This window comes from Gossypium arboreum, chromosome 6, assembly GCF_025698485.1.
Source record: "Gossypium arboreum isolate Shixiya-1 chromosome 6, ASM2569848v2, whole genome shotgun sequence".
Classification (NCBI taxonomy): domain Eukaryota; kingdom Viridiplantae; phylum Streptophyta; class Magnoliopsida; order Malvales; family Malvaceae; genus Gossypium; species Gossypium arboreum.
Window position 1 is genome coordinate 13,120,837 of NC_069075.1, and position 72,089 is coordinate 13,192,925.

General features: G+C 35.0%; 4 protein-coding genes and 1 non-coding gene across 8 annotated transcripts; 4 read left to right on the forward strand and 1 right to left on the reverse strand.

The window, feature by feature from the left end:
• Nucleotides 1-10,576: 10,576 nt before the first annotated feature.
• Nucleotides 10,577-10,683, forward strand: LOC128294347 (small nucleolar RNA R71). The gene has a single exon (XR_008284659.1). It is a non-coding gene; the product is annotated as a small nucleolar RNA R71 (small nucleolar RNA).
• A 31,340-nt stretch (nt 10,684-42,023) lies between these two features.
• LOC108484046 (dihydrolipoyllysine-residue succinyltransferase component of 2-oxoglutarate dehydrogenase complex 2, mitochondrial-like) lies at nt 42,024-46,999 on the forward strand. 3 transcript variants are annotated; one of them, XM_017787663.2, is made up of 15 exons: nt 42,024-42,373; nt 42,474-42,536; nt 42,665-42,727; nt 42,854-42,920; nt 43,021-43,048; nt 43,320-43,390; nt 43,493-43,567; nt 43,748-43,803; nt 44,168-44,212; nt 44,302-44,571; nt 44,731-44,825; nt 45,091-45,181; nt 45,272-45,382; nt 46,176-46,370; nt 46,604-46,999. In XM_017787663.2, exons 2-15 carry the CDS (start codon nt 42,498-42,500, stop codon nt 46,793-46,795), a joined length of 1,398 nt encoding a protein of 465 aa, XP_017643152.1. In that variant the 5' UTR covers nt 42,024-42,373; nt 42,474-42,497; the 3' UTR covers nt 46,796-46,999. The 3 variants fall into 3 exon arrangements, with proteins under 3 accessions (XP_017643152.1, XP_052885885.1, XP_052885886.1); XM_053029925.1 differs by lacking the exons at nt 42,024-42,373; nt 42,854-42,920; nt 43,021-43,048 and having other exon boundaries at nt 42,468-42,536; XM_053029926.1 differs by lacking the exons at nt 42,024-42,373; nt 42,474-42,536; nt 42,665-42,727; nt 42,854-42,920; nt 43,021-43,048 and having other exon boundaries at nt 43,341-43,395.
• Nucleotides 47,000-47,405: 406 nt separating this feature from the next.
• Nucleotides 47,406-50,229, forward strand: LOC108486533 (aminomethyltransferase, mitochondrial). Its single transcript, XM_017790636.2, has 4 exons — nt 47,406-47,845; nt 48,410-48,985; nt 49,219-49,337; nt 49,466-50,229. Exons 2-4 carry the CDS (start codon nt 48,428-48,430, stop codon nt 50,010-50,012), a joined length of 1,224 nt encoding a protein of 407 aa, XP_017646125.1. The 5' UTR covers nt 47,406-47,845; nt 48,410-48,427; the 3' UTR covers nt 50,013-50,229.
• Nucleotides 50,230-50,666: 437 nt separating this feature from the next.
• On the forward strand, nt 50,667-53,196 carry LOC108484641 (uncharacterized). Of its 2 annotated transcripts, XM_017788504.2 has the most exons (7): nt 50,667-50,896; nt 51,118-51,373; nt 51,473-51,592; nt 51,704-51,862; nt 52,154-52,326; nt 52,521-52,626; nt 53,012-53,196. In XM_017788504.2, exons 2-7 carry the CDS (start codon nt 51,140-51,142, stop codon nt 53,039-53,041), a joined length of 822 nt encoding a protein of 273 aa, XP_017643993.1. In that variant the 5' UTR covers nt 50,667-50,896; nt 51,118-51,139; the 3' UTR covers nt 53,042-53,196. The 2 variants fall into 2 exon arrangements, with proteins under 2 accessions (XP_017643993.1, XP_017643995.1); XM_017788506.2 differs by lacking the exon at nt 50,667-50,896 and having other exon boundaries at nt 51,233-51,373; nt 51,473-51,578.
• Nucleotides 53,042-54,885, reverse strand: LOC108485337 (glycine-rich cell wall structural protein 1-like). The gene has a single exon (XM_053029927.1). It carries the CDS (start codon nt 54,795-54,797, stop codon nt 53,490-53,492), a length of 1,308 nt encoding a protein of 435 aa, XP_052885887.1. The 5' UTR covers nt 54,798-54,885; the 3' UTR covers nt 53,042-53,489.
• Between the last annotated feature and the right edge of the window lie 17,204 nt (nt 54,886-72,089).

Here is a 72,089-nt window from a genome sequence, read left to right on the forward strand (position 1 = left end):
ACAATAATTATGAAAATGAAAAATATATAGGTTGCGACTGTGCCTGTGGTTCTGGACGTAGTGGGGAACGTGGTCGAGGACGTACTAATAACTGTTATCAGGTGGTCATAACAATGATACTTTAACCACCAGAAAAGGAATAACAATGAAGGACAATAAAGAGGTAGTCAAAATAATCCTTCAAAGATTGTTGAGAATTTATACTACTGATGTGGTATGAAGGGGCATTGGTCACATACCTATCGTACATCTGAGCATTTAGTGAAACTTTATCAAGCATCCATTAAGAGAAAGGAACATAATGTTGAGACAAATTTTATATCTCAAAATGATGAAATAGAGGCAAAAGATGAAGAGATTCACTATGATACAAAAACTGACTATGCCTACAAGGATTATGAATTTCATGACCTAAATGATATAACTCACCTAAATGTAGAAAATTTCTTTGAGAATCATTAGAAAGGTTGATGTTATTTTGACATTTTTATGTTGTTTTAAGTATGTTTTATTTTCTTACATAAATAATAAGTTATATAAATTCAATAAATATTTGCAATGTTTTTTATGTTATATTTTGTTTATTTTTATGAAGAATATGAATATTCAATAAAATTTCGTTGGATTCAAAATCAATGGAGACATGTGTTTTGTAGATAGTACTACAACACACATGATACTCAAAGATAAAAAAAAATATTTTTCTCATTTGACAATAAGTGACGTAGCACCCTAAACACGACCTAAACATCTAGACCAAGTCTAGAGAGTTACATCAACGATACTAAAACACCACATTTATAACAAAATTAGAATAAACCATTTAACACATAATATCCAACACAACAATTAAGTGAGTATACAATCTTTCCAAACATCATAATATCTTAGAATATCGAATCTCTTACTAGTAGTATTTAGAAGAAAGATAAAAGCTTGACCAAGCTCTCGTTGCACTGACCCGTTCAAGTCTAAGAACCACCTAAAATTCAATCAATAATAAAGTGAGTTGTGAAATCAGTGCATAAAAGAATTTTGCTCAACTAAAACAAATTTATCAAATAGTTTCTGAATTCAAAGGTTTGATTTAGTAATAGAAGCATTTTTAGTTCAAATTCAAGACAAATTAATTACAGATGCAAAAACAATTTCGTATACAGAACAGATCAGATTCAGATGCAGATATTCCTAACCCTCATTCGCTACACATTATCTTCGGTAATCCTAACACATCGTTAAGGGCATTCAATGCCCAATCAACCTACACACCATAGAGTGTCTATTTGACACGTTTCTAGAAACACAGCTTAGCTGCTAGATCGTAATGCGACGAAACGCCAAAATCAGAATTATACGCATGGTGGCTTAGCCACTAATTCAAAGCAGATTATCTTATTCTTCACAATATCACAACCCTTGCAAATGTAGAGTACAAATATCTATAATATGTATTGAGTCATTCTAAATTGTTTCACAAATGATAACACAGTTCAATATCAGAATAAGTATCACAGTACACATACAGTTATGGTAGTCATATGTTAGTCATAAAGTATCAGAGAGTTCTCTTACAATCAAATTCAGATCATTTATACACTGAGGAAATAATATCAGTCTTAGGCAACACCCTCGACCTCAAAAATAGGTTTCGGGATATATTTATATGCCACTCGGTATGGACACATGCCCATGTCTTTACCCATGTGTCTCACACGGCCTAGGTATACACTCATGTCCTCTGCTTATGTGGTTTTAAAACATAAATAGAGAGTTACACAGTCTGGACACATGGTCGTGTCCTTGCCCGTGTGATTCATACCGCTTTGACATGCTCGTATGGTTCTAAGTCACAAAAAGTGACTTACACGGCCTAGACACATGCTCGTGTCCTTTGCCCATGTGAACCCTACACTAATATGACCACACATGGCCTGGACACACGCCCATGTGCCTTGCCCGTGTAGCTCCAAATTGATGAATAGTGAGTTATACAACCACCCACACGGCCTGGACATATGCCCATGTACCTAGTCGTGTGGCGTCGACAACCATCATTTTCGACGATCGAAACTCACAAAATTAAGGTTTTTGGGACGTACCTAGTCTCATTTGTCAAAAAATAATGCTGAGACTACACAAAACCTAATTAACCATTCAACAATCAATTTATTGACTAAAACGACTAGATAACGCAAATGTTAATACTCAATCAATTATGTTGAATAAATTGACACCATGAAACTTTTAACGACGAATAATTACCAACGATCAGTTGAACTAATTCATAACGGCTCACAAAGGATTACCCTCCTCTGAATTCACACTTAAAGACAAGATTAACGATTAATTAACAACGAATTTACATACAACAGTCGGAGAAATCCAAATTTAACTACGTAAACAGAAACCAACAACTTCGCAGAACTTACACGAAAATCTTCTAACAACGCTTTGAATCACTTAAGACTCTTAATACTTCGACAATCACTTACCAAATGCAATAAAAGAACTCACTTGAAAGATGAAAAAGAAGAAAAATAAAGGAGGAAAAAGAAAGAAAAAAATAAAAGAAGAAAGGAAAGGAAAGAAATTGATGTTAAAAAAATTTATTAACTAACCACCATCCTCATACCAGCATTTAGCAAAAATTTTCTAATGTATACGATGGGACTCGAACTCGAGACCAGACACAAGTTTACACAGAATTGCACTTAACTACATAACACATGGATAATGGTTGCTTTAAAAATAATGAAACTTTTAATGATGAACTCAAACTTTAGACCTTAAACAAAATAGAAAAACATAGAGCCACAGTTATAGAAATTAATTACTGCAGATTCTCACAATTAAATTATAAAATTTTTGGGCGTTACAACTCTCTCCCCCTAAAAGAAATTTCAACTTTGAAATTTACCTGACTCAAATAGATACGGATATGATGGTCGTGAAACTAACTAAAAATTCGATTAAGGCAAGCGCATCTATCGAACAGTAGTATAGTTATGGTGAGACTGGGAATATCGTATCCACGAGGACTAAAAGTACTAGTAATTACTATCTTTTTATTATCTAGCCTAAGAATTAAAGAAATTTTTTAAACTAAAACTAATTATCTAATTAACTAAGATTACGACAAAGATTAAAGTTGGAAAATATTTTTTAGAAGATCGATGGGGAAGACAATACCCAAAGAAGAATCCAGTTAGACTTCACTTATTATTTCTGAATTAGACAATTTATTCACTTGAATTAATCCGTAGAAATCCCTAGTTTATGTTATTATCTCTCTCGAGACTAAAAACAATTGACTCTAGGTTGATTAATCAAAATCTCTTTCTAATTAAAACCCTTATTGTCTCATTAACTTGATCTACAGATTTCCTTATTAGATTTGACTCTAATCCGGCAGATTTATGTCGTCCTATCTCTAGGATTGCATGCAACTCCGCTTAATTATGAATGATCTACTCTTAAATAGGGACTTTTGCTCCACTGAATAAACACATCAAAAACCTGAATTAATATCCTGGAATACTAAAGTAAGAATTAGAACTCACAATTAAGAATAGGAACAAGTATTTATCATATAATTCAAATAGTAATAAGATTTGTCTTAGGTTTCATCTCCCTTAGGTATTTAGGGAGTTTAGTTCATAATAATAGAAAACATCTCAATATCGGGAAAACAACAAAACATAAAGAAACCAAAGAACTTCTAAGGAAATTGACTGGAGATCTTCAGTCTTGAAGTAGATCCTACTTCTGAGCTGATTCCGATGGCTATTCTTGAGTATTTTCTGCTTTCTACTTTGCGTGTCCCCCCTTAATCCTCTTTTATGGTATTTATATAGACTTTAGAATGCTTCAAACCCTCAAAATTAGCTTTTTTCTAGTAGAATTTGACTTGGGCGCGACAGAGACACGGTCGTGTGCCATGCCCGTGTGTAGGTGTTCAGGTCGTGTGTAATTCTGAGTTGGTTTTTAATCGACACGGCCATGACACACGGACGTGTGGATTACCCGTGTAGAAGTGCCTAGGCTGTGTGAAACACTGAATTAAGCCCATTTTGTCTATTTTTTTGGCCTGTTTCTTGCTCTTTTCGCCTTCCTATGCTCGCCTAAGTATAAAACTTGAATTTAAAGGATCAGGAGCATCGAATTCAATGAAACCAAGGAAAAATCATCGATAAATATGCCAAGCATGGGATAAAAAATGTATATATTATGGTTTATCAAATATCCCCACATTTAAGCATTTGTTTGTCCTCAAGCAAAATCCTCAACTCATAATTAAAATAAATCCTTCTCAACTTATAATTCTCATTAATAATGTTTCAAAGTAATCCCTAAGTAATCATACATTGAGAGCTTAACTAAAAGAATATTAAATTTTCAAACAATCCAAGTTGAGCATTTTAATCATAAAATCATAGGTATCCCCCTTTATCTAAATAATTATCTTTAATTTCAAATCAAAAAGGGTTGACATCCTCACTAAAGATTCACTCAAATCATTCAAAGTGTTTAAGGTTCAATAATTAAGCACTCAATTGTCAAACATGAAAAGTTATTACCATTGGCTTGCATGAAAATCAAATCTCCACCAATATAAATGAATTGATACACAAATCAAAAAGTCTTTAAAGGGTTGTAACGGGGCTTGGTTAAAGGTGTGGATAAAGGCTAAAAAAGAAGGTTAGAATCGAGATCGAATGGATAAATTACTCAATTGGAAAAATAAACTAATACTAAATAATTACATCAATCAAATTTATTAAAGATAAACATGAGCGTCTTCTTAGAGTATGGAATTAAATACTTAAGCTCAAGCAAAGAACAAATGATAATCAACTTATAATATATATATTTTTTAAGAATAAGAACAAGTAACGAGAGAGAATTATACAACTAAAATGGAAGAAGATAGTTAGGCAATTAACCAAATCAAATCTCGACAAAAAGCGAATCAATAAAATGGGAAAAATTCTCAACGAATCAAAAAAATATGATATAGGGGTTAAAATTCAGGGTAAATTAAGAAATGGTTTGTTAAGCTCAAAGGGGTTCACTAAGGGTTAATTATGAAGGTAGGCTTTTTCGTGGGGTAAGTGGGTTAAAACCTAGGTGCCTTTATCATCTCAGTATATCAAATCAAATGTGTGATCTTGACATGCATCATCGAAGCAAGTTCTAGAATAACAATCAATGTTGACACACTCAAAACCAATAAAATAAATAAGCAAGAAAAATATATGCTCTAAAAAGGATCCAAAACTCACGACAATTATGAGTATTTGATGTCAATCCTATAAATTCAAAACTTCAAGATAATACCTCAATTCAGGGAGACAACCTAGCAATTGTAATTCTCAAAAGTCAATGTATCATGTTTGATCCTCTAATGTCTTAGAGTTTAAACAATCAATGCACAGTTTCCTATGATTTAATTCAAAATATATCAATAAAAATCATAAATCAATCAGAATTCACTCTAATAATGATATGAGAAAATTATTTAAGAACAAGATAAAAATTCAGAGATTTTCTAATAATCACATAAATAACCTCCCCACATTTAAGATTCAATGTACAAAAATAGATAATAGCACTATAAGCATAATATCAGAAGAGAGGGAGAGAAGCGAAACTGCCCTGAGTTTTTTTGGATGAAATCCTTGGAATAGCGAAAGCTAGAATTGTAGATAATGCTAATGAAAGGCATGATTCTGAGTTACTAGTAAGAAAATAAACACAACAGTGGAAGAGAATTAATGGATCACTCGATAATAACCATAAAGATAAACATAGTTCAAAATATAAAGCATAAGTCTTCAAAAATAAATAAAATAAAAAAATAGTAATAACAATAAAATAAAAGGACTCAAAGGTCCTCATCATCTGATGCCGCGTGGGTCGACGGTGCCAAAGGAGAGATGTGGAGGTGGTGGCAAATCTGTCGAAAAGCGGCATCGATGCTGTCAAAGTGGTAGCAATGGGGAGGTGATTGTGATAGTGGGGGAGGTGGGTACTCATAAAGGGGAGGGACATCATCAGTAATGTCCTCTAGCTTATCCTGGTCATCAAAGTGAAAGAGTCTGTACTGAAGGGGGTCGAATCCACGGCATCGCTCTATCATCCTCATGTGGATTATACTAGAAATTTTCTGAAGAGACATCTGGCCTACTAGTGTGAGTGTCGATGACATATTTGGAGTGTCGAAGAGGCTGAAGTGTCGAGCGAGGTGAGTCACGTAGGGGCCAAGGAAAATGGGGCTCCTCCTATGGTAGTTCGTCTAGTGACGAAAAGTAAGCGCTATGATGTATGCCAAATCAAAGACGTGACCAGTCGCCATGCTCCAAAAGTAGTATGCGTCAGTAGTGCTTACAACTCCTATGCTCTCTCTCCTGCCAGTCAACTTGTGAGCTGATAAGGTGTGGATGTATCGTAGAGCTGGAGAAAGAGATGCCGCTTTTGAGCGACTCACGTCATAACGGATCTGACTAGCTGTAAGATCGGTCCAAAAGTACGAAGGTGAGTAATGAATATGATGGTGGAGGTGAAGAAAGTTATCGGTACCTATAAAATCATCGGTGTAAATGCCCAAGGCTGCGCCAAACTCAGGGACGCTCATATGTCGCACTAAGCCACCAAGTCGGAAAGTGATAGTACCGGCCTCGTCATGGGTATTCATCACATGCTGTAGATGGAAAGTAGCGCAAAACTCCAAGGTAAGTTCTGAATAGGTGGGCTCGATAATCGTAAAGAACCGATCCCACGGGGCAGTGGCAATGAAAGCATAGACCTCATCAGCTAGTCCAACCTGTTCCAATGCAGTCCAGTCAATGCATCGGTCCAAACCTAGCAGTCGCACATACAAAAGCTGAAACAAGTCGTCCTGTGGGCTTGACGAGAATCGAAGCAGAGGATGACGAGCTTCGATCGAGGCGCTCGAGGAGGTTGCACCAGGACCCTTCCAGTTTTTTTGAAGTGGGGACGACAGTTTTCTTGCCTTGTGTGTTGGTCATGATGTACCTGAAAAATAGAAGAGTTGATCAATAATTAAACAAATCAAGCATCACTAAAAACCAAGAATGGCAAGTGCAAGTAGTTTAAACGGGCAAAGTACTGTTAAAATAATCAAGAATTAGAGTATTCTAAAAAAATGAAAAATGAATCCTAAGACTAAGGATAAAAAACACAGCAATCAGCTAAGTACATGAAGAAGCAGTGAGCAAAGAAATGAAAAGATTTAATAATGTGGCAGACTAATGGTTATCTACATAAACAAAACGGAAGCATGAAGAATAAAGCAAAATAAATGACTTATTTAGATAGCAACTAAATCTATGGAATAACTAATAAAGAAAAGAATAATAACCAATATTGAAATAAAACTAGACTAATAATAATACTGAAAATGATTAAATATGATAATGATAATGATAATAATAATAATAATAATAATAATAATAATAATAATAATAATAATAATAATAATAATAATTGGGAGGGGTAAAAGGGGGAAACCGATAGTGGTGACCGAAGGTGCAAACGGTGGTGGGGTGGGGGTTGTGTGTGTTACACGCAGGGAAGAGAGGAAGAAAATGGCTGCAATTTGGTGTAGGGCTCATGCGTATGGGTGTGCATGGCGTTAAGGGCTATATGGGACGTGCGTGAAGGTGAGGGGGTGTTGGAAAGGAAGAGGGTGAGGGTCGGGGTCATTGGTCTGGAGCGGGGATGGGGAGGGGACTGTGTGCGCGAGTGTTGAAGGGAGGGGGTGGTTTTGGGTACGGTCATGAAGGGTGTGAGCGGAATAGGGGAAAAAGGTTCTCGATCGGGGCTGGGGGGTTCGTGTGACTAGGTGAACGGGAGGGAACAACGAGAGAGGGGTGGTTTGACAGAAGGGGAAAGGAAGGCTGCGGCGGCTGCTTAGGGTTTGAGGGTTAGGAAGAAGACAAGGGTGGAAAGGAAAAAACTAGGTTTGGGGATTAAAAAAGGGACACGGTCGTGTGAGGCCTGTGTTGGGCCATACGGTAGTGTCACACGCCCATGTGGCTCGAGTTTAGTCCGTGTTTGTCGCAAAAAATTAATATCTGTTCGCCACATGGTCTTAGACACTCCCATGTGTCCTGGGCATGTGGCTCACACGGCCTTATCATACGACCGTGTGCTTCATTGTTCACTTCTCATATGCCCGTGTGGTATCCCACACACCCGTGTGTCCGAACACACGGCCATGTGGCTTGCCCGTGGAGCTCCTTGACTTATTTAAAATTTAAAAATTTAGCTCCAGGTTTCACGTGGCCTAGAGCACGACCATGTGGATTTATCGTAAGCCGTGTGCATGTCGATTTTGGGAAATTTCAGCCCTATTTTCACACCGCCAAGGACACACCCGTTTGTCTAGGCTGTGTGGTCACTGTACCTGTATTAAAATACCAAAAATAGCTAAAATAAACTAGTTAGGGGTGTTAGTGCTTGGGTTGCCTCCCGAGAAGAACTTATTTAGAGTCTAAGATCGACTTACCTCTCATTCGTATGATCACGGCGGATCACGGAGTCGATACTCCTCTTTCTCACTATCAATTCTATTATCCACATAAAGTCTAAGTCGAGTAATATTTGCCTTAAAGTGCCGAATTGAGAATGATTTACCTCGACTGTACCGTATATGAGAACATTTAGTACCGTGAAAGGAGTCGCTCCATTGGTATTAAGCTCTGAAGTAGCAATGCGGGGGTCCTTTTCATCTAACAATACTTTATCCCCGACCTTAAATTGTTTTGTTTCATCCTACACTCATCATAGCGTTGCTTTGATTCATCGTGTACTTTTGGTTTCTCCTTGACATGTGTCTGTCATTCATCTAGTTCATCGATTTATAGTTTTACCATTCATCTAGTTCATCGATTTATAGTTTTCGTTCCTCATGACTCATTCTATTTTTGTCACATGGATTAGAATGTGGTTCCATCACATTCTTTCTAGGGGTTTCCTGAAAAGAAGTTTGAGCCATAATGTTATTCATATCAACAGAACGTGTATAGCCATCTTGCTTACTAGATAATTTAGTTGAATCACTAGCTTGGAGAATAATCGCATCATCTCCTACACGAAGTATTAGTTCTCTTGTGCCAACATCAATGATAGTTCTAACAGTTGCTAAAAAGAGGTCGTTCTAAAATCAAAGGCACGTCACTGTCTTCTTCCATGTCTAGAACAACAAAATCAATTGGGAATATAAAATTATCAATTTTGACTAGCACATCTTCAATGATACCCCTAGGAAATCTAATTGTTTTATCTGCCAGTTGAATGCTCATTCTCATTTTTTTCGGTTTCCCAAGACCTAGTTGTTTAAACATTTTATAGGGCATAACATTAATGCTCGCCTCTAAATCAGCCAAAGCACTGTTAACATTTAAGCTACCAATTAAACAGGGAATCGTAAAACTTCCTGGATCTTTCAACTTGTTTGGCAGCTTATTCTGCAAAATGGCTGAGCAAACTGCATTGAGCTCTACGTACGACAAGTAATCTAGCTTCCGCTTGTTTGCTAAAAGCTCTTTTAAAAATTTTACGGAATTGGGCATCTGTGAAAAAGCTTTAATAAACGGTAAGTTAATATGTATTTTTTTCAAAAGTTTAAGGAATTTACCGAATTGTTCATTTGTGTAGTCTTTTCTTGTCACATTTGGGCATGGTACACGAGGTTTATATTCCTTATTGACCGAATTATGCTTATTCTGGCTTACCTTAACTTTACCATTGCTTACCACAATTTCTCGTCTCGGTCCACTTCAGATTCAGCTAACCCTTCTTCATCTCAAACAGTGATCACGTGAAGCTGCTCTCTTGAGTTAGTTTCTGTGTTACTGGGTATGCTACCTTGTGGTCGTTCAGAAATCAACTTAGCGAGCTGTCCTATTTAAGTTTTAAGCCCTTGAATTGATGCTTGTTGTTTCTTAAGCACTGTTTCGGTATTCTAAAAATGAGCATCTGACACCGAGATGAATTTTGTAAGCATCTCTTCAAGGTTCGGTTTCTTCTCTTGTTGGTAAGGTGGTTGTTGAAAGCCTAGAGGATGTTGTGGCATTTGATTTCCCTGACCACCCCATGAGAAATTGGGATGGTTCCTCTAACCTGCATTATAAGTGTTACTATACGGGTTATTTTAAGGTCTAGAATTATTATCCATATAGTGGACTTGTTCCTCCTCGGTGCTAGGGTTGAAGGATAGATAATCTGTATTGTGTACTCCTCATCCGTTTGAGTCACACCTCATCACTGGATGTACCTGAGTAGATCCATACAAACCATCAATCTTTTTCTTTAAAAGTTCTACCTGGTTAGATAGCATAGTGACTGCGTCGAGGTTGAAAACACCAGCTGCTTTTGCCGGCTTCATTCTCATGACTTGCCACTGATAGTTATTCAGTGACATCTCTTCAATAAATTCATAAGCCTCTTTAGGTGTTTTGTTGTTTAAAGTTCCAGCGGCGGCTGCATGGATCAGTTGTCTTGTTGAGGGGTTCACACATTGTAAAAAGTCTGAACCTGCAGCCACAGAGGTAACCCATAGTGAGGGCACCTTCTCAATAGATCTTTGTATCTCTCCCATGGATCATAAAGTGTTTTTAAATCCATCTGCACAAAAGAAGAGATATCATTCCTTAATTTAGCTGTTTTAGCAAGCGAAAAATATTTAAATAAAAAATTTTCGGTCATTTGTTCCCAAGTGGTGATTGACCATCGCAGTAACCAGTTCAACCACTGTTTAGCCTTATTCCTTAATAAAAAGGGAAATAATCGAAGGCAAATGGCATCATCAAAAACACCATTAATCATAAACGTGTCGCAGAATTCCAAAAAATTTGCTAAACAAGTGTTTGGATCCTCGTCCTACAAACCATCAAACTGAACAAACTGTTGTATCATTTGAATCGTATTAGGTTTCAGTTCAAAATTATTTGTAGCAACAGCAGGTCTAACTATACTCGATTCAGTTCCTGTTAAAGTAGGTTTAGCATAATCATACATAGTAAGAGGAGCAAGATCCTGATTTACTGGATTTGAAGCAACCACAGGAGGTAGCGGATTATTCTAATTTTCAGCCATCTCCTCGGTATTAGTGTGAATATCGCCCTCTCGCTCTTCCTCTATGTATGGTAGGCTTTGCCTTATTTCTCTTTGGTTTCTGCGAGCTGTGCTCTCGATCTCACTATCAAAAAGCAAAGGTTCTGATGGGTTTCTTCTAATCATAAACTATAAAAACATGCCAGAAGTAAATAAAATAAAATTTAATAATTAAATTGAAAAAAATTTAAATTGCAAAAAAAATTAAAAAAATGGCTAAAGTAATAAAAATTAAGAGTTCTTAATATCTTAGTCCCCAGTAACGGCGCCAAAAACTTGATGGTCGTGAAACTAACTAAAAATTCGATTAAGGCAAGCGCACCTATCGAACAGTAGTATAGTTATGGTGAGACCGGGAATATAGTATCCACGAGGACTAAAAGTACTAGTAATTACTATCTTTTTATTATCTAGCCTAAGAATTAAAGAATGTTTTTAAACTAAAACTAATTATCTAATTAACTAAGATTACGATAGAGATTAAAGTTGGAAAATACTTTTTAAAAGACCGATGGAGAAGACAATACCCAAGGAAGAATCCATCTAGACTTCACTTATTACTTCTGAATTAGACAATTTATTTACTTGACTTAATCCGTAGAAATCCCTAGTTTATGTTATTATCTCTCTCGAGACTAAAAAAACTGACTTTAGGTTGATTAATCGAAATCTCTTTCTAATTAAAACCCCTATTGTCGCATTAACTCGATCTATGGATTCCCTTATTAGATTTGACTCTAATCCGGTAGATTTATGTCATCCTATCTCTAGGATTGCATGCAACTCCGCTTAATTATAAATGATCTACTCTTAAACAGGGACTTTTTCTCCGCTGAATAAACACATCAAAAACCTAAATTAATATCCTAGAATATTAAAGCAAGAATTAGAACTCACAATTAAGAATAAGAACAAGTATTTATCATATAATTCAAATAGTAATAAGATTCGTCTTAGGTTTCATCTCCCTTAGGTATTCAGGGAGTTTAGTTCATAATAATAGAAAACATCTCAATATTGGGAAAACAACAAAACATAAAGAAACCAAAGAACTTCTAAGGAAATTGAATGGATATCTTCAGTCTTGAAGTAGATCCTGCTTCTGAGCTAATCCCGATGGCTATCCTTGAGTATTTTTTGCCTTCTACTCTGCGTGTCCCCCCTTAATCCTCTTCTAGGGTGTTTATATAAACTTTAGAATGCTTTAAAACCCTAAAAATTAGCTTTTTCCAAGTAGAATTCGACTTGGGCTTGACAGGGACACGGCCGTGTGCCACGCCCGTGTGAAGGTGTTCAGGCCATGTGTAATTCTGAGTTGGTTTTTAGTCGACATGGCCATGACACACGGGCGTGTGGTCTGCCTGTGTGTATCACACGGGCATGTGGATTACCCGTATGGAAGTGCCTAAGCCGTGTGAAACACTGAATTAGGCTCGTTTTGTCTGTCTTTTTGGCCTGTTTCTTGCTCTTTTCGCCTTCCTATGCTCGCCTAGGTACAAAACTTGAATTTAAAGGATTAGGAGCATTGAATGCAATGAAACCAAGGAAAAATCATCCATAAATATGCCAAACATGGGATAAAAATATGTATATATTATGGTTTATCAGGATACTACCGTCGGATCGATTCTTCAAGTTCCCACGTGGCCTTTTCAGTACCATGGTTCCACCATAGAATTTTTACTAGAGGAACGATTTTTTTTCTCATTACCTTAACATCACATTCCAAAATCTGAACAGGTTCCTCCTCGAATGTTAAACCCAGTTGCAACTCAATCTCGTCGATAGGAATAATGTGCGACGGATCAGATCGATACCATCTTGACATCGAGACATGAAACACATCGTGAATTCATTCTAAATTTGATGGTAATTCTAACTGATACGCGACAAGTCTGACGCACTTTAAGATATAGTAAGGTCCAATGAACCTCGGGTTCAGCTTGCCATTACGTCCAAATCAGAGAACCTTTTTCTATAGTGATATATTCAGAAGCACTTAATCACTTATAGAAAACTCAATCTCTTTACTTTTTAAATCAACATAAGACTTCTATCGATCAGAGGTGGCTTTCAGACGATGATAAATCACTTTCATAGTGCTCTTAGTTTTAGAAACCAGCTTAGGACCCAATATCCAACATTCACTTAATTTGGCCCAACACAGAGGAGTACGACACCTACCACCATGTAAGGCCTCGTAAGGTGTCACTTGAATACTAGACTAGAATCTGTTATTGTATACAAACTCAGCCAACGGTAGATAATCTTCCCAACTACCCCGGAAGTCGATTACACAACCTCTAAGCATATCCTCTAATATTTGAATAACTCACTTAGATTGACTGTTAGCCTGAAGGTGATACGCAATGCTAAAATTAAGTCGGGTGCCTAAGGCCTCACGAGGTTTCTTCTAGAACCAAGATGTGAATCGCGGATCTCTATCAAAGATAATTGAGACTAGAATTCTGTGTAGTCTTCCAATTTTGGAAATATGCAGTTTAGCTAACTTCTGTAAGAAGTAATCTGTTTGGATAGGTATGAAGTGAATGGATTTCATCAATCGATCAATGATGACCCAAACCGAATCTTTCTTAGTAGGGGTTAAAGGCAACCCACTAACAAAATCTATCGTTACCAACTCTCAGTTTCACTAAGGAATTTTAATTGGTTGAAGTAGACCGAAAGATAACTGATGCTCAGCCTTAACCTTTTGGCACACCAGACAGTGGGACACAAAAACGACTACCTCCTGTTTCAGCCCGGGCCACCAATAGAGTTTTTGAAAGTCCCGATACATTTTGTTCCCACCAGGATGCATAACATAGGGACTACTATATGCCTCATGTAGGATCGACTGTCTCAACTCTTTATCATTAGGTATGCAAATTTGAACTTTGAAACACAACACTTTATCGATGTTCAAGCTAAAATCAAAAGTATCATTCGAACCAACATATTGCAATCGCTGAACTAAGAACTCATTGCCTAACTGTTTAGCTCGAATCTGCTTAATCCAAGTTAGTTTAACCTGTAATTACGCTAACAGCCTATCATCCTCAACCAAACTCAGACGAGCTAACATTACTCTAAGATCAGTCATTGCTCTACGGCTAAGGGCATCAGCTACCACATTAGCCTTACCCAGATGGTACTCTATCGTACAGTCATAATCTCTAAGTAATTCAACCCATTTATACTGCCAAAAATTTAACTTTTTTTGAGTTAACAGATATTTGAGACTCTTGTGATGGGTGTAAAGGATACACACTTCACCATACAGATAGTATTTTCAGATCTTTAGAGCAAACAAGACAGCAGCTAGCTCAAGATCATGTGTGGGATAATTACCCTCGTGTATTTTAAGTTGTCGCAATGCGTAAGCAACCACTTTACCATATTGCATCAAAACACATCCTAACCCGACGTGTGACGTATCACCCTATACTACAAACTCCTGACATGATTTTGGTTGAACTAAAATATGAGCTTATGTCAGTATAGACTTGAGCTTATTTAAATTAGACTGTTGTGCCTCAGACCACACAAACAGAGCATTCTTACGTAGTGGCTTCGTTAGAGATGATGTAAGTAGAGAAAATTTTTCAACGAACCTTCGATAATAACCGCCTAAACCAAGGAAAATACGAAGCTCAGATACATTTTTTGATTGCTTCCACTCAACTATAGATTCTATTTTCTTGGGATTGACTCGAATCTCTTCCACAGTTGCCACATGACCAACAAAAGCGACTTCTTGTAACCAAAACTCGCACTTACAGAACTTGACATACAACTGTTTTTCTTGGAGTATCTGAAGTACAATTCAAAGGTAATTACAAATTGGTCCAAGTACGGTTGAAACACCCAAATCATTAAATCCATAAACGCTGCTGGGTCATTCATCAAACTGAAAGGTATCATGAGGAACTCGTAATGTCTGTAATGAGTCCTGAAGGCGGTTTTGTAATATCACTCTCCTTGACTTTAAGTGATGGTAACAAAACACAAATCGATTTTGGAGAAAATAGAAACTCCTCGAAACTGGTCGAACAAGTCATCAATCCTCGGTAACAGGTACTTATTCTTGATTGTCAACTTGTTCATCTATTTATAATCTATGCACATCTTCATCGATACATCTTTCTTCTTAACAAATAGCACCGGTGCCCCCATGGAGACACGTTCAGTCGGATAACCCCCTATTGAAAAGTTTCTGAAGTTGCACTTTTAGCTTAATCAGCTCATTTGGTGCCATGCGATAGGGTGCAATTGACACTAGAGGTGTACCTAGTAACAGATTAATACTAAATTTTACCTCCCGGTCTGAATATACTCTAGGCAACTCCTCAAAAAAGACATCTAGGAATTTCTTTACAGTGCATATATCTCGCACAGAAAGCTTTGCGAGAACAGAATCAGATACGTAGGCAATGTATGCCTCACACCCCTTTCGGACTAACTTATCTGCTACAATAGCAGAGATTACATTAGAGAGGTAATATCGATGCTCACCAACCATGACCACCTAGTCATTCTCATCCATTCTCAGAGTAACTTAGTTACTTGCACAATCTAGACTAACTCGATATTCTACGAGCCAATCCATTCCCAGAATCAAATCAAACTCATTAAAGAGTAGTTCTATCAGGTCAGTTGGAAATACCATACCCTAGATCTCTAAGGGTACTCGTCTGTATACTCTATCAACCAAACTGACTGACCCAAGGGACAAATCTTAAAGAACTCTCTAACATTATTTTCAGCAATCAAACCCAAATTTATAGAAACAACATTAGCTATATACGAGTGAGTAAAGTTAATATCAATGAGAACATAATACGAAACACAATGAATAAAGAAGGTGCATGTAATGACATCAGCATCATCTTTATCCTCACGGTGTACTGTCGTATAAACCAGAGTCGGCTGATGAGCCTTAGTCTGACCTGCACCTCTACCTGATGCTCTTTGTCCTCTCTCAAACCAATTACCACCTCTACCAGTACCGCAAACTCTAGATGGTTGCAGAACTAATCTTGGAGACTAAACAGAACTCGAAGTTGGAGTCTGTACTGCAGCTGGCACCTGATCTAGTCGACAGGGGCAATCTCTAACCTGATGCTCCATTGACCTACAATGGAGGCACGCTCCTAACTTTCTCTAGCATTCGCTCGAATGGCGTTTCCCACAATCACTGCACAGCTGAATCTTAGTCACTACAGTTGGTGCTTAGGCCTTTGGAAGCCTATCAAATATTGTTCATTTATTAAAGTGTTGTCCAGAACTAAAGGGATCCGAATCTCTCTTAATCTTACTCTAGTCCCTCTCATGGCACACTGCTCATGCTCATTTTGCTTCACTTCTTCCATTATCTTTCCTTTGTCAACCAGAATCGTAAAAACCAGCTCCTTCTAAAGAGCTATCAGAACCTACAGATCATATCTCAATCCTTCCTCAAACCTAACACACTTGACGTAGTCAGACGCTACTAATGTCCATGCATACCTATTAAATTGTAGAAACTCGACTTCATATTCAGCCACAGATCGGTCGCCCTACACTAGGCCCATAAACTTGCGTCGATGAGCCTCAATATAACTCGCCCCCACATACTTACTCTGGAAGGCGTTCTTGAAATAATCCCAATTAAACTATTCGGGCTGAGCACCATGCTCAACTGTCAGCCACCACTGATAGGCTTTGTCCCAGAGTAGAGACACAGCACCTCTTAATTTTCGAGTAGGAGTACAGTCAAGATCAGTCATAATACACTCAGTAACCTCGAACCAATATTCAAAAATGGTAGGACCGACTCCTGTGACTCCCCTAAACAATTCAAGCCCATTCAATCAGAGTTATTTAGTAATCGACCCTTGGCCTCTCGATCCAAAATGGCTTCTGCCCCCCTTTTCAATGCTTAACCATGTCCTAAGATAGTGCGTCGTCCCTAGCCTTTGGAGTCTGGGACTCCGTCTCAGCAGTGGGAGTACCAACTATCTCACTGGTCTTAGGTTGGGTATACTACCCATAGAGGATGACTCTACTCAAGCTCCATTTTGGCATCCTCGATGCCCCTAAGTACCACGTCCACGACTACTGCGCGAACTTATTATAGAAATCTAGCTACAATGTTAGAATGAACAGATCAGTTCAAACATCCAATAGAATGATTTCACTAGTTCAAATCAAAACATTTAACCAGACAATAGTTCAGTTAATACAATCATTATAACATAAATGAAATATTTACAGGGTCAGCCTCAGAGGCTCAATCATTCACTCAAGTTTCAGTTTCTAGATTAAATAAGTTATCACCTAACTATTTTTATCACACAGTTCGAGCCCAAACACAATTCAAGTGTTGACAAACCTGACTCTAATACCACTAAATGTAACACCTTAAACTCGGCCTAAACGTCCAAGCCAAGTCTAGAAAGTTACATCAACAACACTAAAACATCACATTTATAACACAGTTAGAATAAACCATTTAACACATAATATCCAACACAACAATTAAGTGAGTATGCAATCTTTCCAAACATCATAATATCTTAGAATATTGAATCTCTTACTATTAATGTTTAGAAAAAAGATAAAAGCTTGATCGAGTCCCGTGGCATCGACCCGTTGGAGTCTAAGAACCACCTAAAATTCAATTAATAATAAAGTGAGTTGTGAACTGAATGTATAAAATAAATTTGTTCAACTAAAACACATTTATCAAATAGTTTCCGAATTCAAAGGTCAGATCTAAAAATAGAAGAATTTCTAGTTCAAATTCCAGATAGATTAATTACAGATGCAAAAACAATTTCATATACAGAACATATCAGATTCAGATGTATATATTTCTAACCCCCCATTCGTTACACACCATCTTCGACAATCCCAACACACCGTTAAGGGCATGCAATGCCCAACTAACCCTACATACCATAGAGTGTCTGTTTGACATGTTTGCAGAAACACAGCTTAGCTGCTAGATCATAATACGACAAAGCGCCAAAATTAGAATTATACGCATGGTGGCTTAGCCATTAATTCAGAGCAGATTACCTCATTCTTCACAATATCACAACCCATGCAAATGTAGAGTACAAATATCCACAATATGTATTCAATAATTCTAAACTGTTTCACAAATGATAACACAATTCAGTATCAGAATAAGTATCACAGTACACAAACAATTATGGTAGTCATAAGTGTAACAGCCCATTTTCAGTGGAAACAAAATAATGGTTTCGAGACCACAAATCCGAGTCAGAAATAAAATTTATTTTAAAAATATTGCATGGTCTGCATTATGATAGGAAATATGTATAAAAATTTTGATAAAAAGTTTTTACCGATTTCATATTTAATTATAAGAAAGACCAAATTGCATAAATGCAAAAGTTGAGTTCTAGTAGCTATAGGTATTAAATAGCTATGGAATTCAAAACTTGAACTCCTTATATGACAATCAGACCATTAAGAGAAGTTAGTAGGTATTTTTGATGATTCATCCATGGAAAATTAGAAAAAAAAGGACTAAATTGAAATAAGAAAAAAATAAAGATGATAATAACTTAATATCATCTTATTTCATCATCTTCCTCAAATATTTTCTATGCAAACCCTAGAAAATAGAAAAAAAATCAAGCAAGCCTAATTGGGTAAGTAACCTTGTCCCGTTTTTAGTAATTTTTATATTTTTGAGATCGTAATAACCTAATCTACCTATTTCGGGATTAATTTGTAAAGTTATCAAAGTATTAAAAGTTTTCCATGGATGAAAATGCTGAAATTTTGAAATTTATGGTATAAATTGAAAGATTATTAATAGATAAACAACTTTTGTAAAGTGAATTTTCATGAAATTGTGATTTAGGGACTAAATTTTAAAGATATAAAATTCATGGAAAATTTATGATTTTTATGAAATACATGATCTATAAATATTATATGTACAAACTGATTAGGTTTGGAATAAGGATTAAATTGCATGAATTTTATTTTCTGAGCCTAGGGATGAAATCATCATTTATGGAAAGTATAGGGGCAAAATGGTAATTTTACCTAGAATATGAATTGAATTGGATTGAGCATGAAATGAATTAAATTGATGATTAAATTTATTTACATAGATCCGAAAAGACCTAGTACTCAATTAGATCGATGAAAACAAAAAGTGTCAGATTAGTAGATATTTGAAATGAACAAGTATCAAGGTAAGTTCGTGTAACTAAATCGCATATATTTATATGCTTGAATTGAATATTGTATATGTGAAATATAAATTTGTTATGTATATGAAAATGATTATATATCTGACATCCTCGAGAATTGTTAAGTCCCGTTTGGATAGATGAAATTCGATGGATACAAGTTTTTTCCCAAATTGGTTGTGGTCTTGCATATGTTGCGGACACACCATAGATCGAAAGAGCATCCCATTATTAGCCCTCTCGAGCTTTCCGTATATGGTTCTTATGAGCTTCCGGTTATAGCTCTTCGGAACATCCCGATGTGTTGTGATCCTACATATGTTGTGGACACACCTTAGCTCTTATGAGCTTCTCGATTATATGATTCTTCGTGAGCTTCTTGTTAAATCGGTTCTTTGTGAGCTTCCCGATAGTGCTCGCTTGAACTTCCCGATGTATAGCTATCCGGAGATCTTGTTATATAGCTCTTTGTGAGCTTCCGATACAATTCTTTGTGAACTTCCTAATAATAGTTCTTATGAGCTTCATGTTATATAGCCCGGATAAGCTTCTCAATAGGCTCTTTGTGGGCTTCTCAATACGGCTCTGTGTGAGCTTCTCGTTATAAGGCTTGAGAGTGCGCTTCCCGATTATGTGCTCTAATGAGCACCTCAGTATATGAATTGACAGGTCATTAATAAGTACATTTTGTGTGTGTACTACCCGGTATCCATCGATATTTCAGTGATTCAACGGGCAAAACCTCTAATATGGGAAAAATATGAGAATTAAATAAATTATATCTTGAATAACCCTAAAATACCTGAAAATGGTTGCGTGATGACCTTATTGATCGCGTTATTTCGTGATAGGTTTTAAATGTTTATAATTAATCGTTATTGAAACTAACTATTATTGTGATGTAGGCAAGTGTACCTATCGAACAGTAGTATAGTTTTAGTAAGACCGGATTGTCAAACCCAAAGGAACTAAAAGTACTAGTAATGACTGTCTTTTTATTATCTAGCCTAAGAATAATGGGGTTTTGTTTTAATTAACTAATTATCTAAACTAAGAACTCACAAAGAAAAGAATTGGGGAATTGCTTTTTGGGAAAATCAATTGACTTAAGATAATACCTAAGGACAAATCCACCTAGACTTTACTTATTATTCTAGCTCCGAATCAAACGATTTTTTCATTCAACTTGTTCCGTAGAGATCCCTAAGTTATGTTATTATCCCTATTCAAGACTAATAACGTCTAATCCCTAGATTGAATAACCGAGACTTTTCTCTAATTAACACTCTAGGGTTGCATTAACTCAATCTATGGATCCCCTTATTAGGTTTCACCCTAATCCAGTAAATCTTGTCACCCTATGTCTAGGTGCGCAATCAACTCCGCTTAATAATGATAAATGTACTCTTAGCCAGGGTCTATTCCTCCTCTGAATAAGAGCTTATCTTGAATCAGTATCCTAGGATATCAAAACAAGAATTAAGAACACATAATTAAGAACAAGTTAAATATTTATCATACGATTCAGAAAATAATAACAAGATTCGCCTTTCCCCTTAGGTATTTAGGGGATTTAGTTCATAACTAAATAAGAAAACATCTCAAAAAAATAAAGAATACAAAACATAAAGAAAACCCAAAACTCCTGAAGGGGAATTGAGGAGAGATATTCAGTCTTGATGATGAATCCGGATTCTAAGATGAATCAATCGACTTCCTTGGAGTAATTCCTTACTCCTTATTCTGTGTGTCATCTTTTCTTCTCTTCTAGGGTGTATTTATAGGCTTTGGAATGCCTATGAGCCCTCAAAAGTGGCCTTTTCCGAATTGGACTTAACTTGGGCTCGGCAGGGACACGTTCGTATAACAAGCCCGTGTGCGATTACTTCAGGCCGTGTTCAAGCTTGTTAGAATGGTACGGGCGTGTGCTATACCTGTGTGAGTCGTGCTTTGATTCTGGCAGATTGACACAGCCGTGTGGTCTGCCCGTGTGAGGAAGTCCAGGCCGTGTTAAGTTCGTACTTTAGCCCATTTTCTCTGTTTTTGGCTCGTTTCTCGTTCCTTTCGCTCTCTTATGCTCTCCTAAGTATAAAACATGAAATTAAAGCATTAGGAGCATCGAATTCACCAATTCTAATGGAAAATCATCCAAAAATACGTTAAACATGGGGTAAAAATATGTATAAATTACGGTTTATCAAATACCCCCACACTTAAGCATTTGCTTGTCCTCAAGCAAAATCCTCAACTCATGATCAAAATAAATTCTCCTCAACTTATAATTCTTATCGATAATATCTCAAAATAATCCATAGGTAATCATACATTGAGAATTCAACTAAAAGAACATAAAAGTTTCAAACATTCCAAGTTGAGTATTTAATCATGCAAACATAGGTGTCTCTCCGCATCTAAGTAATTACCTTTGATTCAGAATATCATAGAGTTTCACATCCTCACTAAAGATTCACTCAAATCACTCACGGTGTTTAAGGACAATAAATGAAGCACTCAATAGTCAATAATGAAAAGTCATTACCATAGGCTTGCATGAAAATCAAATCTCCACCACTATAATTTAAGATGATACATCAATCAAAATGTCTTTAGAGGGTTGTAGTGAGGCTTGGTTAGGGGGTGTGGTCACATGCTGAAAGAAAGGGTTAGAATCGAGATTGAATTGAAAAATTGCCTAACTAGAAAAAGAGTTAGTCTTTATTTGCGTACAACAGAGCTTCTCTCAGAATATGAAATTACATATATGTATACATAGTTTTTTTTTTAAAGAACAAGTTAAATACATAGGCTAACTTATTACAAACAAGACATAGCTAAGCAATTTCTTCAACTCAAATCTCGACAAAAATAGGGATCAAATTAATTTAGGAGATTTCAACAATAATGGGTTAAGGGTCAATATTAAGGGTAATACAAGAAATGGCTTGTTAGGCTCAAGGGGGTTTACTAGGGGTTAATCGTGGAGGTAGGCTTTTCAAGGCATGAATGGGTTAATCCTAAGTGCCTTAATCATTTTGATATATCACATCAACTGGTGTGGTCTCGACATGTATAATCAAGCAAGTTCTAGAATAACAGTTCAATACTGACACATTCAAAGCAATAATAAAAATGAGCATGAAAGAATTAATAGATGGTCAAAAGGCTCAAAAATCTCACAAAAAATCATGGCTTTTTGATGTTTAGACTCGTGAATTCCAATTCAAAGTAATACCTAGACTTGGGGAAACAACCTATAATTTTAAATTCTTAAAAATCAACTTATCATGCTTAATTCTCTAATGTCTTAAAGTTTAAACAATCAATGCATAAATCCCTATATTTTAATTCAAGATATATCAATCAAAATCATAAATCAATTAAAATCATAAATAAATTAAAATTTATCCTAAATATGATATGAGAGCTTTTCAAGAGAACAAGGTAATCATTCAGGGATTTTTCTGATAATGAAATGAATGCCCCCCACACTTAAGATGTACATTACCCTCAATGTACAAAGATAGATATTAGAGCATATGAAATTAAGATAGGGAGAGAAGTGAAACTTCATGTATTAAGAATGGATGATATTCTTGGATTGATGAGATCGAGTATTAGAGATAACTCTGGATGGCAAGCTTGACTCTGAAGGTAAGCCGTTTTTTTAAACAGGAAAACAAATGAAAAAAATGAGTCTTAAAAACTTAATGAAAGAAAAAGAAAATAAAATAAGATAATTATTCTAATTTTTCAAGTGGCACGGCCGGTGCACACGCCCGTGTGGTTCATGTCCCATCTGTGTTCGTCGCGAATTGTGATTTCATCACACGGCCTTCTCGCACGCACATGTGTATAGGCCGTGTGGCTACAAGATTGTGTCGCACGGCCGTGTCTGGTGTGGTTCGCTTCTCTCACGGCCATGTAGGTTTGAGCACGCCTGTGTCATTCTGACAGTGCTGTCCACGGGTGCTAGACACAGACGTGTCGCGGACCCATGTTTATTTGGCAGATTCGACCACGACCATGTCATATGGCCGTGGCGTTTTATCGTTGCCCGTGTTTGGGGAAATCTTCTACCCTGTTTCTGCACGGCCATATCGCACGGCAGTGTTTCTATTCGTGTTGGTCACATGGCCTTAAACATGGTTGTGCGCTAGGCCGTGTGGAGTTGGGCACCTGTGCTTTAAGTACTCTGTTAGTGACCTAAATGTTTAAAACTTGAAATGTAAATAATTTAAAACTGTTAGTATTCGGGTTGCCTCCCGAGAAGCGCTTGTTTATAGTCTAAGCTCGACTGTTACCTTGTTGGTTTATTCAGGGTGATTTATGGAGTTGTAACTCCTCTCCATTGACTTTAGAATTCTCACCATTATAAAGTTTGAGACGGTGTCCATTTACTTTGAAAGTACCGTATGATGGGTGACTTACCTCTATTGTGCCAAATGGAAGAACATATTGAATTACGAAGGGTCCTGACCATCGTGATTTTAGTTTCCCGGGAAACAATTGAGTCTTGAGTTGTATAGTAAGACAAGATTTCCAGCTTCAAATTGTTTTCATTGCTTTAAACGAACGTCATGGTGCCGCTTTGTTGCTTCCTTGTATAGGCGTGAATTTTCGTATGCATTGGCTCGCCATTCATCAAGCTCGTTCAGCTGCATCAACCTATTTTTGCCTACAAGTTCGAGATCAAGGTTTAGAAATTTAATAGCCCAAAAAGCTTTATGTTCTAGTTCGAATGGTAGATGAAAACTTTTTCCATAAATAAGTCTGTAAGGTGATGTCCCTATGGGAGTCTTAAAAGTAGTTTTGTAAGCCCATAAGGCATCGTCTACTTTCGTTGCCCAGTCTTTTCTACTTGATTCTACTATTTTTTCAAGGATTCGTTTGAGTTCTTGATTTGGTACTTCAACTTGTCCATTAGTTTAAGGATGGTATGGAGTGGCTGTTCTATGATGACCTCCGTATTTCTTAAGGGTTTTTTCAAATTGGGTATTACAAAAATGAGTGCCCCTGTTACTGAAAATTGCTCTAAGTGTTCCGAATCTCGAGAAGAGTTTTTTAAGGAAACATACTACCACTCTAGCATCATTAGTAGGTAGAGCTTGGGCTTCTACCCATTTGGACATATAGTCAACTGCTACTAAGATGTATTTATTCCCAAATAAACTGGGGAATGGGCCCATGAAATTGATACCCCAAACGTCAAATATTTCACATGAAAGCATATAGTTTGGAGGCATTTCATCACGTTTAGATATGTTACCTGTCCGTTGGCATTTGTCACATGAAGTAACATACGTGATAGTGTCTTTAAATAATGAAGGCCAATAAAAACCTGATTCAAGTATTTTGTGTGCGGTCTTAGTTCCATATAGTGTCCTCCAGTTGGCCCTGAGTGGCAATGTTCCAATATTTTTTATGTTTCTAATCCTGTAACACATCTTCTAATGACTTGATCTGTACATCTGTGAAACAAAAATGGATCGTCCCAAAAGTAGTTTTTCACATCATTAAATAGTCGCTTCTTTTGCTGGTGTGTTAACCCTTTTGGGATAATGTTAGCAGCTAAAAAATTCGCGATGTCTGCAAACCAAGGTACCTTGGAGTTAGATATAGTGAAAAATTGTTCTTCAGGGAACGAATCATTTATTTCAACGTCATCTAGTTCTCTGGTATTGGATTTCTCGAGCCTGGACAGATGATCAGCTGCGAGATTTTCAGCTCCATTCTTATCCTAAATCTCCAAGCTGAATTCCTGCAATAGGAGAATCCATCGAATGAGTCGAGGTTTTGCATTGGTTTTAGTTAAAAGGTAGCGAAGAGCGGAATGGTCAGTGTAAAAAATAACTTTAGACAATATGAGATATGATCGAAATTTATCAAATGCAAAAACCACAGCTAGCAACTCTTTTTTCGTAGTAGTATAGTTTTCTTGTGTAGCCGTTAAGGTTTTTCTGGCGTAATAGATAGGTTGAAAATGCTTGTCTCTTCGCTGTCCCAATATTGCACCTACTGCAAAGTCACTCGCATCACACATTAGTTCAAATGGCAAGTTCCAATCAGGTGCAATTATGATTGGAACATTAATTAATTTATCCTTTAAAGTATTAAATGCTTCTAAACATTCCTGATCGAAGTTAAAAGGTATATCTTTTTCTAGCAATTTAGTCAAAGGCTTAGCTATTTTAAAAAAAATCCTTAATAAATCTTCTATAAAAACCACCATGTCCTAAAAAGCTTCGAATAGCCTTAATCGAACTAGGGGGTGGTAATTTTTTGATTGTTTCTATTTTAGATTTATCCACCTCAATCCCTTTACTAGAAATTTTATGCCCTAATACAATACTTTCTTGAACCATGAAGTGACATTTCTCCCAATTAAGCACAAGGTTTGTTTCCTCACATCTTATTAAAACTTGTTTTAAATTTTTAAGGCAGAGATGGAAAGAGTTACCGAATACTAAAAAATCATCCACGAATACTTCCATGATATCTTCCACGAGTTAAATCGAATATGGCGTCATCAATATTGAAAAATGGCAAGAGCATTACATAATCCAAAAGGCATTCTACGATAAGTGAACGTACCATATGGGCATGTGAATTTCATCTTTTCTTGATCTTCAGCAGCTATTGGGATTTGGAAGTAACCAGAGAGACCGTCTAGAAAGCAGTAATACATGTGTCCGGATAATCTTTCCAACATTTGGCCAATGAATGGCAAGGGGAAATGATCTTTTCTTATGGCATCATTCAGTTTCCTGTAGTCTATGCAAACTCTCCACCCTGTGACTGTTCTTGTTGGGATTAATTCATTCTTCTCGTTGGTCACAACCGTCATGCCTCCTTTCTTAGGGACAACGTGCACTGGACTTACCCAAGAACTGTCAGAAATAGGATAAATAATTGCAACATCTAGAAGTTTAATTATCTCGGCTTTTACAACTTATTTCATGTTGGGGTTCAGACGTCTTTGAGCCTGAACACACGGTTTGTATTCATCTTTCATCAAAATTTTGTGGGTGAAAAAAGAAGGGCTGATTCCTTTAATGTTAGAAATTTTCCAAGCTATGGCATTTTTATGTTCTTTTAATACATGGATTAATTCCTCTTTCTCCTTGGGTCGCAAATTAGAACCAATAATAACTGCTAATGTAGAATTATTTCCAATGAATGCGTATTCTAAGTGGTTTGGTAATTGTTTAAGTTCCAGTTTGGAAGGCTCCTTAATAGTGGATTTTTGCTTAAGTTCATCGTTTATCTTAATGCCCTCATATTCTACTTGTCTTGATGAATGGTCATTAGGTTCCTCACTTGTCTCCTCGCCTTGAGCTGGATATGGTTTCGTCGTCTCCTCTTGTACAATTTCCTGAAAAGAGTCTTGAGTAATATGATCAATAGAGTCAATGAAATAACATGAATCATCCTGTTCCCTAGAGAATCTCATAGCATCGTAAATTTTAAAGATAATCTCCTCGTCACCTACTCTAAGTACCAATTTACAGTCATCCCTGTCGATTACAGCTCTAGCAGTGGCTAGGAATGGGCACACTAAAATTAAGGGTACTTCCACATCTTCATCCATGTCAAGCATAACAAAATCAACAGGGAATATAAATTTATCTACTTTTACAAGTACTTCTTCTATAATACCCCTAGGATATTTAACAGATCTATCGGCTAATTGAATACTCATCCTAGTAGGTTTAGGTTTCCCAAGACCAAGTTGTTTGAACATTTTATATGGCATCAAATTAATGCTAGCGCCTAAATCAGCTAGTGCTTTTTCAACATTCAGACTACCAATTAAGCAAGGGATAGTAAAACTTCCTGGATCTTTCAGTTTGGTTGGCAGCTTGTTTTGGAGTAGGGCTGAGCACTCCTCGTTGAGTTCTATTGTAGATAAGTCCTCGAACTTCCTTTTATTTGTTAGAAGCTCCTTCAAAAACTTTACGTAGGTAGGCATCTGCGAAATGGCTTCAACAAAAGGTAAGTTGATATGTAATTGCTTAAAAAGTTCAAGAAACTTACCGAATTGTTCATCAATGCGATCTTTTTTTAATTTTGCTAGATATGGAACTGGTGGTTTATATTCTTCCGGCACTCGTTTGTCACTATTTTCGGGTTTTTCTTCCCTCCTTTCACTTTCCACGGCTTCTTGTGCTAACTTCTTTTCAGATTCCGCTAGCACTGTCCCACTCCTTAGTGTAACTACTTTGACATGCTCTCTTGATTTGGTGTTACTAAGCAATTTTCCTAGTGGTCTTTCCAATATCAGTTTGGATAGCTAACTTATCTGAGTTTCGAGCCTTTGGATCGATGCTTGTTGATTCTTAAGTGTTGTCTCGATGTTCTGAAAATAGGTTTCTGACACTGATATAAACTTTGAGAGTATCTCTTCAAGGATTGGCTTTTCTTCCTGTTGGTAGGGTGGTTGTTGGTAGCCCGAAGGATGTTGTGGTCTTTGATTTCCTTGACCGCCCCACTAGAAATTGGGGTGGTTCCTCCAACCTACATTATAAGTGTTACTATATGGATTGTTTTGAGGTCGAGGATTATTACCCATGTAATTTAATTGCTCGTTATCCGTGTTGTGGCTATAAGGTTGGTATTCCGAATGGTTTGTTCCACCGCTACTTACTTCGCACTGCATTACTGGGTGAACCCGTGAAAAATTAAGAAAACCATCAATCTTTTTATTTAAGAGTTCTACCTAATTAGAGAGCATGGTGACCAAATTGACGTTATAAACGCCAGCTGTTTTCGTTGGCTTTGTCCTCATGACTTGCCACTGATAGTTATTCAGTGACATCTCCTCTATAAACTCATAGGCATCTTCCGGTGTTTTATTGTTGATGGTTCCGCCAGCAGCTGCGTCAACCATTTGCCGAGTCGAAGGACTCAGACTATTGTGAAATGTTTGTATTTGGAGCCAAAGCGGTAACCCATGGTGAGGGCACCTTCTCAGAAGGTCATTGTATCTCTCCTATGCATCGTCGAGTGTTTATAAATCCATCTGCACAAAAGAAGAGATATCATTACGTAATTTAGTCGTTTTAGTCGGCGAAAAATATTTTAGTAAAAATTTTTCAGTCATTTGTTCCCAAGTAGTAATTGATCCTCGTAGTAACGAGTTCAACCACTGTTTAGCTTTGTTCCTCAATGAAAATGGAAATAACCGAAGACAAATGGCATCATTAGAAATGCCACTGATTTTAAATGTATCGCATAGTTCTAAAAAGTTGGCTAAAAGAGCGTTGGGATCCTCATCCTGCAAACCATCAAACTGAACAAATTGCTGTATCATTTGAATAGTGTTAGGTTTTAATTCAAAAGTATTTGCAGCTACAGCAGATCTAACTATGCTCGATTCAGTTCCTGTTAAAGAGGGTTTAGCATAATCATACATAGTGCGTGGAGCAGGATTTTGATTAACCGCAATTGCAGGAGGTAGCTGATTGCCTTGGTTTTTAGCCATCTCTTCAGTTGGGGGTTGAGTATCTTCTTCTTGCTCGTTCTCCGTGTATCTTAAGATTCGTCTTATTTCTCTTTGGTTTCTACGTACTGTGCGATCAATTTCTTCGTCAAAAAGTAATGGTCCCGACGGGTTTCTTCTAGTCATAAATTATGAAAACCTGCCAAGAGAAGGAAAAAGTAAGTTAATAAATAATAATTAAATTAAATTAAATTGCAAGAAAAATAAATGGCTAAAGTAATAAAAATTAAGCGTTCCTAATATCTTAGTTCCTCGGCAACGGCGCTAAAAACTTGATCGCGTTATTTCGTGATAGGTTTTAAATGTTTATAATTAATCATTCTTGAAACTAACTATTATCACGATGTAGGCAAGTGTACCTATCGAACAGTAGTATAGTTTTAGCAAGACCGGATTGTCGAACCCAAAGGAACTAAAAGTACTAGTAATGACTGTCTTTTTATTATCTAGCCTAAGAACAATGGGGTTTTGTTTTAATTAACTAATTATCTAAACTAAGAACTCACAAAGAAAAGAATTGGGGAATTGCTTTTGGGGAAAATTGATTAACTTAAGACAATACCTAAGGACAAATCCACCTAGACTTTACTTGTTATTCTGGCTCCGAATCGGACGATTTATTCATTTAACTTGTTCCGTAGAGATCCCTAAGTTATGTTATTATCCCTATTCAAGACTAATAACGTCTAATCCTTAGATTGAATAACCGAGACTTTTCTCTAATTAACACTCTAGGGTTGCATTAACTCGATCTATAGATCCCCTTATTAGGTTTCACCCTAATCCGGCAAAATCTTGTCACCCTATGTCTAGGCGCGCAATCAACTCCGCTTAATTATGATAAATGTGCTTTTAGTCAGGGTCTATTCCTCCTCTGAATAAGAGCTTATCTTGAATCAGTATCATGAGATATCAAAACAAGAATTAAGAACACAGAATTAAGAACAAGTTAAATATTTATCATACGATTCAGAAAATAATAACAAGATTAGTCTTAGGTTTCATTCCCCTTAGGTATTTAGGGGATTTAGTTCATAACTAAATAAGAAAAAATCTCAGAAAAATACAGAATACAAAACATAAAGAAAACCCAAAACTCCTGAAGGGGAATTGAGGAGAGATCTTCAGTCTTGATGATGAATCCGGCTTCTGAGATGAATCAATCAACTTCCTTGGAGTAATTTCTTACTCCCTATTCTGTATGTCCTCTTTTCTCCTCTTCTAGGGTGTATTTATAGGCTTTGGAATGCCTATGAGCCCTTAAAAGTGGCCTTTTCCGAATTGGACTTAACTTGGGCTCGACAAGGACACGCTCATGTGACACGCCCATGTGCGATTACTTCAGGCGGTGTTCGAGCCTGTTAGAATCGCACGGGCGTGTGCTATACCCGTGTGAGTCGTGCTTCGATTCTGCCAAATTGACACGACCGTGTGGTCTGCCCATGTGAGGAAGTCCAAGCCATGTTAAGTTCGTACTTTGGCCTATTTTCTCTGTTTTTGTCCCGTTTCTCGTTCCTTTCGCTCTCCTATGCTCTCCTAAGTATAAAACATGAAATTAAAGCATTAGGAGCATTGAATTCACCAATTCTAATGGAAAATCATCCATAAAATGCGTTAAACATGGGGTAAAAATATGTATAAATTACGGTTTATCACTTATCTTTCTTTTCTTGATATTCATGTAAATTTCATGACTAACTGTATGCCAAATTCAGTAAATGTGAATTTTGGCTTCGAGAAGTTGGTTTTCTTGGACATATAGTATATGCTGAAGGCATCAAGGTTGACCCGAATAAAATATTAGCAATTGTTAACTAGAAACCACTGAAAAATGTGTCTGAAGTCAAAAGTTTTCTGGGACTAGCTAGATATTATCGGAGGTTTGTAAAAGGTTTCTCGATGATAGCCTCTTTGATGACTCATTTGTTGTAGAAGGATGTGAAATTTGAGTGGTATGATAAATGCCAGCAAAGTTTTGACAGACTGAAAGCTTTATTGACTGAAGCACCTGTACTAGTTCAGCCTGAATCGGGTAAGGAATTTGTAATTTATAGTGATGCATCGTTGAATGGTTTAGCCTGTGTTTTAATGCAAGAAGGTAAAGTAATCACTTATGCTTCCAGATAGTTAAAACCACATGAAAAGAACTACCCGATACATGATCTAGAATTGGAAGCCATTGTTTTTGCACTGAAAATTTGGCGACATTATCTGTTTGGTGAAAAATATCATACATTCACCGATCACAAAAGTCTAAAGTATTTGATGTCACAAAAGGATTTCAATCTGAGGCAACGCAGGTGGCTTAAACTGTTAAAAATTATGATTTGGTTATTGATTATCATTCGGGAAAAGCCAATGTAGTTGCAGATGCTATGAGCAGAAAATCCCTACTCGCCTTTCGAGTAATGAATACTCAGTTGTCTTTGTCTGATGATGGTTTAATCATAGCTGAGTTAAAAGCTAAACAGATGTTTCTACAGCAGATTTGTAAAGCTCAGAAAAATGATAATGAATTACGAGCTAAATGGGTACAGTGTGTGTTGAATTCTGATTCAGAATTTCAGATTAGGTCTGATGGTTGTTTATTATTAAGAGGCAGAATATGTGTACCAAAGAATTTAGAACTTGTACAAAATATTTTAAACGAAGCTCATAACGGTAATATATCTGTTCATCCAAAAAGTAACAAAATGTACAATGATTTGAAAACAATGTACTGGTGGCTGGGAATGAGACGTGATATTTCTGAATTTGTGTCTAAGTGTTTGATATGTCAGCAAGTTAAAGCTAAAGACCAGGTGCCTTCGGGATTATTACAGCCAGTTGTGATACCGAAATGGTAATGGGAAAGAGTTACTATGGACTTTATATTAAGGTTACCCCTATCTCCAAAACAGAAAATATGATATTTGAGTAATAGTTGACTATTTAATGAGGTTGGCACACTTTATTCTGGTACATATGGATTTTTCCCTGGATAGATTGGCTGAATTATATGTTTCTGAGATTGTCAGACTGCATGGATACTAGTTTCCATAATTTCAGACAGAGATCCTCGATTTACATTACGATTCTGGAGCAAGTTGCAAGAAGTTTTGGGTACATAGATACATTTTAGTACCGCATTCCATCCTCAGACTGATGGAAAATCCGAACGTGTTATACAGATTTTCGAAGATATACTTTGGTGTTGTATTTTGGAATTTGAAGGTAATTGGGAAAAGTATTTACCTTTAGTTGAATTTGCATACAACAGTAGCTATCAGTCTAGCATTAAAATGGTACCATATAAGGCTTTGTATGGTCGTAAATGTAGAACTTCGTTGTATTGGACAGAGCTCAGTGAGAAAAAAAATACACAAAGTTGATTTGATCCGTGAAACTGAAGAAAATGTGAAAGCGATTCGGGATAGTTTGAAAGCAGCCTATGATTGTCAAAAATCTTATGCTGATCTTAAATAAAAAATGATAGAATTTTAGGTCAGTGATAATGTATTCTTGAAAGTATTACCTTGGAAAAAAGTTCTCCGGTTTGGTCGTAAAGGAAAACTGAGCTCACAGTTCATAGAACCATATGAAATCATTGAAAGAATTGGACCTGTTGCATATCGATTGGCATTACCACTAGAGCTTGACAGAATTCAAAATGTTTTCCATGTGTCTATGTTGCTACGGTATTGGTGAGATCCATCACATGTTATTTCTCCGATAGAAGTTGAGATACAACCTGATATGACTTATAGTGAGGAACCGATCACAATTTTGGCACGAAAGTTCTTTGGCAATGACATGGAATTGAAGAAGCTATCGGAAGAAACAATGAGAAAGTAATACTTGAACCTCTTTACTGGTAAGATTTTCGAGGACGAATGTTCTTTAAGGGGGAGAGCTGTAACATTTAGTTTTTAGTAAAATCGGAACAGTGGTTTCGAGACCACAAATCTGAGTTAGAAAGAAATTTTATTTTAAAAATATTGCATGGTCTGCATTATGATAGGAAAGATGTATAAAAATTTTGATAAAAGCATTTTACCGATTTCATGTTTAATTATAAGAAGGACCAAATTGCATAAAATGCAAAAGTTGAGTTCTAGTAGCTATAGGTATTAAATAGCTATGAAAATCAAAACTTGAGGTCTTTATGTGGCAATTAGACCATTAAGAGAAGTTAGTAGGTAATTTTGATGATTCATCCATGGAAAATTAGAAAAAGAAAAGGTCTAAATTGGAATAAGAAAAAAATAAAAATGATAATAACTTAATATCATCTTATTTCATCACCTTCCCCAAATATTTTCTATGGAAACCCTAGGAAAGAGAAAGAAAATCAAGCAAGCCTAATTGGGTAAGTAATCTTATCCCGTTTTTGGTAATTTTTATATTTTTGAGATCGGAATAACCTAATCTACCTATTTTGGGATTAATTTGTAAATTTATCAAAGTATTAAAAGTTTTCCATGGATGAATATGCTGAAATTTTGAAATTTTTGGTAGAAATTGAAAGATTATTGATAGATAAACGACTTTTGTAAAGTGAATTTTCATGAAATTGTGATTTAGGAACTAAATTGTAAAGATATAAAGTTCATGGAAAATTTCTTATTTTTATGAAATACATAGCCTGTAAATGTTATATGTACAAGTTGATTAGGCTTGGAATAAGGATTATATTGCATGAATTTTATTTTCCGAGCCTAGGGACGAAATCGTCATTTATGGAAAGTATAGGGGCAAAATGGTAATTTTGCCTAGAATGTGAATTGAATTGAATTGAATTGAGCATGAAATGAATTAAATTGATGATTAAATTCGTTTATATAGATCCAGAAAGACCTAGGATTGAGTTGGATCGATGAAAAAAAAGTGTCAGATTTGTAGATCTTCGAAATGAACAAATATCGAGGTAAGTTCGTGTAACTAAATTGTGTATATTTATATGCTTGAATTGAATGTTGTATATGTGAAATATAAATTTGTTATTTATATGAAAATGATTATATATCTGACATGTCTGAGAATTGTTAATTCCCATTTGAATAGATGAAATTTGATGGATACAATGTAACACCTCATATCCGTAACCCACGCCGGAGCGGAATACAATGCATTACATAACTTGATCTCATGCACCCAAACATTCGCAAGCCAACTAGACTCGGTCCAATTTAAAACTTTTCCAATTTCTACTTTAAACTACTTGTTATGAGCCTACGAGCTCCAAATCGACCATAGGAACTATTCGGGATCAACCCGGGTCCTTAAACCATCTATAGAAAATTTACACTTGACATAGGGACACACGCCTGTATGGAAGGGCAACACGCCCGTGTGACCATTTCGACCTGGTCGTGCTGACGGATCGTGTGTCTCACACGGCCGTGACACGCTCGTGTCCTATCCCGTGTGCAAAAACATGGACATTCTGTTTCTGACATCAGCAAACCCAAAATGTCACACAGCCAAGGCACACGCCCATGTGCTAGACCGTGTCCCTCATACGGCTGAGAAAAGCGGTCGTGTCTCTGCCCATGTGTTTACTACCATGCATACTGACTTGAAATTTTTACGTGCAAGGGACACACAGCTGGACAACACGCCCATGGGGCTGACCGTATATCACACACGGCCTAGACACACGCCTGTGTGTCTACCCGTGTGGGCAATATAAGGCTATTTACCAAGCTTCTTTGCCACCCTTACTTACACAACCTACACAATAACCACCAAATCCAATATAAAAGTATCTCAAGCAACCAACTCATCCACAATAGACAACATTCCATTTACGCATTTTACTCAACCATGAAAATAGCTTCATTCCATACAAATCAAAATGAACATTAGCCATCATTTGAGGCTTAATACAAAATGAGGGATTATCCCAAGCCAACACATTTGGCCAAAATGATAATGACACAAAACACAAGTCTAGTTCTCTATACATGCCATATTCAAAAATATAAATCGAACTATACCGAATGCTTCGATTGATAGTATGATCGATATCTCTGACTTTCGTTGATCCTTGAGCTAGATAGACGGCACTATAAGAAAAAGGAAAGGAGAGAGAGTAAGCATAAAGCTTAGTAAGTTGCATATAAATAAAAATACAACAACAATTTTACCATTCATTAACATGCTCATAACACAAAAGTAGGCACAAGCATAACTTACTCATCATTATCCATATAAATCTCATAGCATATATCAAGCTTATATCTCATACATTTCAAATAGGTGCCTGTACCACTCACAACACGGTTATACCATGCTCATTAACTTAAAGTCATAATACTCACCATTGAACCATTCAGAATGTTACCAGATATTCATTAAGCCTCAAACGTGGGTAAGGTGCCGATGCCATATCCCAGACACGGTCTTACACTATCTCTTATCTCATATCGATGCCATGTCCCAGACATGGTCTTACACTGACTATCATCTTGTAACCGATGCATATCCCAGACATGTCTTACACTGGCTTACGTCTCGAGGTCGATGCATGTCCTAGACATATTTTGCACTAGCACTCGTTTTGATGCCGATGCCATGTCCCAGACATGGTCTTACACTGGCTCTCATAATGTGGCCGATGCATGTCCCAGACATGTCTTACACTAGCCCACAATAACCCATATGTCATGGCATGAATATCCGATATATTTCCTAGGTTCGAACGGGAACTTTACATCTCTATTATCATCATACTTTCTCAATTTCAAAATCAAGCAATTCATTCTATATTAATTCAAATAAAATTCAACAAATATACATTAGTGATGTAGTTGTATTATTTACATACAACTTACCTCGGATTACAAAATGTGGCAACTAGTCGATTTAGTCGATTTGCTTGGCTTTCCCCCGGTTTAGGTTCGAATTCGATATTTCTTGATCTATAATAGCAAAATATACTTATTTAGTCACTAATTAAAATTAGGCAATCGAAAATTCATATTTTTGGTAAAATGACCATTTTGCCCCTAGACTTTGACAAAATAACCATTTTACCCCTAGGCCCGAAAATTGATTTTTATCGAATTTCTTCACATATTAAGCCTAGACGAACCCTTTTTACTCTTATAGCAACTCCGAATTCTCACTATTTCACATATTTAACATCTATTTAACAACTTGTGCAAAACGGTCCTTTTAGGTGTTTTCATGCTAACACCATTCACAAAAGTTGTTTATAGGACACCCAAGACTCATTTTCTTCCAAAAAAACTCAGCAAACATTACAAACCCTTTCATGGAAAAACCCTACACTTTTAATCATTTTGCAAAATAGTACCTTCATTTGAAAGCTCATGCTTCAAGTGTCTCAAAAGTACAAAAATATTCAAGAAAAGCCCTTAAAATCACTTACTTGTGAAGACTTAAAGTTGCTGAAATTTTTGAAGCTCAAAACCCACAAAAAATGTCTGAAAAATTGGTGGAGAAGAAATGGGAAATAGGATGATATCATCTTTCTTTTATTTTATTTCTATTTTAGTCAAATTAGCCACTAAACCCACCAAACTTGGACTTTTTGACCAAATTACCTCCTATGCCCGGCCATGCACAATATTAGGGTCTAATTGTCCTTTAAAACCCCCCAATTTAGGTTCTCTAGCTATTTGGCACTTTTATCTATCAAAATAGGACTTTTACATTTTATGCAATTTAGTCCTTTTTTTCTCAATTGAGCTCACGAACGTCAAAATTAACTCACTAAATTTTCTATGCATTCATATAATCATGCTATAACATCAAAATAATTATAAAATAATTTACTCAACTCCGAATTTGTGGCCTTCAGACCACTATTCTGACTAGGCCCTAAATCAGGTTGTTACATACAAGTTTTTTCCCAAATTGGTTGTGGTCTTGCATATGTTGCAGATACACCACAGCTCAAAAGAGCATCCCGTTATTAGCCCTCTTGAGCTTCCCGTATATGGTTCTTGCGAGCTTCCTTTTATAGCTCTTCAGAGCATCCCGATAGGTTGTGATCCTACATGTGTTGTGGACACACCTTAGCTCTTATGAGCTTCTTGATTATATTGCTCTTCATGAGCTTCCCGATTATATGGCTCTTTGTGAGTTTCCCGATAGTGCTCGCTTGAACTTCCCGATGTATAGTTATCCGGAGCTCTCGTTTTATGGCTCTTTGTAAGCTTCTTGATATAGTTCTTTGTGAACTTCCTGAAGATAGTTCTTATGAGCTTCTTGTTATATAGCCTAGATGAGCTTCTCGATAGGCTTTTTGTGGGCTTCCCGATATGGCTTTGTGTGAGCTTTCCATTATAAGGCTCAAGAGTGTGCTTCCTGGTTATGTATTCTAATGAGCACCCCTATATATGAATTGAAAAATCATTGATAAGTACATCTTGTGTGTGTACTACTCGGTATCCGTCGATATTTCAGTTATTCAACGGGCAAAACTCCTGATATGAGAAAATATGATAATTAAATAAATTATATCTTAAATAACCTTGAAATACCTGAAAATGGTTACGTGATAAGCTTTTCTTTGTTTTCTTGATATTAATTTAAATTTCATGACTAACTTGTTTGATGAGAGCATGTGTCTAGGCAATTGGCCATAATGTTTTTCATGCATGTTTGCATGCTTACTTTAAATGAATATGATTTGGTAAGTTAAATTCTTGTTATACGAACTTACTAAGTATAATATACTTACTCTATTTTAATTTCTCTATTTTATAGTGCTTAGAAGCTCGTGAAGTTGGAACTGGTCGAAGACACATCACACTATCCTTTGGACTTCTCGGTATATAAAACAAGAAAAATTTTGGTATTGGTACAATGGCATGTATAAGCTAAGTAGGCAAAATGATAAAATGTTTTGGTTGCAACTAGCCATTGGAATGACTAGTGTTAATCATACTTTGATGTAGTTATATAAGGCCTTATGCTTGTTATGTGTATTAAAATAGTTTAATGATGGAAAATACATAAATATATTAATGTTTGCATGAATGGGTAAAGTATACTAATATGTTATCTGGTCAGTTAGGCAAGAATCAAATATTTAGTTAAATTGGATGTTATGACATGTATTGGACTTGAAATGGTTTAAATTGAATGTTCTATTGTAACTTGTAATGGTACTTAAATGGTTGGATATATTGATTTTAGGTTGAGTGAGAAATAAAGCTTGGAAATTGCCTTCCACATGGGCAGAGACACGGGGATGTGTCTCAGCCGTGTGTGACACATGGTCATGCGCACTGGCGTGTGGTTTGGCCATGTGTCCCCTGCATCTTAAAAATTGAGAAATAGAATGCTCAGAATTGGTTACACGGGAAGAGACACGGGCGTGTGTCTCAGCTGTATAAAACATACGAGTGTGTGTCTTGGCCGTGTGAATCCTGCACCTAATTTTCAAAAGTTAAATTTTCCACACGATTTAGCACAGGGGCGTATAGCTGGCCGTATGACTCAAGTCAGAGAGTTCCACGAGTATGGACACGGGTTAAGACACGATCATGTGCCTCACATCGAATGCCTATATAGCCTGAGACATAGGCATGTTATTCACACGGCCTGAGACACTAGCATGTCACTCACACGGGCTAATCACATGGACGTGTGTCCTCTACACATAAGGAAATTTTAAAAATTTCGTGAAAAATTCTCTAAGTTCCCAATTTAGTCTTGACTTGTTTCTAATGTATAAATTGGGCCTCGTGGGTCCAATTAAGGGTCAATATAATTGAATATGATTGGTTTTGGTTATGAATAGTGAATAATATAATTTAACTGTATTTGTTCTGTAAACACTGGTAATGCTTTGTAACCCTTTTTCCAGCGACGGATATGGGTTAGAGGTGTTATAATAAGTTAGTCATAGAGTATTAGAGAGTTCTCGTACAATCAAATTCAGATCATTCATACACTGGGAAATAATATTAGTCTTAGGTAACACTTTCAGCCTCAAAAATAGGTTTCGGGCCCTATTTATATGTCACACGGCATGGACACACGCCCATGTCCTCTACCCATGTGGTTTTAAAACATAAACAAATAGTTACACGGCCTGTACAATCGGCCGTGTCCTTACCTGTGTGACTCACACAGCTTGGGCACACGCCTGTGTGCTTGCCCGTATGGTCCTATGTCACAAAAAATGAGTTACAAGGCCTAGACACAGTCCGTGTCATTTGCCTGTGTGAACCCTACACTAATATGGCCACATACGGCCTGAACACACACCCATGTGCCTTGCCCGTGTAGCTCCAAATCGATGAACAGTGAGTTACATGACCACCCACACAGCCTGGACATACGCCTATGTACCTGGCCATGTGGTGTCGACAGTAACCATTTTCGGCGGCCGAAACTCGTAAAATTAAGGTTTTCAGCACGCACCTGGTCTCATTTTGTTGAAAAAACAACCTGAAGACTACCCAGAACCTAATTAACCATTTAATAATTAATCAATTGCCTAAAATGACTAGATTACGCAAATGTTATACTCAATCAATTATGTCAATAAATCGACACCATGAAACTTTCAACAACGAACGCTTACCGACGATCAGCCGAACTAATTTGTAACAACACGCGAAGGATTACCCTCCTCTGAATTTATGCCTAAAGACAAGATTAACGACTAATTAACAATGAATTTACATGTAGCAGTTGGAGAAATCCCAATTTAAATACGTAAACGGAAGCCAACAACTTCGCAGAACTTACATGGAAATCTTCTAACAACACTCCGAATCACTTAGGACTCTTAATACTTCGACAATCACTTACCGAATGCAATAAAAGAACTCACTTGAAAGAGGAAAAATAAAGAAAAATAAAGAATGAGGAAAAAGAAAGAAAAAAAGAAAGGGAAAGGAAGAAATTGGCGTTAAAAATATTTATTAACTAACCACCATCCTCATACCAACATTTAGCAAAATTTTTCTAACGCATACAATGGGACTTGAACTCGAGACCAGACAAAATACAGACAAATGCTTAACCAATAAACCAACAGGCTCGTTATTGACATAAATTTACACAGAATTGCACTTAACTAATGGATAAGAGTTGTTTTAAACATAACAAAACTTTTAACGATGCAACTCGAAATCTAGACCTTAAACACAATAGCAAAACACAGAGCTACAGATACAAAAATTAATTACTACAGATTCTTATAATTAAATTCTAAAATTTTGGGGCGTTACAAATGATGCCCATGTTAATACGATATCGGGTAGTTCAAAACTTATTGAAAGCTTTGGAATAGCTATTATATTATTACCTAAAGGGACAAAATTTGTCATTGATAATGTTTTATTTTCCACTAAGTTTCAAAGAAATTTATTGAGTTTTAAAGATATTCGTCTTAATGGATATCATATTAAGACTATCAATGAGAAAATATTGAATATCTATATATTACGAATGTTGAATGTGGAAAGAAATATATTTTAAAAGACTACCTACTTTTTCATCATATTTATATTATACACATATTAGTGAAATTGAGATACATGTTACTACAAACCAGAAGTTTGTAGAACCACATATTTTTACTAATTGGCATGATCGATTAGACCATCATGGATCTATTATGATGTGAAGAATAATTGAGAATTCAATTGGACACCCATTAAAGAACTAGAAGATTCTTAAATTCAAGGATTTCTCTTGTGTTACTTTTTTTCAAGGTAAATTGATTGTTAAACCATCACCAGCTAAACCTGGGATTGAATTTCCCGCATTTTTAGAACGTATTCAAGGTGATATATGTAGGCCCATTCATCCACCATGTGGACCATTCAGATATTTTATGGTATTGATAGATGCATCTAGTAAGTGATCAGATGTGTGTATAAAAAGATAAACTCATCTTAATCAAACAAACCAATGAAGAAGATGAAGAAGAACAGAAAAATGAAGGAACCCCCCGGAAAATAACATCTTTCCCTTATATACTACTCACGCATTTCCTTCACCGATCCTAAACTCAACAGCCAAGTGTACATGTCTATAATCATCATGTCTCCCACTAAAAATATCCCTAGTTTAAACTTAACGAAACCAAGGTTGAAATACAACCTTTTCACAACCAGTCTGTCATTTCTTCTTATTTCTACAAGAACCCTCTCAATTTATAAACTTTTCAAATAAATCCCTAAAATTTACTATTCCAACCTTAATTTAATGTTTCGAGGTATGACAATTAAGGAAGAAGAAGATGAACAGTGACAGGGATAAGCAATAGTAGAAAAAATGATGATGTGGTGTATTAACTCATAAGTTGTTATGGAGTTCTTGGTCGAGTGACTAAAATGTAAAATTTCTCTAACAGTATGACAAAATTTAAAGGATTTATTTGAGTGACCAAAATGAAAAAGGTTGGGTGAACAACTAAGTAGTTTACCCTAATATATAATACATATTTATATGTGTGTGTAATTTATATGGGTAAAAGTACCACAAAACATTTTGTACTATATCATGGATTGCATTTTAGCCCATTTACTAAAAAAAAAGCAAATTAGTCCCATATGTTAGATGGATGAGTAAAATAGTCCTTTCGTTAAAATTTGGTGTGTATATATAATGTATAATAATAAATTTAGCTCTAAACCTTTATACATTTATTCAATTTGACCCTACTATTTTATTGGAAGTAAATTAGTAAAATTTGAAATTAATAAGGTTAAAGGATAAAAAGACCTTAGTAACAAATTTTGACAAATCAATTTGGCCTTTTTAAAATTAAATATTAAAAATCATAAAAAGTTCTAAAATTTTGTTTTAAAAATAACAATATTGACATAATAAAAGGGTATAAAAGAGTAAAAATCAATTTGAATAAATGCCTAAAGTTTAAAGATTAAAATTGTTTAGACACCAAATTTTAAGGATGAAATTGTTGTACTTACTCAGAGTTAATTATTATTTTTCAGTAAAGAATAATAACTTTTACCGATTTATATGAATTGTTTTACTTGCTCAGAGTTAATTATTATTTTTCCAGTAAAGAATAATAACTTTTACCCATTTGGTTATGATATTAACCGGGATTGATTGAGTATGTACAATTCTTATTTAGATATATGTGGGAAGACAATGTAATATGGTCTCCCAGTCCCATGTTCATGTTCTACTTGTAGTATTATATCTGAATATCTAACTCGTTTCAGGACCAATGATTCATCATTATTGTCTTTCCATTAAAGAAATGAATTTCCAACCTCCAGTGATGGCCATTTTTTATTGCACAGAAAAAAGAAAAAGACAGCCATTTGGAGTGCTTTATCAAAAAAGGAAAACAACTTATTAATCATTGATCCATGGGGGAAAGTTAACAAAATCTCAAGTTAAAAATGGAAATATCAGTTGGATTAACAATGGAATAAAGTGGCCTTAAAATGATACTTCTTAAACCGGTACCGCTCTCTTTCGGTCTGGGTATCGTCCCTCTCTTCAGTCTTTACTTTTCGAGAAGCTTTGACCCAAACCCTTTTCCTTTCTCCTACATTCTTAAACACAGGTTTTATACTTTGGGTCACTTTCCCTTTTTATTGTTCTTTTTTGTACACAGTAAATCCACCATTTGATTGCTATTTGTGATTTTGTTTTTTGTTGTTTAGGGGTTATAATAAAAGAAGGAAGCTATGTGGGCTGTTTCAAGGCGAAGAGTTTCTTCTTCTTCAGTTAGTTTTAATTACTTTCTTTCTCTCTTTATTCAACTACTAATATTCTCTGAGATTTTCTATTTTTATATCTATTCGGTACTTATATTTTTATTAAAATTTTGTGTGTGTTTTAATGGTGGTTTCAGGTTTTAGGCCAATCATTTCGAAATGCTCGACCTTCACGTTGTTACAGTTCTTCCTCAAATGAGGTCAAGCTTCAATTCAAACATTGTTGATTTGTATGATTTGTTTCACATTACCATGCTTGAATCTGCTATCGAATCATTTCTATTTATGGCTTCTTCTTTATTTAGTATTTGTTTATGCTTTTATAGGCCTATGCAAAGACTTTAGTTTCTAGAAAAGGGACATCACAAGTTGCAGGGATTGTGGGTTCTCTAGGTAATTGGAAATTAAACAACATCCATCCTTTTCCTTGTAAAAGGAAAAACCGAAAATGCATCCATGCTCCTTTCATTTATATGGGTTCATGTGTTTACAGGGTTTCCAGTTGGCTCAAGGCCTCTAAGGTTTGTTTGTCATAGCTTCTTTCTCTATTTGTCACTCGGTTTTGTATGTTGAAACAATTTCCATTTTTGTTTATGATAGTTTAAGTTGAAGTTTGCTTCCTCTCCATAGATTTTAAACTGACTGGAAAGAAGTTTCCCTATGAAATATTAGAAGTAAACACACGCATGGATGAAGTAACATAAACCCTGATTATCTCCTACCATATCAAATTTTGTCCTTTTCTTTCAAGTCTTACCATATTTTTCCTCCAAAATTTTCTGTAATTTACAGGGACGTTATTTCATTTGTTCAAAGATATCCTCCAATATTTGTCCACACTAGGTCATTTTCTGCCGATAGTGGTAACGTATTCTCGTAATTCCTTCATGATTTTCTTTTTCTTCTTTTCAAATATCAGTTTATGTTCTGATCTTAAACTCAAATGCCCTTTCTTGGCTATGAAGGTGAACTTGTTGATGCTGTTGTTCCTTTCATGGGGGAATCCATCACTGATGGAACTCTAGCAAGTTTTTTGAAGCGTATGTTGTGCTACTATTGAACTTCCTTTTTCTTCTTTCTTTTTTCTTTTCATCATGACACTACATTTTGTTTCAAAGGATGCAAATTATGCACAAATTGTTTTTTAAATGAAACTTAGGCATCTTGGATGATGCATGTTAAAGCACTAATTCATCTTATATTTTGTGATTTGGGAACAGATCCTGGTGATCGTGTAGAAGTAGATGAGCCAATTGCACAAATAGAAACTGATAAGGTACCTTTTAGCTAGGTGACATTCTTTCTAACCATCTATACCCTTAGTTTTGACGTTACATAGTCTGCAGCCATGAGGTGTGTTGTGGTGGTTGCTTGCCTAATCTCTTAACCATGGTCCAGGGTTCGATCCGTGGTCATGGGAATGAAGCACATTTCATGACCAGCTGTTTGCCTCTTTGGAGAGCACCCATGGTGAGGGGATTAGTCACTGCTGCCGGTGGTGAATACCCTGGTTACGACCCCCCCCCTCCCCCCCAAAACAAAAAAAAGAAGGCATTTCACAGTTTGCATTAACTGCAAACATTATTTTCCTTATCTATTCTGAATAAGTAAGACTTTTACCCCTTATATGATATGAATAGGTGACGATTGATGTGAGTAGTCCTGAAGCTGGTGTAATTGAACAGGTAAATATCAGATAGATCACAAGCTTGTCCATTGTTTTGGAAAACTTAATACTTGGTATGATCTTAAACTAATGGTTCTCTATTTTCAGCTGGTAGCCAAAGTAGGTGACACTGTGGAGCCAGGTACGAAGATAGCTGTCATTTCAAAATCTGGCGGTGTAACTCATGTTGCTCCATCAGAAGACAAGCCTATCAAGGAAGCCTCTGAGCCCTCTCCTGCAAAAGCAAAGAAAGTAGAGACGAAGAAGCCTAAAGCAGAAACTCCACCCAGCAAAGAAAAGCCTACAGCACCTTCTCTGCCTCCTCCCAAACCTTCAGCCAAGGAACCTCAACTTCCTCCTAAAGAGAGGGAGAGACGAGTAAGTATCATAGGGCTTTTTTTCTTTTTTTTTTTCTACATATATACTTCTTTAGATAAGCATAGAATGTTTTCTAACCGTTTCTTTTTGCTGTCTATGGTACATATCATCAAAAGGGAATTTTGTTGTTAATATAACATGTGATTTATGTAATTTCAGGTACCTATGACTAGACTTAGAAAACGTGTTGCAACACGTTTGAAGGACTCTCAAAACACTTTCGCAATGTTGACAACATTCAATGAAGTTGATATGTAACTGCCACCCCTTCTTGTAGTAATGTTGTAGAATGTGAATTGCTGTTCTTCTCTGTTGCAACTTTTTGTTCTTTCAGTTCTTATGATTCACCAAGACATAGAATCTATGCTGTTTGGCTTAGACTAATCTTTTGGTCATGTTTCAAAATGGATACGCATCTCTTATTGTGATATTATACAATCACAAGTTTCTCATGTAATTTTAAGCCGGTAATGACTTAGTTTTGCATATTTTCCCCTCTCCTTTGACATACAATTCCAGGACCAGTTTGATGAAGCTCCGTTCTGACTATAAGGATGCTTTTTTCGAGAAACATGGAGTAAAGTTAGGACTTATGTCGGGATTTGTAAAGGTAACACTCACCAAAACCTAAAGACACATGTGCGTTTGTGTCTGTGTATAAATATACAATCTTCATTTAAAATGTCTTATCTCCTTTCAGGCAGCTGTTAGCGCTCTTCAGAATCAACCAATTGTCAATGCTGTAATTGATGGGGACGACATAATATATAGAGATTACATTGATATCAGTATTGCTGTTGGTACTCCAAAGGTCTGTCAGTTTCTCTCACTCTATGTAAAGTGATTTGGCAATGTAGTTATCAGACGCCATTTATTCCTTCAAAATTCCATCTGAAGATAATATCTAGCTTCTCTGGGGCATCTGAAGCCTTTAAATGTGGTAAAAGAAATACTTGTTTAAGGAATCGATTATTGTGATAGCTGAATTCTATACAAACTAATAAGAACTTTGAGTTTGTAGATTCATGGTTTACTTAGCACTCACCTTAAAGGTCAAACTGGGGCTAGATTGCTTGAGGTTGTAATATATGCATTGGGATCATTCACTTCCATTCTAATTTGATATGCCATTGCTAATTGATGCCATTTTGTGCTTGTGTTTTCAGATAAAAATAGTAGCTAGATTCCAAAGTACACCATTTTCTGTTATTTACGTCTGTATGTACTAATGCAAATGTGATTGGTTGTTTGCTCGCCACTGTTTATCTGAACTTCCCACTTTGCTGAGTGGAGGTATTCTTTAAGATGCTGCATAATTGAGATTTTGTCAATTGTCGTATCATCATTGAGATCTCGATGCTCCTTATAATCTCTAAATTTTGTCATCTCCTTAAATGATAGTTTTTCTTTTGTTTTCCTAGTCTAGCAAATTAAGATATGTTAAGGAATACTCTTATTTCAATTTATCATTGCTTTCCATATTCTCTGCCTGCACGCTGCACCACCTTTTTCATCATAAATGTGCTAAAGTCCTCAACTGTGTTTTGGTTTCCAGTTCTCCATCTATATCTGAAACTGCGTTGCTTTCGCTGACTTTTTTCCAGGGCCTTGTAGTTCCAGTAATCCGAAATGCTGACAGAATGAACTTTGCTGAAATCGAGAAAGGGATAAACATCCTTGCTAAGAAGGCAAATGATGGATCTTTATCAATTGATGAGATGGCTGGGGGCTCATTCACAATATCCAATGGTGGTGTTTATGGAAGCCTCTTAAGTACTCCAATTATTAATCCCCCTCAGGTGAGATGCTTTACAGTCAATTTACTCCTCCCCCCCTCTCCCCCATGTCTCATTCGGATGAACTTGTAATGTATAACAAGTGAAGCTTTGTTTTCTGGGAAATAAGCCGATTATCCATGTTTAATGCATTTTTTACCACACATTCATGGCTTTGCATTCACAAGTAAATATGCTAGATCCGATATCTTTCTTCCATGTTCTCTTTTTACTAACAGTTGTTTGTTCTTTCTAAGTCGGCTATTCTGGGAATGCACTCCATAGTTAGCCGTCCAATGGTTGTCAGTGGAGAAGTTGTTCCAAGGCCAATGATGTACATTGCACTGACGTATGACCATCGACTGATTGATGGAAGGGAAGCAGTATTCTTCTTGCGTCGCATTAAAGATGTTGTGGAGGATCCGCGGAGACTGCTGCTCGATGTATAAGGAAACCATATAAACAACAGTCTATCTATAGCCTGGATATGGCACACATTTTCTTGGGTGTAGAATAAATAGCAACTGAGATTTCCAGGCTCTTATATTTGCATTTTCTTGGTGTGCCATATCATTTTCCTATTGTATCTGTTAAAAGGCCTATGGTGGTCGATCATCTGCTCCAAAATAAAGCATTCCTTCGTTTTTTATTGATATCATTCTAGTTAAATGGAGAAAACAAGCAATGGAGTCATTCAATGACTAATCTTCCAAATAGTTGAAGCTGAACTCTTCTTTATAAAAAGGAACCCATTTTCTTTTGAGAGAAACAAAGTACTTACCAATTTCAATGAAACTGTTAATTAGTAAACTAATCACATGAATTTTTCGATTTAAAGAAATCAGAGCCACCAACCAACCAAGAATAGCTTGGGTTAAAAACCTTTTTTAACAGCTAATAGTTGAGGACGCCAACACAGATCTCACCAACTCCCAATTTCATTCCTTTTTAGTGGTAGATTAGTATCTCCATACTACAGTGATCTCTCAACTGCATGGGTCCCCCCTATCTGAGACACTAATCCAATGTTTTCGTTTCTAAACTCAGTTCAATTACAGACCAGTTACATTAGACCTTGTTGGCACTGTAACAGAGACAGACAATTTTAACCTCGGACAAAATCAGCAACATGCCTTAGATTCCTTGTCATGACAGCCGTTAGATGAAGTTGAGTAAGACATGCAGAGAAAGGAGACAAGGATTTGGGAAGTGGTGAAATAGCTCTAAAGCCCTTTAAGCACCACTCGCTGAAGATTTGGTTTTTATTTTTTGGATTTGGCAGAGAAACCCCCTCCTCCACTCACTCCTGTGCTACCAACCACTTTCCTCATTTTTTTTTTTAAATGCCCAAAATAATATTTTTACATCTAATTTCTTTGGCGCATATATAAAAGGCTATCCTTTTTTACTTTCTTCTTTTGGCCCAGAGTTGGCAGAGGAATGCTCTTTTGTGCTCTCTGAATTGCTCTCTTTTTGAAGACCGCAAACAAGGGTTCTGTGTAAGCCTTTTCACTCTCTTATTCTTTTTCTCTGACTGCATTTGTAGCTTGACGTTGTCTTTGTGATTCTGTGATAAACGGGATTGAGATCTCGATAACGTGATAGCATTGGTTTCTTTTCTTGATTTGCTAAATACCCTTTTCAGTTTTGATCATTTGCATCTCAAAAACTGTGGTATAATGTCGTGGTTTTCATTGTATATTGTCGGATGGTCGGATTATTTGGAGAATGTCTCTATTGGATACTTCAGTGCTGATTTTAGATCGTATTGGGTTATCATCTGTCAACAAATGCCTTTGATGCTTTTCTTGGGAATATGGTGTTGGATTGTAACATTAAGATTGAATGGATTCGTTAGATTATGGCATTATGCGTATGATTTAGAAGCCAATAAATATTTTCAATAAATGGATGTGTTGTTTAACCCCATATAGGTTCACTGCTGTTAAAAATCACTTCTCCCCTTTAAATTTGAATGCTCCTAAAAATCTTTGTAGTGGCAAGTGAATGCTATTCTTAGTAGTACAATATTGTCTTGTTTCTGAGAATTTGCTCTTCATCAGATATTTCAACTTTAGAAGATGAGGGGAAGTCTTTGGCAACTTGGGCAATCAATTACTCGTCGTCTTTCACAGGCTGACAAGAAGGCTGTAGCACGTCGGTACTTTGCTTCAGAGGCAGATCTGAAGAAAACTGTTCTTTTTGATTTCCATGTTGCTCATGGTGGGAAGATGGTCCCATTCGCGGGATGGAGCATGCCCATTCAGTACAAGGACTCAATCATGGACTCAACTGTGAATTGCAGGGAGAATGGTGGACTGTTTGATGTATCCCATATGTGTGGGCTGAGCCTTAAGGGAAAGGACTCTGTTTCATTCCTTGAAAAGCTCGTCATTGCTGATGTAGCTGGCCTTGCCCCCGGAACTGGAACTCTAACTGTTTTTACAAATGAGAAAGGAGGGGCAATCGATGATTCCGTGATTACTAAAGTGAAAGATGATCACATATATCTGGTTGTGAATGCAGGCTGCAGGGATAAGGATCTGGCTCACATTGAAGAGCATATGAAAGCATTCAAGGCCAAAGGTGGTGATGTCTCGTGGCACATCCATGATGAGAGATCTCTTCTAGCTCTCCAGGTTAATCACTACACCCTTTCGATTATTAGGTCTCCGTATTTGATTCTATCAATTTGCCAGTGATTGTTGAGCCAAACATGCATGCTTTTCATACTTTCTTGAGTTGTAGTCCACACAAATGTTCTCCTTTTATTCTTGAATAATTTGGTCAACTAGCACAGATTTGCAGGTTAGTGAAGAAATGACTTTCCTGTAGCATTTGAACAATTTTGAAACATATAATTCTATTACAGGGTCCTCTTGCTGCCCCAGTTCTTCAACATCTGACAAAGGATGATTTGAGTAAGATATATTTTGGGGAATTCCGAATATTGGATATCAACGGTGCAACATGTTTTCTCACTCGGACAGGGTAATCTTCAATTTTGTTTCTTTCATATTCCAAGAGTACTGGCTTGGTTGGCAGGTTGAATGTTATCATATCTTGGGATGCTATGGAGGATAACTGATAAAGTTGTCTCTTATCTATCTATTTTTCAGGTACACCGGTGAGGATGGATTTGAAATCTCAGTTCCTTCAGAAAATGCTCTGGATCTTGCCAAAGCAATCTTGGAGAAATCGGAAGGAAAGGTAAGGTTGACAGGACTTGGAGCTCGAGACAGTCTCCGACTCGAAGCTGGCCTATGTTTATACGGCAATGACATGGAACAACACATTTCACCAGTCGAAGCTGGACTGACATGGGCCATAGGGAAGAGGAGAAGAGCAGAAGGTGGATTCTTAGGAGCTGAGGTAATCCTGAAACAACTGGCAGAGGGTCCGTCGATCAGGAGAGTCGGCTTCACCTCCACCGGCCCACCTCCAAGATCTCACAGTGAGATTCAGGACGAGAAAGGGAACAACATTGGAGAAATCACCAGCGGAGGATTTAGCCCCTGCCTGAAGAAGAACATAGCAATGGGATATGTGAAATCTGGATTACACAAGGCAGGCACCAAAGCTAAGATTTTGGTAAGAGGAAAGGCCTATGATGGAGTAGTCACAAAAATGCCTTTTATACCCACAAAATATTACAAGCCATCCTAAGATGGAATTTACGCTTTCAGCTCCTCAGTTTTCCTGCGTTGTTTCATCTGCAATCAAATGCCAATGCCCTGTTTCTCTTTTAACTTACATGACATTACATGAACATGCTGTTGTTTATTGCTTGTATTCTGTTCAATTCCAATTTCTCGAATAATGATAATGGATTTTATATATCAGTAAGAAAGGGAAAGATTGAAATCGTGGCAAAGTTTCATAATGGCTTGGCATTTTCTTTATCTAGGTTTTATCTCTTACTCTGTCAAAGTGACTTGGACTGTCTAAACAGGTAGAACCGCAATAAATTAAGGAATTTATACAGTCTCATTCATGATAGCAAGCTTTTCATCAATGATTGAAGTCCCTTTTAGATGGGCAGAACGCTTATTTGTAATTAGTATAAAAATAGCAATATAATTAATATAAAAATAACAATAACAGTGAAATTAAATATTATACACTGCAATAGTGATAAATACTCGTCCAAAGAAGTCCTTAAATCTCATTGAGAATGAGGTCGAGTCAGATTATGCACAATTGTTTGAAGAAAAGATTCATGGGATAGGCATGAATATGATGATGATTCTGAAACGACGGCGGATAAGGGGAACGTCGCTATATTTGGTTGCTTGTGACAAATTAATAAGTTCTGGGTGTTGACGTGCATCTCTAGGCAATAAAAATCTTGGTATTTGAGGACTCCAAATAATTCACGTAAAATGCTTTAAAAATTTCGTTTTAAATTTCCTTCAAACAACTGAATCTCTGGGAACCATTCAAATATCAAGTGGGGTTAAGCTTTAGCCCATTTCCAAGATTCTTCCTTTTTACGGTTTCTTCAAATATTCTTAATTTCAACCCTTCTCTCCAACACAAAATCCTCCAAGGTAATATACTAATTTTCTTTTCTTTTCAGTTTAATGAACACACTTCTTTGATCATCTGTATCCTCTCTGTGGTTTCAATTTAATTTTTCTAAGCGCTTTAATCAAGAAAGAAAATAATCGCTTAGCGATGATCAGATGAGTTTTTTCTTTTCTCCAAGTTATAAAATTCCTCTTAATTTGCAATCATCTTAATTGTTCTTGTTTTATTTCCTCGTTTGAAGGCTATAAACGTAGGATGGTTCCATGATGTTGGTGGTAAATCCTCCGGGAACAATCAACCAAATCCAGACATTTCTGGGCAATACTCTTCTTCATTCTAAACTACCTTGTGTTTCAAAGCCTGCAATTCACCATAGCTTACCAGGGATTCACTCTAATAATGTAGTTCATATTCATAGTTCATTGCCTTCATGGAAAGATTCCAGTAAGCTTACAACCTATCTTGTATCACATCGACTTGCTCCAAAGAGATGGCTGGTTAGGATTTTATTGAACCTGAACTCTTCCATTTTACTTCGTTTTTTAGAAATAAAATTGAGTGTTTTCGTGTTTTAACTACGATTTTTTTAACTGTAGTGTCAATCACGTGGTTCTGCTTCATCCGATGATGAGTATAGATCGTCGCGAAATATAGCAATCAGCTTGTTTAGGCGGTACAGGAATGTCATCGATCGTGGAGGAGGTGACAACCTAAAAGTATATTCATTGATTTACTTGCTTGCTTGATCTGCTCTTTGTTCAAACGATTTTACCCATATATGTTAGCCTTTCTTCATGTAATACTATTGGACTGATGTTGTATCTCAGGAGTTCATTAGTGCTGGGGTGAATGCATATGCATTGGGCTGCACTGATGAAGGATTGCGGAAAGAACTGATTGCCATGAAGGAATCCGGTATCGAAATCAATGTAATGCATAGTTATGGCGGAAGCACCAGTGTAAAATCCAAGATTTGTGCAGAGGAGGTCAGTGATGATCTTACATATTTTAGCTCTTACTTTTGTTCAAGAGATTCTTTAGTTTTACCAGCGATATTCCATAACTTAGCTGCGGTACATTCATTTCTCTGAAGCACTATAAACCTATGTTGCTTCGTCTCTTCATTTCTGAATAAGTATTTGCATCTGACACCTAATCCAACACATTTTTTTTATATTGGTTTGTGATATAATCCTCTAAGAGCCCTCCAAGTACATGAAAAAACTAAACCGACCCTATATTTTTGCTGAAGGAAAACATTCTTTCTGACTATGCAGGTTAATGAGTGTATTTTATGGTTGAGCATTATATTCATCACCATATTGTGTACACCACAACCAACTATAGTCCGATGGTCATCTACACCACCAGTATCAGATGATGTCTTGCATCAATGGAAAGGCTTTTGCGCTCTCATAGCAAATGCATACTTCATAAGAGGAATGGCATGGTGAGATATGCTTTTAGCAATGCCGGTTGAAAAAAAAAACCTGACCACCATTTTTTTTAAATGTTAGACTTTTATCTTTTATGCATTGTTTTAAAAGAAAGAAATGCTGTTATTTCTTTGATTATCCTAGAATCTGCTGTTTCAATATATTTAAACAGTAGTGACTGAAAGTTGGATTGTTGTTTTTGCCAAAGGCTTCCAGTGAAAACTCTCCAGCTCGAACAAATGGCAGTGGTCGGATGTGCAGAAGAGCCTTCAGTTGTTGCTAGCCGAATGCGGTTAGTTTTTAGCACACTTGAGGTGAGTGAATTGTTGTTGAGATGGATGATATGACCCAGGACTTTGAGCTGCCGAGGGATTTCAAACGATTAGGATCTACGTAGCTGAATAAGTTTTGATGATGATTATTGTTGAGGGGAAAAAATGATTCCACATTGATGAAATAAGGATTTGATTGTGGCTTTTTTAAAGCAAGAATCACCCTTCCCCTGTGGAACAAAACAGTGAGGACAGTTTTCAAATCTTTGAAACGAACAATACCTTGACAATGCTTTTCTTTTTGGACAAAACTGTGAAGACAATATTTAAAGGGGCAAATAAACAGGAATATCCTTACATTAACAATTATAGATCTTTAAGTTGAACATATATGATAGATTCTGATTGTTTTTAATGGCTGTTGCAGGTAGTTAGTCCACAGTGGCCAAGAGTGTAACCAAGTAATTCAACGTTGTCGTGATCCGATTTTCTCAGGATCATATGTAGGAGCAGTGGTTCCTTGTATATTAATAATGTAAGAACATACGACACACTGTGTCTGCTTGTATAATCTTGTGTTCATTACCCGTATTATAAATTTAATTTTCCAAACCTATGTAGTTATCTTCTTGAGAAGTGGATTTGATGATTTTGACAATTTATACCTAATACAGGAACTAGGAAAAGTAGTAGAAGGAATGGTGAATGTAACACCAAAGAGTTGATAAACAAAAATAAGTAGAAAGCGACATTTTTTTATTTCCATAGGAATCTCAACTCTCAGTACTTGATTCATAGTAGAAAATAAAGAAAGAATAGGGTGTTGTGACTTAAGGCACAAGGTTGATACCTCCCAACCAATACGGCGATAAAATTGGTGATGGGAATTTAGATGCATGTTTGGTTTAGGGATGGCCATTATTATTATTTGAGTCTCTACCTCCACCTGTTCCCACGCCAAAACCAAATCCAATGCCCATTCCCATCCCCATTCCAAATCCCATGTTCATGCCGTTCTTATCACCATTTGAACCCCCTCCAAAGCCCATCCCTTCTCCTCCTCCACTTCCACCTCCGCCTCCACCTCCACTCGAACCACCTCCTCCCCCCCATCCTCCACCACCAGCTCCCCCTCCAATGCCTGTTATACCAATGCCACCACCAGCACCATAACCATTACCATTGCCATATCCTCCACTAGAACCTCCACCACCCCCACCACCACCACCACCACCACCACCACCACCACCACCTCCACCTCCCACCTCTACGCCCATGCCTGCTCCTGCTCCAAAACCACTACCATGACCAAACCCTTCCCCAGAACTACCATAACCATTGCCGCCACCTCCACCTCCACCTCCTCCACTAGTCCCAACTCCCATACCAGCACCATATCCACTACCATGACCAGACCCTCCATTAGCCCCACCTCCACCACCTTCTCCACCTCCTCCTCCTCCCCCACCACCACCAACGCCCCCTCCGTTGCCAACACCACCACCACCACCACCACCTTCACCATAACCATTACCATGGCCATATCCTCCATTAGAACCTTTACCACCTCCACCTCCACCTCCCCCTCCACCACCACCACCACCTCCCACCCCTTCGCCTATGCCTGCTCCAAAACCACTACCATGTCCAAACCCTTCCCCAGAACTACCATAACTACTGCCACCTCCACCACCTTCTCCACCTCCACCACCACCACCAATACCTTGCACACCACCTCCAGCTCCAAAGCCTTCTCCGTGACCTGACCCAATGCCACCAGCACCAGCACTAGCACTGCCTTCACCACCTCCACCACCACCTCCTCCTCCCATTTCACCACTGCCACTGCCACTACCTCCTCCTGCACCATGCGCCTCTCCATGTCCTACAGCATTACCAGAGGCACCTCCTCCTCCGCCTCCCCCTCCACCTCCACCTCCACCTCCAGCACCACCATAATACTTACTACCTCTGCCAAAGAAGCTGCCACAACTTCGCCAACTTCTATATGAGCAGTAATTATCGTCTTCATCATTAACATCACCTCCAACAACACCACGATTCAAAGTAGCAACAATGCTTAAAAGAAGAATAGCCATGTACCAAACTTTATCAGAAATGGTAATGGCGGCCATTGTTTGATGAATAGAGTCTCCAAGAAGTAACAAGGCTAAGTAAGGCCTAACCTCAATTAAACTTTGCTTGGTTTTCATCCTCGATCTCCATGGTCACATATTTATACTACACAGAGTAGGCTGTAGACTGCATTTCCAAGGGATAAAGTAATACGTGAAATTTGGCGGGCAAAAGAAATAAAATAAAATGTAGGCATTGAAGTCAAGAAGGAAAAGTGGTCCAAATTGTGTAGTATGAAGTCAACCATAGCCGACAAATAATAATACATTATTACTATGCATACAAGAAACTTATGCAAACATAAACTTCCAATTTTACTAAAAATAATTTAGTAGTGCTATGAATCAACCAACTACATATAGTGGAGTTGGTATTTGTATCTTCTTGGAAATTCAGGCAGAGTATGGGCATGAAATATTTTATCCTAAATTTGAAGTTGATTGCATCTATTATAGTCATTAGGGTTTTAGTATTCAGAAGATCTATAAGTAGAACAACTTTTGTTTGAAAAGTTCAAAGTAGGATTAATTAAAGATATTTAAGGAAATTGAAGTTTAGCAATGGAGTAGGTTTAATGAGTTGGCGCAAAATGCTAGCTGTCTCACCATGAACCCTAAATCTTTTGAAAGATCTTTCACTTGTTTTAGCCCACGTTGCTCCTAGTTTTTATTTTCAGGGTCTTTAGGCAAACATGGGATTCTCACCATAAGCAACTAATCCAATTATAAAATTTGGAAGTGGAATCCAGTGTTCTCATCACTTTCAGAAACCAAAACAAAAGATGTTCCATCTTTTGGCTACTGTTTTATAATTATATACCTCACCTTCTACATTTCTTTCATATCATTACTACTATATATATATATATATATATATGGTTGTTTAAATTCCACTTAATTAAAATATAAATATTAAATTTTGGTTATATTTTTAATAAATGGATAACTTAAACTTAATTCTTTAAATGATTCAAAATATTTTACTTCTTATTATAAGTATTTATTATAATTTTATTTTTAAAATTAAATATTTTTGTTCAAACATTTTTAAATATGAAGCAAAATATTAAATTCAGACCCCAACATATAAGGAGGATACTTATATTTTATTATTGTAAATACTTGAATCATTTACTCTGTTAATTTTTTTTCTTAATTAATCATATTGTATATTTTAAATTGAGTTATATTAAAAGAAAAAAATAATTATAAATTTATAATTAAACTAAAAAGATAAAGTTCAATTTTTTTTTTCTTTCTTCATCTTCTCCTTTTTATTTTCTAGTCATTTCTTAGGTTTTCTAAATCACCAAACAGATTTTCTTCTCTTCACGAAATGGCTTTCCTTGAATGCAAAAATCAAGATCATCTTAAGAATATCAATCTACACTTTCCTTTAAAGCTATCAATAGAAATCCAAGAAAAAGGTTTGAAATTTAGAACTATCAATATTGCTTTGGGATAGGACCAAACTTGTAGGAATTTGAAACCCCTAAATATGGGGTTTGGAATTTGCTCATAATACAAAAATCTCTATGTATTTGAAACCCATGAATTTCTTTTTAGGAAAAAATCTTAAAATTGTATATGAAAGTTGGTTTAATGTGAAATTTTATTTAATTTTTATTTAATTCAATTCTTATAAATTATTAGTATAATTATTGATATAATATCATTTTATGTTTATATATAGCATACACAAATAATTATATTTATCCAATATAAAATAAATTAATGTATTTATTTTTTGAAATGGATATTATTGAATTAAAATTAAAGTTTTATGTATGCGTTTGAACTGTAATTAAAATTTCATATATATAATTATATCAAATTAAAATTTTATCAAATTACACATTAAATCAAAGTTGATATATTAATTTTAAATTTATTTTTATAATTTCTAAATATTCACATTAACTAAATCTGTCATTGCCATCCCACACGAAGCTTTTGCTAGAGTTGTAGGAAGAGAAAGATTCATGACACCAATGGAAAAAAATGGGTACAAAAACAAAAAAACAAAAAAAAGAAAAAAAAAGTGAAATTGAGAAATCATTGGTCGGTTCGAAAAGTTAGAGGATTTGAACAAAAATACAGGTTCAAAAAATGGGTTTAGACAAAAAAAAATATATGTTTTCTAAAAAGCTATTGTTATTTTCCTATTGTCTTGTAATTGTTTTGCTATCCTTTTGCTATTATATTGTTACTATTTTGTTATTATTATTTAAATATTGTATAATTCTTATTTTATTGTTAATTTTACTTGCTAAATTGTATCTATATTAGTGTTATTTAAGTATAATTTTTAAATTTATTGGGAAACATTTATTTTAATATTTTTAGTGTATTTGATGTATTATATTTTTAAATTTTATTTTTATATAAAAATAATATAAAAATTTTAATACCAGCAGGACAAATCAAATCGAGTTCGGATTTGAACAAAATTTTATATCTATTTTTCAATCCGATCAAATCGAACCTAAAATTTATCTTGGCTCGACAGATAATTAGCTCTAACTTAAAGTAATATTTTTAAACCCAAATTAATATAAACTTAAATCAAGAAGAAAAAGAAGAAGACTAAATGGTGGAGAGAAGAGAAACGTGATTATTTTATTTTAAATTTAAATAAAAGTTAATTTTTAATAAGTGCACATGCTAAATGTGTGGTAAGTTTTGATTAGTTGATATTCTTTTAGGTTTAAGACTCAGTTTGACCCTCCAACTACATCTACCTCACCTTTTCTTTTTCCATTTAGATGCTTAAATTATCTTTCTATTAATCAAAATAGTAACTGACATAGCAAATATGAAATAAAATATAATTTAAATTTTTATTTATTTTCCTTCTATGGTTAAAATTAATTTTTTTATCACGTGCGATGTATAAATTATTATATGTACTAATTAAAATATATTATTTTTAATTTTAATTTTTATGAATAATATTAAAATAATAAAAGATGTTATCTTAATAAAACTGTTAAAACTAATTAGTGATAATATTATGCAAAATTTAAAATAGAAACTTTGGTATAACAAAAAAGATTATCTTACTTTATTAAATTAATGAAAAGAAAAAAATAGATAATATTGTATGATGTCTTACTTTATTACATAAATCATGAAAATCCTTCTTCAAAACAATATTCTTTTAGCTTCACCAATACACTTACATCCGATATTGATAAATTTATAAGTATATTAATCAAATATATTTTTGTAGCCTCAAAATATAAAGGCTTGTAGAAATCTAGTTTAACAATTAATTTTTCAAAGTGAATTAAAAATAATTTTTATTACAATTTTGAAAATTTTAATATAGAACAAAATATTTTTCAATCTCATAATCAGGATAAAATTATAAATGAATCTAAAGCTAGAAGACCACCTAAAATTAAAAATAAATTAAAATTATTTTTTATTTAAAGGAAATTAATTTATATTACATATTTGTTGATTTTGTAGAAATGAAAAAAAAAAAAGAAATTTATATTACATATTTTCATGTCTAAAATCATATACCAAAAGAGACTTGAAACTTTGAGAGTTGACGTGATCTACGTGAAGAAGTACTCCACGTACCTTCTATCTATTTTCTTTCATCTATGTTTTATACAAACGCGTTAAGCTAGTAAGTACCTAATTGAATTCAATCTTACCATTTTATATAAATTCAATTTAATTAATTTCAATAATATTTATTCATATAATTCCTTTCACTAATATACATATACTTTTAATTCGTTTCCAAAACATAAAATCATTTAAATTAACTTTATAACTTATAGTTCTCGCTTTAAAATATACTATCGCTAATTAACTTTTACGTTCACATACCAAAATCTTTCTCTCATTTCACAAACATAACATAAACATTTAATTCACATATAACATTTAATATTTAATTCACATGTTCACTTTTATCATTATTTTCACATATTATTACACATACACATTCACTTTTACTTTCACATGTCACTTTTGCAATCCTTAGTGAGTCTCAAAGGAGTTCAATAATTTTGACACATTGCATAGATCTAGGCCAAACATGAACTCTCAACCTATAATGGAACTTTGATAACAGAAACTCTAAAAAATATACGAGAACTCTAGTAAACACATCATATAACTCATTTCTCCTCTCCTAATCCCCTACGAACCCCGTAACAATAGTTCAGTTCCTATCCAAACCCCTAGTCCCTCTCAACTCCAAAATAATTTCATTATCACATATATATATCCTCTTAGCTCACTATGACATTTATTCACATAATACTTTATTCGTTCATTTTAAATCACATAAGCATATATATAATATTATCATTTTACACATTTGCACATTCACTTTCATAAACATGCTTGACATATCACATATATCACTTTGCATCACATTATTTATTCACTTTAAATTACATAACCATATGCACTACATCTTCACTTCATACGTTAATTCACATAGACACGACATATCACATAATTACAATACTTTAATTTTAGATTTTAATTCACTTTCATATAAACATTTTACTTTCATAAAACACTTCACTTAAATATTTATTTCACTATTTTAGCTCACTTAATTTTTGAACATTTTACAATTTAATCCCTAAATTCATGAAAATTTAATATTTACTTTTATAACACTTTAATAACACTTTAAACCTTTAATCATAATATTTAATTCACATATCAAATTTTACACTCTTTATAATTTAGTCCTCTGTATAGTAATTTCACTACTCTACATCTATTCACTTATCAATCAATGACAAATGAATAACTTTTCTCTCTTTATAATTTAATCCTTAGTTTCATAAAATTCACTAATCACTAAATTATCACTTTATCATTTCTTACATTACCAACATACCTTTAATTACATATTCACTACTAAATTCAATATACATATTCAATAATCTTAATCACATATCATTAATTATTTCATATTAAAATTTAAATGCTCAAATATTCAAATTAAAATAAAATAACTTGAATTCAATTAAGTGCTTACCTATTCTTTACTTGAACTCAACCTTTCTCTTCACTTTCCTATGCTTTCCTTCACTTTCTACTTCATCTAATTGATTTTCATGGTACAAAATTATCTCATAACACACTAGGATATGGAATTTAGGCTATGGTTTTAAGGTAGATCTCAAGGAAAATTCATAGAAATTTTCTTTCTTTTTCTCTTTCTTTCTTTCTTCACATTCTTTCCCTTCTATTTTTGCTACCCCAAGCTGCTGGCTGCTGCCATTCAGCCTTCCAATTGTATAGAAACTTATACACTTTTTTTTTCAATTTAGTCCATTTATTATTCCATCATCCAATCAAGTTTCAACACTTTAATTTTCATAAATCTCCACAAACTTTCCACCTCATTAGCTATGAGATTTTAATCCCATCATTACATCTCTAAATATAAATTAAATATGAAAAATTTGCATTTAGGTCTCTCATTCATAAAATGGAAAAAATTGTATTTTAGTCATTTTACTTTCCACTTTATTTAATTTAATCCCTATCTCAATTTTCCAACTCCACATATCAATACATATCTATATCACATTCATAAAAATATTTATTCGATTTCACCTCCTTTTCAAAAATGGTCAATTCACTTTTAGTCCTTCAATTTTCAAAAAATTTCAATTTAGCCCTTCCTAAATTTAATTTTTAATACTTTCTTTCCAAAAACTTAATTCACCTTTAAAATACCTATCCTTTCTCAAAGACTAAATTTTTTAGGTATTACAGTGCTTTCATCTCTACTAATGCTATTGGCCTTTGAAGTTTTTGGCTAAGATTGTGTTTTGTATGGTTGAAGCATTCTAAGATTGTGCTTCCTTCTCTAGGAAGGTGTTGGATGAGAGGTTGTAATTGTTGGTTGAGATTGTATTTTGGCTGATTGAAGCATTCTGACATTCAAGTTGTTGGCTAAGATTGTGTTTTGCATGGTTAAAGCATTCTAAGGTTGTGCTTCCTTCTCTAATGAAGGTGTTGGTTGAGAGTTTGAAACTTTGAGCTCAAATTGTTGACCATCATGCGCGCGTGCATAGAAAACAAAAAAAATTATAAATAATTGAAAAGTGTGGTTTTAACTGCAAGCGTATGGTGTCGAGTTGTAATATTTATAAGTGTTACAATAGAACACTTTGGAGTATTCCAATGATCGAACGCAAGGGATTGCCAAATTAGTAAATGTGTTTATCAAGTTAATTATGAGTTAAGAAATTACTAATCTAATTGAGTTAGAAATTATTAGTGCAAATTCAAATATAAATTGCTTATAAACTAAATTTAAATTATCAATTAAACAAATTAATCTAATTTTCTTCCTTATTGTTTTAGATAATGTAAATAATAAAACGATGGTCGATTGATTTGTTGATCACTAACTAAGCTATAAACCTATACCTAAATAATAAAACGATGGTCGATTGATTTGTTGATCACTAACTAAGTTAATAAACCTATACCAATTATATTTTTTGTCACTCTTAGCTATGATATCCTTTCAGTCTCACCCTAGACTAAAAGATACCACATAGGTTCTCCTATCGGTCTCACTTAGGCATATAGATATCCTATTGGTCTCATTATTCAACACAGTTATATCAAACTATCTAATGATAAACTCTTCTTTTGTTCTTGTTTATCTAGATTTTCCACTAGCAGTGTCAATTCTAGTGTATTAAGCATTTCGATATAATCAACCAATCAATTAATCAAGAATAAACATTAACTTAAACTAAAAAATAACCAATCAACCAACCATCAACCAATTTAGCACATAATCAAACTTAAATGTTAGGCAAACATTTTATCAAACACATGGTAGGCATAAAATAAAAGTAAAGAGTTTAAGAAAATACTCATTTAATTGATGAAAATCCAATGAAGCCCAAGACGGAAGAAATAAAACAAAAAAAAATTATTCTAAAAAGAAAAGGGAAAACTTAACCTAAAAATATGAAAACTAAATAAAGATATTCGATCACCAAAAATCTCTCCTCAAAAGCTTATTTAGTAGTATTTATAGTCTACTAACATTTACCATAACATTGACAAATATGCCTTTAAATGAAAAGTGGCTTAAGCTTATTTGGATACAAAACTGCCCTTGTAGTTTTTCACCTATCGCGACACCCTCGATAGTGGCACATTTTTGACTTTAGGGGGTTATTGATGTCGCGACATCCATTGGTCGGTGTCGCGACATCCTCAACGATGGCCTTTGCATCTTGGCTTCGACCATTTGTAGTAGAATTGCGACTTCAAAGGCTTGGAGTGTTGGATTTAGTGCCCTAAGTCTAGTATTTTCATCTATGTACACGTGATAACTTTTTCAAATAAATTGGTTAATAAAAAAAATCCATGCATTACATTAATATACTTTGTATAATTGTCCTCATGTGGTTTTTGTATGCAAAGCAAAATAGAAGCGAATGTTTTTCACTAGTTGTCTAATATTTAAACTAATACTAAGCAGTATTACACGGTCAAATTGTAATGTGAAAATACAAATTTGAATTAGTAGACGAATCTAAATATGTCCTTAGTCTAATCGAAAATGAGCAAACTAATTGAAAGACTAATGTGTTGTCTATCAAGTCCAATTGGGGAGATGCTTTATCTTGGGAATAAAAGCGAATGACTCCCAAAAGATAAAGGCATGGATGTGACTGAATGGACTAACAATACATCGGGCTGAACCCAAGAAGAATATATCCTGAATTTGTTTATGGATTTATTCACTTGTGACATTCATAGTGTGGCATACCTAAATCTTAAATGGATGATAGACTATGTATGCGTGACTCATATACTTTGATATAAGTAAAAGCTTGTGTTCGAATAGATAAGGAACTGAAAGCTAGTGTGTTGGGTATACGAATTCTGTAGTATGTAGTGTCATTCACAATAGTGAAAATCATAGCCCGAGACATGGGTAAATGTAGCTACAGGTCATTCGTCTTTAAGATGAATGACTTCATTATTATTTGATAGTAATTGACTTTTCATGAAGGAAGATGTAATGGTTACCATGAGATAAAATAAGATCATATTGGGAGAATAGATATTATTCCAAAAAGATTAATGATATCTTATGAGGGTAACAAACTTATGACAAGGTCATCGGACGAGCATTGATCGAGTTGGTTTCGTAATGGTATGCCATTAAGGAAAGCTTAGTCACGATACTATAGTGAAATAACTACGTGACTAAATGAGTTTATAATTAATAGGCGAAAAGCTAAAACTTAATTATAAATCATTTAAGCTCTAATTGCATATGTCTAATTGATCCCTCTGCTAGCTCGTTGAAATCAGAAATGAATTGCATGTTGAATCAAATGAACATAAATGGATAGAAATGGTGAAAATGGAGAAAATGGAGAAATGAGAAACATTTGAAAATGATTATGGTTTTCTCCAAAATGAAAATGAAAATGGAGAAATGAAATCATTTAGAAATGAATGTGGTTTTCCTCCAAAATAAAAATGAAAAATGAAAATGACCTGGAAATAAATTTATGTTTTTCGAACTAAATGAAGTTAAAAAATAGAAATAAATCATTTGGTCATAGTGAACTATTGAATGAAGAAATATTAAATATAATTTCTCATAGATTCTTTTACGGTAAAGTCATCATGATTTTAATGGAATTAGAATTGGGTTTAGAAGATTATTCAATTGGAAAATATTGATATGTTTATTTTGGGAAATAAAAAAAATTAGGTTGGATCGAATTATAAAGTATTGGGTTGAAATTCTAATAAGTACTTGTAATTGGACCCAATATGGGAGAGGCGCAAAAGCCTTTCATGTTAATGAGGGGGATGACAAACCCTGGTATTATTTGCTGGGTTGTTGCCATCTATACTTCTTATTAGACCAAGAGTTCATTTTTCTAGTTGAAATAAACTTCTACAATTCAACAAGGGTTCTACTTCTTCTCTCTATAAATAGATGGCACCGGTAGGGCTAAAAACACAACTTTCAGATATTGTTACCTTCTCGAAAATAGAGGGAATTTATTCTCAACTATTAAATCTATTTTCCGAAATAACAATTTCTGTCGATTTCTATTTGAAAAGAGATTTTTCATCTTCATACTTAAACAAAGAAAACTGTTTTTGATCCTATGTTTCATTTGAATAGTTCGAGCCCACACTAGAAGTAGTTTGTGGTACGAGGATATTGGAGAAGGTCATTTGGTTGAAAGCCAAGAATGAAGATGATCCGTCTATCCGAAAATATAAGTGCAAATTTGATTAAGGGTTTATTGCTATAAATATAAAAAATCGAGTGGATTTTCAAAATTTTAATTTTTTTATGTGTAAGAAACTGTTTTCAAATTGAAGTTTTTCCAACATAAAGTCACGACCTTGAGCTTGGTGTCACGACACAACACTCATAGTGTTGCGGCATCCTTGGTAGACTGTTCCAAGTTGGTGTCTAGTTGAAGTCTTGCACCCTTAAGGTGATGAAGGCTCAGTGTCGTGATATCCTAGCATTAGTGTCGTGACACCCACGTTAGATTCAATGTTCCTCAAGATTTGGTCGTTGTTGTCTCTTTACACGAGCTCAAATAGTTTTGCCATTTAGGTTTCAAAAGAGGTAAAATATAAGAAAAGCTATCATTAACACTAAAATCTAATACTCAATAAAAAAACATTAAAAAGACTCGTAAACTACTTGAAAACAAGGTCATTAAGTACGTAAGAAAGCCTAATTTGACAAATCAAATTACGATAAATTAATTATGCTTCCTTCTCTACTTGGTTTGAGTGTGATCTGGTGGATGGCTTATTAATAATCACTTGTCTCTCAGACTATGTTACATAAATAAATAAGTTATTTATGTGGATATACACATGTGATTAAGGAATGAAACTTATAAATATATCAACTTACATTCAAAAATTGGAGTCTTGTTTTTTCATTGGTGTAAATGCCCAATCCTTATATTATGGTCCTTCCTCTTGGGTCGATTGTTGCTCTTCCATTTCTAGATGCAACAAAATTTTTTCTTATGCTTATTGTTTTATAAAAATCTCGAATTAAAAACAGTTTTCTTGCACGGTGAAAAATTAAAATTTTGAAAACTGACCCGATTTTTGATATTTATAGTAATAAACTTTAGACCGAAATCGTACCTGTGTTTTTGGATAAGCAGATCCTTGATATTTTTCAGCTTTCAACCAAATGATCCTCTCCGATATTCTCATACCACGAACTGCTTCGAGTGTGGGCTCGAACCAATTGAATTGAAATATAGAACTAGAAAAATTTCTTTCCTTTTGGGGTGAAACCGAAAATTCTCTCTTCTTAATAGAAACTGGTAGAATTGTTATTCTGGAATAATATATGTAGTAGTTGAGAATAAACTTTCTCTATTTTTGGGCAGAATAATAATCTTTCAAAATTGTATAAATAGCTCTACCGGTGTCATCTATTTATATGAAGAGAATGTAGAACTCTTGTAGAGTTGTAGGAGTTTGTTTCAAATAGAAAAACAACTTCCTACGTAGATTATAAAAGGGGTAGACGACACACCCAAGTATTCCTACTAGGGTTGTCCCTTCATGTAACATGAGAGGTTTTGGGATTCTCTCATATCGAGTCTAATTACGAGCACTTCTTGGGCCTTTTTGACCCAGTACTTTGTAATGTGATCCAACCCAATTCAAATTTTCTATTTCCCAAAATAACTTTAATATTTAAATATAAAACAATTTTCTCATCCCAATTTTACCTATAGCAAAATTTTGACGATTTTTCCCCTGGTAAAATTTTGAGAAAATATGTTCAATATTTCACGACTCAATATTCTCACTATGAAAGAATAGTTTATTTTCCTTTTTGGGCTTTAAAACAGCCCAAAAAACGTAAACTTATTTTGTCGATCAATTTTAAGTAATACATAAAGGATTGCAAATTTCCATTTCCATTTCCATTTTTGAAAACTTACATTCATTTCCAAATGATTCTATTTCTCCATTTCAGAGACAATAATAATCATTCCTGAATGTTTCCCATTTCTCTTTTTATATTCATTTTGTTCATTTCTATTCAAACATGCAATTCATTTCTAGTTTCAACAAGTTAGTAGAGGGACCGATTAGATATATGTAGTTGAGGCTCAAATGATTTATAGCTAAGTTTCGACTTTTCGCCTATTAATTATAAAATCATTTAGTCATAAAGCCATTCCACTATAGTATCATGATTGAGCTCTCCCCAATGATATGCCATTACGAAAATAACTACTTAGTGCTCATCCAATGACATTGTCATTAGTGTGTTACCCTTGTAGGATATCATTGATCTCTTTGAGATAATATTTGTTCTCCCAATAGGATCCTATTTTATCTCATGGTAACCATTACATCTTTCTTCATGAAAAGTCAATCACTACCAAATAGTGGTCAAGTCATCCTTATCAAAGACGAATGACCCGTGGCCATGTTTAATTTTCATCAACCATGTAATGCCAATGAGAGGATATCATTTACCCATGTTTTGGGCTATTAATTTCACTATTGTAATAATGCTACATACTATAGAAGTCGTACACCTAATGCACCAGCTTTCAATTCCTTATCTATTTGAACTTAAGCTTTTACTTACATCAAAGTGTATGAGTCACGCATGCATAGTCCATCATCCACTCAAGATTTAGGTATGTCATACTATAAACGTCAAAAGTGAATAAATCCATAAACAGATTTAGGATTTATTCTACTTAGGTCTTGTCCGATGTACTGTCAGTCTAATTAGTGACATCTATGACTCTATCTTCTGGGAGTTATTTGCTACTATGCCCAAGACAAGACTCTCCCCAATTGAACTTGATAGACGAAATATTAGTCTTTCAATTAGTTTTCTCATTTTCAATTAGACTAAGGGCATGCTTAGGTTCGTCTACTAATACAAGTTGTTTTTTTTTTTTTGGACTACAATCCGACCACATAATACAACTTAGTATTAGTTAAACATTTAGACAACCAATGAGCAACATTTTCTTCTATTTTGCTTTGCTGCAAAAAAACCATGCGTGGACAATAACACAAAGTATTAATGTAATTCATGAATAATTTTATTAACCAATCTGTTAGAAAAGACTACACTTAGGGTACTAGATCCAACATATTGAGATTGGGGCCGAACTTTGTAAGGTTGTGGTTTGTTTTGATGACTTAGTAGCTACCTTTTTCCTTGTGTTTGCAACAGGGTGTACTGAGTTGTGTGAGGATTATGTTGTTGAAACTGAGTGTTGAGTGGTTGTGGTTTGTTTAGATGGTTTAGTAGTTGCCCTGTTCCTTATGCTTATTACAATGAGTGTTAAATTGTGAAAGATAAGGGCTTGAGATGTTTGTAAAGGAGCTACATAGTCCTAAAATTAAAAGAAATGAAATATTAGTTATATAAAAAATATATTGCTATTACACAACAACCTTATAAATGAAATACCTCAAATTCCTCATGGTGTGTGGATTGAGTAGCCTTAAAATTTACTGTTGTAGTTTTGGCTCATATCATGGAAAATATGATAACATAAGAATAGTTAACATAATTGAATTTAAGTAAGTAATTGTGTGTTAAGAAGTAACATAAGTGGGGTATTACTTATATATTATTTTCTAGTAGGGCAAGATCTAGCATTATGTGTTGAAAGGCCACGTAAGGAGCATGTCATCTTAATTCCTCTTCAACAGCTTGCTACCACCCTTTCCTTCACCTTCCTCTCTTCTCCTATTTAGCTTTGATCTACCAACTAGTTCTCTCTTAATTGGTAGGTTAATAGGGCCCATTTTGATGTTTACCCAAAACTTGTCACTTAATATGGTAAGGAAAGTATAACTGTATAACTTATTGTAAGCCTTAAATACATAGTCTTTAATCCTCTCCTTTCTATGCAAAACAACACATAAACCATGTGGGCATGGAAGACTTGTAAGATACATGATCTACAAGCACATTTCCAACCCTTGACATCAACTACAAAGGTATCCCATTTTTCTCCACCTCATACCCTTCTTCTCCATTCAAGCTAACATGATAGTAAGTACTATTTTCATTGTGTGTTTTTATTTTTTAATTGATTTCTTGAAAATTAAAACTTCTTTTTAGTTTAGACATTTTAAACATGAAATCAGTGTAGACATTGATTCATTTAACATTTTTTAACATATTAAACAAGTTAAATGATTTCTAATCAACACAAGGTAGCAAACATTGAGTTATTTTAACACATTCAACAAATTAAACAATTTGTAAGCAACACAAGGTGATACGAACTTGGTTCGGTGTTGATTTGAGTCGTTTAGATTGCCCAATCATAAAATTAAGCAAGGCTTGGATTGTTTTTGAAATAAATTGAAGAGGTTGAGAAATAGGTTCAAACAAAGGTAACAAAGATGGTTTAGATAAAAGATGGATGAAGATCGGCTAAGGGCTAAGATAGAACCAACAATATAGGAAATTGTTGACCCGAGTCTTAAACAGCTCATAGGTGAAAATGGTTGGGAATATAGCAAAGAAACCTTGACCCACTATCTAGCTAGACAGGAACCAGAGGTATGTTAAACGCCACACTTAAAAATAATAAGTTCGATAAACAAGGATGGAAATAATACCACAAGACTTAGCTTGATAAGTCAGATTAGTCCTAGAGAGAAACAAGGAGATTTGAATTCTCACAAGTATCAAATAATTCATAAATTGAGCAAAATTTGCCTAACCAAAACAATGTTTTCTTACAAACTATTTATAGACATTATTATGACTATTCGAATACCTATGTGAGACCTTTTATCTTCAGCAATTAACTAAGGTTATTACAAGCATTAATTTCATTTTAAACTCATGTAGGGAAGCCAATAGTTATGTCTCTTCACTTGATTCTGAAGTAGATGAAAAGGTATGTCTCTTCACTTTATTGATGACTTAATGAACCCTTAATGTGCTGTCTGGTGTCCCTTCATCTCCCTTAAACTAAATGTCAAAATACTTGTGCATTCATCTCTTTAATTGGCTCTTTAACTAGCTTTAAATGCTTTAAAACTGAACAGATTTGAAGAGACACTCTTAGACCATTTGAACAGCCACTATGATAATCTTTGAAGGCTTGAAAAACGTCCAAACTTGAAAAGTCAATTAGCCATATGAATTGTCACCTAGAAGGTAGATTCTTAAACATTAAAGACACTCATAAGAATCAGTACACTATAAACACTCATACACAAATTTATTAATGAACATGCAGCTCAAATCACCTTATTTAAAATGAAAATAAACACACTTTAATTTATGCAGTAAAAAGTAACAGCCAAATTAAATAACATACTTATATAAACAAACTCAAACATATTTAACAACTAAGATGCTTAAATGCATGGTTCAAGATGTAAACTAAATGAACAATGAGTTACTTATTGCATGACTTAATTTAATGATGCAAACTTTAACTAACATGGGAGTTACTTAATGCATGACTTTATTAAATGCAGAACACATATTAATGATGTTCAAACTATGACATAATTAAAGAGTCATACTAATGATGTTCAAACTATGACATAGTTAAAGACACAAACTAAAATAACTAAAGTAACTAAAATAAATGAATCAAAGTCCTTATTTTCCAGCAACCAAATTAAAAAACTTCATTTTGTACTTGGGCCTCTCGTGCTTGGGGCAATTTCGATGTTGTCGAGGTGTATCGAAACATAATGCGGTTGGGATCGCATCGCAAAGCAAAAAACCAAACAACCATAAACTTATTTTAAAATATTGAACAAACAAAAAAATTTCCTAATCAACACAATGCAACAAACATTGAAACACGTGTTAAAATTAAACAATTTGTAATCAACATTAAGCAGCAAACATTGAGACATTTTAGCACATTGAACAAATTAAACAATTTCTAATCAACATAAGGCAGCAAACTATACAGATTGAAACACAATTCAATACACATTGATTCATTTAACACAATAAAAATAAGTCAACAAACATATTCAATATCACATTGAAAAAGGGGGCAAAACTACTAACATGGGACTTCAACACTCCCAACAACATACTATATGGCTATATGGTAAGTTTTCCTTTTGGTCACTTAACCAAAAAAATTACAATTTGATCAGTAAATTATTCAAAAGTTTTTATTTAAGTCATCACATTGTTAAAGCCGATGCTATATAACTTTCTTTGTTCACATTGCTTGCATCAATTAAAAGTTCTCTTTCCCTTTCTCTTTTACAGTTAGGTTTTTTTTTTCATAAAATAACTTTGAATGTCACGAATTTATGAACCAAAATTCAAATAAATTTTTTCTTCGATCTTTGACACTGATTGTTAGATTACCTTGGATATAAGGTGTATTCTTCTACTTATCAATGGGCACTAATCCATCGTACCGATCATTGAATCGTCACTTGGAGCTCGCTAGTGAAACTAAAAAAAAAACTTAACAACCTAGTGACTTAAATAAAAAACTTTTAAATAGTTCAATTACTTAAATGAAAATTTTCAAATAGTTCAATGATCAAATTATAAATTTTTTAGTTAAGTGACCAAAATGAAAACTTACACATAGTTTAATGGCTAATGGTGTAGTTTACCCTAAAATTTATCTTGGATAATCAACAAATGTTGGATGTAATAATACGACACATTGCACTCTTAAGGAGAAAACTCTAATTTGAAACTTGGAGGTAACATTATTGGGAGGGACAACCACAAATTTTGAAAATTTTAATCTTCATATATCGTAAAATAAATATGGAAGACACTTTAATTTTTTTTGAGACAATTACCCATATTAAGTGTTAACTTAACTTTATTTTAGCAATCTATTTTAATTTAAGTCTAAAATTTTTCCCAAACCTAAACAAGTCTTTCTATTGACACGCTCTGGTCTATCTCTCTGACATGTGCTTTTCATTTTTTTTTTCAAAATTTTTCAGATTCACTTTTTGTCTTGTTCCAGTTTTGGAGTGTTACTATTTTCACCGTGACTTAGTGTGAGTGACTGGTTTCTATGGAAAGGGGTATGGAGAATTTGTGAATCGAAGATGATGAAGAAGTGCGATGGGATAATAATGAGTAGAGTAAGCAAGGATCTGTCTATAAGTTCTGCCTTGTGGGATGTTGCTTAACAGTTAGCGTGGTTTATTTCTCGGCCTTGAGGACGACAATGGTGAATCTATGGCATCCACTTGGGGGGTCTAAATCTCAGACTTAGGGGATAAACGCTATTTGTTCAAAATTTTCAACAAAATGAATATTAAACTGGTGGAAGACGGGTCACCATAAACTTTCAATAACCATTTACTAATTTTACACCGATTACGAGATGATAAAGATCCCTTGTTAATCCTATTAATTTTCTCTAATTTTTAGGTTCAAGTGCATGATTTACCCTCGAGATTTTTCTCTAAAAGAATGAAAAAGCAGTTCGAGATTTTATTGGTTCATTTGTTGAATATGATGCAAAGCAAGGTTCTAGTGTGGAGAAAAAAATTATGCGAATTAGAGTCCAAATTGATATTCATAAGTCGCTAAAAAGAAATAATAAGCTAATATTCTCTCCCAATCGCTCTACTTATGCCATCTTTAAGTATGAGAAACTGTCCCTATTTTGTTTTATTTGTCGCATTTTAAGGCATGAAGACAACTTTTGCCTAGTTCGGCTTAATAATGGGGGAGAAGAGATGTTGATAGTATGAGATGTCTCTCCGGATGTTGCCAAGGAAAACGTCGGTGCGTAGTAGTGTTTGGTTACAGGAAGATGGGGATGACGGATTGTTTGGCGCAAATAAGAAAAGGAGAAAGTTTTGGAACGATTCTAGGAGAAAAGGTTGGAGAGACAACTATCAGCAAATTAATCCTATCCTAGGATTTAATTTAGAAGGACTTTCCTTAAATGATGAGTTGCTGAAAGAAGATTTGAATATTGGGTTGGGTTTACAAAAAATGAGTCATGACTTGGAGGATGACCCTGTTCAATTTAGGGAAATGAAGAAGCGACTTAGATTTGCATATTTCTTTTTTAAAAAATTGGATTCAACATCCAATAATTCTACTAATGGTGAGGAAATGTAAGGCTTACAGATATCAGTGGCTGCCAATGGGTATGCCGACTGAATACAATAAAACTGTTATGTTGGAATGTTCGCGGTTTGGGGAACCCGTAAAATGTTCAAAGGCTTCAACACATGTTGAAGATATACTCTCCCCACCTCATCTTCTTTATGGAGACAAAACTCTTAGGTACTAGATGAAGAAAGTGCGTATGAAATGTGGTTTTCTATGTGGAATCAATATAGGGGCTGATGGATTAA

Bases quoted from the DNA above. Each gene is read 5' to 3' on its own strand.
- LOC108484641 (XM_017788504.2), top strand. From the start codon at position 51,140: ATGATGTTGGTGGTAAATCCTCCGGGAACAATCAACCAAATCCAGACA. The intron at 51,863-52,153 runs GTCAGTGATGAT...CTGACTATGCAG, and splicing joins CCAAGATTTGTGCAGAGGAG to GTTAATGAGTGTATTTTATG. The intron at 52,327-52,520 runs GTGAGATATGCT...TTTTTGCCAAAG, and splicing joins TTCATAAGAGGAATGGCATG to GCTTCCAGTGAAAACTCTCC.
- LOC108485337 (XM_053029927.1), bottom strand. From the start codon at position 54,797: ATGAAAACCAAGCAAAGTTTAATTGAGGTTAGGCCTTACTTAGCCTTG.
- LOC108484046 (XM_017787663.2), top strand. From the start codon at position 42,498: ATGTGGGCTGTTTCAAGGCGAAGAGTTTCTTCTTCTTCA. The intron at 42,537-42,664 runs GTTAGTTTTAAT...TGGTGGTTTCAG, and splicing joins GAAGAGTTTCTTCTTCTTCA to GTTTTAGGCCAATCATTTCG. The intron at 43,391-43,492 runs GTAACGTATTCT...TTGGCTATGAAG, and splicing joins GTCATTTTCTGCCGATAGTG to GTGAACTTGTTGATGCTGTT.
- LOC108486533 (XM_017790636.2), top strand. From the start codon at position 48,428: ATGAGGGGAAGTCTTTGGCAACTTGGGCAATCAATTACTCGTCGTCTT. The intron at 48,986-49,218 runs GTTAATCACTAC...ATTCTATTACAG, and splicing joins GATCTCTTCTAGCTCTCCAG to GGTCCTCTTGCTGCCCCAGT. The intron at 49,338-49,465 runs GTAATCTTCAAT...TCTATTTTTCAG, and splicing joins TGTTTTCTCACTCGGACAGG to GTACACCGGTGAGGATGGAT.